General features: G+C 35.8%; 4 protein-coding genes and 1 pseudogene across 4 annotated transcripts; 2 read left to right on the forward strand and 3 right to left on the reverse strand.

The window, feature by feature from the left end:
* Positions 1 to 27,009: 27,009 nt before the first annotated feature.
* LOC139881002 (protein GLUTELIN PRECURSOR ACCUMULATION 3-like) lies at positions 27,010 to 28,550 on the forward strand (annotated as a pseudogene).
* Positions 28,551 to 44,598: 16,048 nt separating this feature from the next.
* LOC139881003 (B3 domain-containing transcription factor VRN1) lies at positions 44,599 to 46,518 on the reverse strand. The gene is made up of 5 exons (XM_071865545.1): positions 46,456 to 46,518; positions 45,498 to 45,954; positions 45,267 to 45,320; positions 44,975 to 45,180; positions 44,599 to 44,868 (listed from the first exon to the last, which is right to left on the reverse strand). The coding sequence occupies exons 1-5, from the start codon at positions 46,516 to 46,518 to the stop codon at positions 44,599 to 44,601; spliced, it is 1,050 nt and encodes a 349-aa protein (XP_071721646.1).
* A 3,057-nt stretch (positions 46,519 to 49,575) lies between these two features.
* On the reverse strand, positions 49,576 to 50,049 carry LOC139881004 (uncharacterized). The gene is made up of 2 exons (XM_071865546.1): positions 49,693 to 50,049; positions 49,576 to 49,584 (listed from the first exon to the last, which is right to left on the reverse strand). Exons 1-2 carry the CDS (start codon positions 50,047 to 50,049, stop codon positions 49,576 to 49,578), a joined length of 366 nt encoding a protein of 121 aa, XP_071721647.1.
* Positions 50,050 to 50,175: 126 nt separating this feature from the next.
* On the reverse strand, positions 50,176 to 51,589 carry LOC139881005 (uncharacterized). The gene is made up of 3 exons (XM_071865547.1): positions 51,473 to 51,589; positions 50,739 to 51,138; positions 50,176 to 50,609 (listed from the first exon to the last, which is right to left on the reverse strand). The coding sequence occupies exons 1-3, from the start codon at positions 51,587 to 51,589 to the stop codon at positions 50,176 to 50,178; spliced, it is 951 nt and encodes a 316-aa protein (XP_071721648.1).
* Positions 51,590 to 59,349: 7,760 nt separating this feature from the next.
* Positions 59,350 to 60,311, forward strand: LOC139881006 (uncharacterized). The gene is made up of 3 exons (XM_071865548.1): positions 59,350 to 59,628; positions 59,803 to 59,910; positions 60,015 to 60,311. Exons 1-3 carry the CDS (start codon positions 59,350 to 59,352, stop codon positions 60,309 to 60,311), a joined length of 684 nt encoding a protein of 227 aa, XP_071721649.1.
* The last annotated feature ends 1,472 nt before the right edge of the window (positions 60,312 to 61,783 follow it).

The following is a 61,783-nucleotide window of genomic DNA, read 5'->3' on the forward strand; positions in this document are numbered from 1 at the left end:
ATAGGTGTCGGTGGGCAAGGCTTGGATCTATCTATGAAGTCAAGTAAATCATAACCGATGAAGACACTCCTAAATTGGAGTTTCCATGAGATGTACTTTGTTGGTGTGAGCTTAAGTGGTGTTTGAGCTGTAGGATTGATGGTGATAAGGGATGACGTGGAGGGCGAGGCAATAGCTGTAGAGAGAGTAGACGAGAGAGCAAAGGAGGAGTTCATGATTGAGAAAAAAAAATTGGATCGTGTTTGACAGTAAATCTTCAATTCTCTGGTACCATGAAAGAGTTGATAGAACTTATAATTTTCTATATATTTTCATTTGCAACTCTACTGTTATATACAATTACATTCAATTTTTTATTGGTAAGAGATCTTAGACAATTAAATCTCTGAATCAATTTGTTATACAAAGTAATGATATGATATGATGTAAATATATTTGCTACACCTAATACATTTAGGGTTGAAGAATCAATACTTGTGGACTGAATAAGTCAAAGCCCAAAATCAACATTTAAACCCAACATCAACAATTCTCTTCTCCATCGTGACAATCTCATCTTTCATTGTGGCAGTACTTCATTAAATGGTTCGTAAATCGAGAAATTTTTAAATGCAACATGTGTTCCACACATCCTTATATCTGAAAATAATATATCGACACGTCGAATTTTTGGTCCCATAAAAAATTCAATTATCATATTATATTTTATAAAAAGATTATGAACCCTAAAAAAAAGAACAAAATAAATGTTTTATCTGTTATGAATTCAAAAACTGACATATTATTTACAGATACGTACAAAGTAGACCTAAGAATTTCCGGGAAATTATAAAGGTAGTATACTTTTTGAAAAGGTGGACGGAATAATGCAAAAACGGCGGGAGGTGGACAAATATACGTCTCCCGGGATTGCCATTCCCGGGGACAAAACGTTAATTACGCAATTAAGTACACCCGGGTTTGGCATTCCCGGATTGACTTAAAACCGGGTTTCCCATTCCCGGGTACAAGGGGAGCGTGACACGTGGCGAACATGCGTGCTCCTCGCACCACACTGTAATTTGCCAAGTACGATATTCTACCTTATAAGAAGCACGGATCCTCCAGTTACATACAGTACCATTGAACGGTGCGTTAGTACGTCTGTTCGGACGATTTATACATTCTGCCGCCCATCTCGTCCTATCTGATAACGTAGTGCGATGCTCTGCTCCACGCCTAGTTGACCAAAGGGCTATCGCACCCTGAAGTTCTTCCTTGTTCGAAAAATGGGTTCCCAGCTTTATGGTGCTAGGGTCACCATTGTATAAATCTGGACAAGCAGGCATTCGGCGGTTTGTTATCTCATCAGGTCCATCCATAATGCTGAAGACGTGATAATCTGCGACGCGAGGAACAATGTAATCCTCGTCGGAGGGCCCGTATCCCCGCCGTCCGCGAGGCCTAGTACTGGACTCCCCCCCAGCATTGGGACAGGATGTTCCACCCGAATTATGAATCGGGATGTGACTTATGAACAAGTCCCGACTCCAAGATTGATGTTCATACATCAATGACAATGTGGAATCATCATTAATGACAATACAGCGCTTATCACCATTATCAACGGCGTATACGTAGATTAGCCTCAATTCCACCGCCTCTCTTTCAATTCCGGCAAAAACACACATTATCTTGGAAAAATCATCATAACTAAACCTATCTTCGAGCTTATACGTTGCGTCGGGAACGCTGCATACAACGATCTTGCCATCGACATATTGTATAGAACTCTTCCAATATAAATTTAAATATGAAGACATATTTAATAAAAAAAAAAATTAATACGAAAAGAAAACACTAAATTTTGATATTGAAAGATTTTGAGAAAAAGATGAGATAGATTGTGAAAATATATGAGCTGCGGGTGGGTTATATAGGAAAAGAGTTCCGGGAATGGGATTCACGGAATAAATTGACCCGGGAATGCCAAAACCGGATCCACCTATGCCCGGAAATGACAAACCCGGGTCCGGGTTTGCCATTCCCGGGCATAGGTGGATCCGGTTTTGGCATTCCCGGGTTTAGCCTTAATTAATCAGGATTAAGAGACCCGGGTTTCCCAAACCCGGGCGTAGTAAACGCTGTCCACCTTTAACGGCTCCGTTATACAACAGTGCCTTGCCCTAAGAATTTCTCTTCCAGTAGTTTACAATTTTTTATTTGTCATTCGTAGGACTTTCACAAACTTTTAGGTTAAAACATTATATATATATATATATTACTTTTTTCTTAATATCTAATACAATAATCTATCCATCTAAAATTCGTTCTCCAGAAATCGAAGTCATAACGTCTCAACCATTGAGGCACGAATTAAAACTGTAAATTTTATTTTTATCTTTGCAATTTAATCGTCAAACTTAAAATTTGAAACTACTAAATAAATATATACAGATAATTCTTGAGGTGGTTACTTGACAAAGAATTTCCATTAATACCAAAAAAAAAAAAAAAAAATCTAGACATCAAGGAATTAAACAAAATGCTATCTCTAACATTTTTCATTCACGAGAATAATACATAACATATTTCTGAACATAGTATATACACATGGAACATCTATCTATAGAAGTATATAACAGAATGACTTCCTAAAACTACGTAGTGAATAAGCTAGTGCAACACAAACAATCTAAAAAAGATTTATACTATGTACATATGTATGTATACAGATCATGTTCTGAAAAGAAACGTTTCTTAATAATATTTCAAGCACTAAACCAGTCAACAAGCATGGAAAGCGAAGCTTCTGAGAACCCAACCATTCTTACTTTGTCCTTAATTTGATTGAGCCGGCCATCTGATAACGACGTCGAGCTTCTAAGACCCGGAATTTGGTCCAAATCCACCGGTTCAGTCCTAGACCTAGTAGCTTGAATCGAATCATAATTAGCTGCTCGAGCCTTTTGTTGAAGTAGCTTGGCTTCCTCATCAACCCAAATATCAACGAGTGAAGACATATCTGATTAAAAATATCTATGAAAGTGTTTTCGAGAGTGACAGAGATATATTTTTGAAGATTTTTTATGTTTAGAGTTCAATGATTTTTATTGAAATCGGTTTATATATACTGTAGATAATATGCGCAGAAAGTGTTCTTTTCGTCGTTTTGTTCGGCCCACAGTCTTTTTTGAATAATTTTGATTGGCACGTCCTTGATATTTTATGTCAATGCTTATCACCCATTGTCTAGATATGCACACACAAGTTTATCTGAAAAAGAAAGGGAAAAAAACTCGGGGATAAGACAAAATACAAACAATTTTTCGAGTCGGTTTTAAATTAAATTTTTTATGTTCCAAATAGAATAAATGACAGCATAAAGATGAATATATTGACGTTTTTTATAAAGAAAAATCGGTTTAATTTCATGTTATTTAATTTAAAAATAATTCTAAAATCTTTTATTGAATTAAATTATATCGAGATGTTATTTTCATAATTAAATTATTATTTTAAAATTTTTCACATATTAATATTATCAATTTTAATACATAAATTATCTTTATTTTACGATCATATCTATTCTTTTCTTATTAAATTATTATTTTTTTATAAAAAGTGAGTGTAAAGTAGGAGTAATGGATAGATGAAAATAGATAAATGCATTGACATCTTATAGAGAGTTTTAGACCATTTATTCCGATTGTAAATTAAATTCAAATTTTATAGTCAACTCAACATTCGACATATGACGTTTTATTGATAAATAATAATTTGATTCATATATTTTTAAAATTTTTAATTTAATTAAATTTTAAGTTATAATTTTAAATCAATGATATTATTTTTTTCTTCTTTTAATTATTAAATTAAAACAGTATAAAAATATAATGATTTCTAATAAAATTCTACCAATTAATTTTTTCTAATATAATAATTTAATTCATAATCAATTTCCTATCTATTATTTAAAAAATTATTCCAAATAAAATTTATATATTTTTTCCTATTCCTAATTAAAACGGAATCATATTTTTGTTCCTATTCAAAGGATATATTATTAAAAAAATAATTCTTAATTAAATTATAAGATATATTATTTTTTCTAACTTTTTCATTAAATTATTAATTCTAATAAAAATTTGCTATATTTTTTTGAAGACAAGCATATATTATTTTTTAAACAATAAAAATAACTAAATTAATTAAATGTGATTTTTATTTTTTATTATATTTATTATTTTTTAAAATAAAATAAATTTTTAATTTTAATAGAGTTGCAGATTTTGAAATCAAATGAAAATAATTATAATTGATATAAAATTAAAATAATTTTTTTTAAATAATATTTTACATACATTTAATAATATTTAATAAATATATTATTATAAATTATTAAATGATATATTTAAATTAATAATTTTTAAAGATACAAATATTATATCTTACAGGCTCTTGTTTTAAATGCCGTCAATTTTTATATGAAGAGAATATAAAATTGAAATAATTAAATATCACATGAATATATATATAATATAATATAATTTTCTTATATATACCAAATTAAAATTATCGTTAAAACATTATATGCATGCTTCATTAAATGTATGCATGTTATTTTTCATTTTTAAATTTATTAATATGTATTTAATCAATAATTATAATTAAATATATATTATTTTAATTAAATTTAAAATTAAAAAATATGATGTATTATGATACGTATGGAACGAGTAGCATTTTTTAAGACAAACAGCTCGATAAGACAATTGTTCAGTATGTTTAGGCAACTTTCACCCGGAATCTGCATGTTTTTTTTTCTTTTAATTTTTGTTATATATTAAAGTAAAATTGGTGTTAAATTGGTTAGCTACTTAAATAAAAAAAATGATTTCTTAAAATGTAGGTTTTGAAAAGTAAGATGATAGTTAAAAGTCTGTATTTTTCATGGGACGTATGGACAATGGTTTTAAAAAGAATTTGAGACACAAATACCTCTCATATTTGCATATATTACTTTGCTATGAATAATGTTTTTTTCAAAAATTTCTCTCACAATATCCTCTCTCACACTCCAACTTTTTTCCAACGGATTTCTCCCTCTTTCGTCTCGTCGACACTCGAAAGACCTCATTCCTCTCGAATCTCTCTCGCGAATCTCTCTTGTCAAGAATCACGTTGTCGGAAGTCGTCTCTGATCTATCTCACCTTCGCTTCACCATCGATTTCATTTGTCCTTCTGTCCAAAGTTAGTGTCTTTCAATCCATAAATTGAAATTAGGTTTTCAAATTGAACTTATGGATTTCGCAATTGGAGATTTTGATATTGGGTTTGATTACAGTGAATGATTGAAGGTTGATTGATTGATTTTCTGATTTTGTTAGATTACAGTTTGATTTTCGATTTTAAGGTTTCATCACAGTAAAATTTATGACCCAAAAAGTTTCTTTTGTGTGTATGAATTCGGATGAATTTTTTGCTCTTTGTTTAAACTTCCACGAGTGTTTGCTTAGCTTACTGCTACTTTGGAATAAGTTTTCTGTTGGAAAGATTTAAAATGGATTCGTGATAGAAAAACTTACTTGATGCGGTCCTTAATTCTATATTTCTTATTTGTGTGTGCTGTTTGATTGTATGATGCAATCATTTCATTAATGTTATTCTATGAACCTGATTTTAATACTCATTTTTGAGACTGAAACTATACTTTTTCTGTAAGTGACCAGTTGAAATGGACATTGGTTGCAGATTTAAAATAATCAACATTGTTAGCGAGACTATCTGTAGAAAAAAAAAACTTATCATTTCTAGAGTTGCAGTCATGAAGAGTTTTTTTAAATACTTGTGTGAATGCATAATCACGGTTAAGAAAACGTCACTTTTTGACTAATAAATAGAGTTGGTAAAATTGTATAATGTATGGTTTAGAAATAATTAAAAGGACTACAGTAGAAGAATAACGATCAATGTAAAGATCGATGGCATGGACGGATCAACGATTAGTATACTGAGAAGACAAATCACAAGATGATCGGTGACATGGACGAACAAATGGCTAGGATACATCTACATGATTCAAAAAAAGCAAATATTAAAAAGGAAATTAAATCGTATATATTGAAAGTAAAATATATTGATTCAGTTCCTCGATGATCAAGAAATTATATTTGGAAAGTGAAAGAAGAGAATCATTAGAATTGGATCAAATCGTATCATTCTCTTCATCAAGTCAAGGAATGACGATCAAAGTACCATGCGAGTATAAATAAGTGATGGAGTTTCACCTAAGGGTTATAGCACAAACGAAGCACAAGGAGGAAGATAGAGTGACGTTCATTCCACTCTACCCATTTATTTTATTGCCATAGATTATCTAGATTCACAGAGTGGTGTGTAGAGATCGAGAGTACTTAGCCGGTCGTTGGCTTCGTTTGGTAGGTTCCTAGAATAGGTCGGTCCTAGGTCTAGAATTTACATAGGAGATTAAACAAATTACTATACAATGTAAAGACGTGTGGCTTATACACGCATCTAAGTAGTTGAAAAATTACTCTCCCTCTTGTAAGCAACTTCTACCGGGCCCTTTGCTCCGCGGACGTAGGTGTTGGCTATTTAACGTCAAACCCACGATATATCTTTTATTGAATAAATTTAAACAAAGTTGTTATTTGTTTCGTACTAAATCTCTCGCGTTTAATCTCTACTATTCTTGTTTTTGTTTAATCTATATTGTCCAAAAATCAACAACGTTTATATTCTCCTACAGTTTTATCTATTCTAAGAGAAAACTGTTCTGTCCATCAAACTATATTTTTCAAGTCTGGACAAATTTATATTTATTTCAGGATTGTTAACACATCCACCAAACTCGTAACAACTGGTTGAGTCGCTACTCGTTGAGGTGTTAAATCTATTCGTCAAATCAACATGCACGTTAATTTAGTATTCATTTGTTTGATTTGTTTGTAAGTCTCCAAACCTCGACACCACTCTTAGAGAGACTTATCTTTTATACGTCAGTCATCTAAATCAAATTAACTCCAATAGTTAAGACTGATTCATTCAGTTAAAATCTCTAAGCCAGAAGCACACATATGTAGAGAGATCTTTATGACAAATAGTTCGCAGCACAAACATCTCATTAGATCTATAGATTCACTCATCGATAACTGTTATTGACGTGTCTGATTTAGTGTTCATTTAACTGAGTCAGATCTGAAGATTCTGATTCAGTAGCAACTCAACTCAATCAGATCAGATTGACACTAACTCAGTATTCATAGACTGAGTTGGTTCGACTTGAAAAATACTAATTCAAGATCTGTACGATCTAGTTAGTTCGATACTTGGAGTGCTAAGTCACGATCATCACGGTCATCCGGAGGAAGGATTAAGGCATCCTTAACGTACTCAACTAACATGCATCAGCAGGAGTTTAGGAGTCCACTGTAAGTTTAGTTCGGTTCCTACCGAACTACCACTTGTTTTATACTGCATTTAGTTTTTTTGTGAGTTGTAGGTATTTGTAAGTACTGGTTCAGTAGTGTCTGAATAAGTACTAGATTATCTTACACAATTTATTGTACTTTGAGTTATCCGTTGATTATTAGTTCTAAACTGTGTTAGGCATTGTGATACTATTGTTTTTACAATTATAATACTTGAATTGCTTTTCTAGTAGTTTAACTGTTTTAATAGTGCTCATTGTTTATCCGTTGTTGTTAGTTTCTAGTTTAAGAATAGAATTTATATTTGTGTTAAGTTTATTCTTCAGTAGATCATTTGTACATCTAATTGAATCACTCTGATAAAATCGAGATATATACAAGTGATTGTTAGATTAGGTTGGAGTTGTAACTAGTTAAGTTACTTCTTGAATAACTTAGTCTAAAAGAGTTAGGACTATCAAATTTCAACTTGATCAAGTCGCCGATATGTAATGTTACTGGATTCTTGAGGTGTCAATTTCAGTGGAATAACATTTTTACTTTTGTTTCAAAATTTCTATAATAAACTGAACACAAACTTGTATACATCATTCATACGTACCTTTTTATGTTTTGTTTATCCTCTAAAACTTATTCTATCTGAGTATCATTCAAAATGTGATTTTTACCTCTTTTTATTGCTTTTAGTCCAGAGTGTTTGAAAGAATTCTCATGGGAAGAATTATGAGTTTGCTTTTGCTCAAAAAAATCATGTATTTTATTACTAGTAGTGAACAATAAGCTAATACGTTTAGAATCTTGTTTTTCTTAGTTCTTAATCCTTTTCACCAATGGAATACTGCATGACTTCGATCAAACAATATGGCTTTTTATCAGGATAATGTTGTGAGTTTGACTTTGAGCTGCTTTTAATTCTTGATCGACTCAATATTAGGTTAGTTGTAACACAATGTCAAGAAGGCAAATTCTCAGTTTTTTAATTCCCTTGTTTATTTTTTTGCAGGTAATGGATATCGATTCAAATTATGAGAATGATGAGAACGAAGTTTCTATCCAAGTGTATTGTGGTTTGATGGATATGACTCTTCATCTAATGAAATATGAAGAAAAGAGGTCATGAAAACGACCATGTATGGATTCATTTAATACAGGCTATAAATGGGTCAGAGAAGTATTGGGGCGGCCATCAAGATCGTTGTTTGAAAAGTTTTAGGATGTCGAAGGTGATTTTTTCATGAATTGCTACTTGAATTGTAAAATAGATATGGTTTTAAAGCATCTAAAAATATTTCAGTTAAGGAGAAGTTAACTATATTTCTTACAACTTTAGGTCATAATGAAGCTATAAACATGAATTGTGAAAGATTTCAACATTCATTGGAAACCATAAGTAGACACTTTAGTGATACGCTTTCATATATTATAAGAATGTCTAAAGATAATATTATGCCACTTGATCCTATATTTTCAGAAGTTCTCTCTTTCTTCATGATCCGAGATATATGTCATATTTTAAGGATTGTATTGGAGCAATTGATGGAACTCACATAAAGGCACATGTTCTACTTGAGAAATAAATTCCATATATTGGTCGGAAAGGGATCACTACACAGAATATCATGGCCACTTGTGATGTCGACATGTGTTTACTTTTGTGGCTATTGGGTGTGAAGGTTCTGCACATGATGCACGTGTATTTTGTGAAGTGATAAGGAGACCAGAACACAACTTTCCACATCCACCACCTGGTATGATATGTGAATTTATTTTCTTCTTTTAGTTTTAATTTGCTTTGATCAGGTGTACTTGTGATTTCCATTGACAAACGTATTGGTAGTTGGATTAAATATATACTTTTTAAACTTGACTCATGATATATTTGCATAATTAATTATTGGTTGCTTTTTGTTATGTAATATGTCATCGAGATGTCACATTCTTATGTTATTAGGATATATTATCTTGATATTAGTTTATCTTTTCTTCTCATAAATCGTACATCATAATTTTTCTTGCAGGAAAGTATTATGTAGTTGATGCTGGCTATTCAAATAAATGGACAAAGTATCATCTACCTGATTTTCAAAGAGCTAGAGGTCCCAAGGGAATGAAGGAAATATTCAATAAAATGCATGCATCAATACGTGGCATTGTTGAACGAACTTTTGGTGTATGAAAGAAGAATTGGGATATTTTTAGAGGTGGGAATGGGACAGGTCGGCCTATAGCGGCCTACGATTGAGTCTATATTCGGCCTAGCCTTGGCCTGAATTAAATGGCTCAAAGCCTGAATGAAATAGGAGGCTTAAACATCGGGCCGAAGTAAACAAGCCAAGCTTAAAAGGCTGTTGGGCAGCCCACAACAGCTTATATTGATTAAAGCAGCACATACAACTCTCAACCAAACAGAAAGAAACCCAGATTTTAACATATCGCCAGTTTCAATTTATCATTGCAGTTAAAAGAAGAATCTATAATAATAATGATAGAGCTTAATTTTGTAAAAATTAGGTGAATTGGGATAACCTCCTTAGAAGCACCAACTAGTGCCAGTTGCAAACGAAGTGCCATGCAATGGACATAATGAGCGTAGGGACAAATGTTCAAAAATTTTACAAATGTTCAAAATTAAAATTTGTAATCCATTAAACTCCCTTCTCATATTACATGCACCATCATAGTCTTGGCCTCAGATATTCTGCACATCAAGATTGTGTTGTGAGAGTGCAAAAAGTATTCCATCTCTTAATGTCGATGCATCCGTATCTTTATGATGAACAATCCCAAAAAACCGCTCTTGCACATATCCATTCTTATCGATAAATCTCAAGAAAATAGACATTTATTCCTATTTAGATTGATCTCGTGCTTCATCAACCAGTATGCAATATTTAGCATCTCCAATCTCTTCACGAAAAGCTTCCTTTACTCTTGTTGACATGGTGTGTAAGATTTGCTTTTATATCCCAAGTGAATTATATATAGCATTCTACGGAGCGTTAACTATGGACGTTGACACATCCTCATTGTAAGTAGATAGAAAATTAAGTAAAGCAAGAAAATTCCCTTATCATTTTGGTTCTTTACGCTCATGGTGACCTCGAAAAACACACCCTTAAAAAGCAAGGCATATAACTGCATGGACTCAAACTTTTACTCGAACCCTAGTCTCTTCATCTTTTCCAGATGTGTGCTTCTCATATGTTCTTTTAAGATGTGCAGACTAATTCATGAGATCATTCAATTTACTTTCAACAATTCGATGACGGGATGTGTGATCTTTTCCAATATGTGTTGGGAATGTTTCTTTCCAATTCTTCCAATTTCGAAATCCATCGACAGTGACAGCATTTGATCAGGAAGGACCATTTTTCTGATGAAATAAAAAATACGGAAGACAAAATACAACATCTTTGGTTCGAGAATATTCCAGCCACGTTGGAAATTCCTTAAACCATTTTGCTTGAAAAATCCTTCGATGATTTTTTCCAATTTTTGGATATTCTACAAGATTGCATTGAAATGGTTCGGCTTTAATATAAGCCCTTCAAACTTCATCCTGCTTATCGAAATCATACTTCCATATTTGTTGTCGTATACCTGGATCACGCACTAAGAAATTGATATCAAAATTTCCATTGATATCAGCTGCTTAAGCTGTGATAAGACTATTATTAGAAATCAAAAGAGCACTAGAACTTGGATTCTCAACATATGGTGATGGGCAAAAGTAACCATTTGGTCCTTATTTTAAACGTTGTTGAACTGTTTCGTCCCTCCAAACATAAATCGAACCAAATGGTCCCTCAAACGTTAATTTTTGAACTCGTTAGTCCCTCGACGCTAACGGACGTTAACTTTACCGATCTGACACTTTTAGCCAATCATAGAGTGTCACGTGTCACTTACGTGTAAACAAAATTCCACCTAAACTTTGTTGAACCGAATCGAACCGAACCGAACCAGCTTGCCATTCTTCTTCTTCCTCGCGACATCTCTTCCCTCGCCAATTCTCTCCGCTCGCCATTTCTTCCTCTGTCTCTCAGAAACTTCCTTAAGAGCAGTCCTCCACTATTTAATCTAGGGTTCTAATTGAAGAAATTATGGATTCCTCGCTTCCGATTCGCAAAATGTTTAACAATGAAGCCAGACAATCACGATTAGGGATTGTACTCTTCAACATCGAATTCGAAATCCCTTCACGATCTTCTTCCATTTTGCTCAAAATCAAACTCAAAGCCGTCACGACAATCTCAAACCTAACATCGAAGGCAATGCAATTGCAGAGAAAATCAATAATCACATCGATGAATCCGTCACTCTTAGCGAGGAAAACTCGATTCTCTTTGGATTCTCTAGCAAACCGGACGATGATCTCCAACAACTCCCACCAATTCTCACCTTTACTCTTCATCTCCTCAATCAAGCATCCGACTCGTTCTTTGGAAACGACGGAGACTGAGTCGGCCGAGTCCAGTCGAACCGAGTCGTACCAGATCTGAATTAGCAAAGCAGCTTGAGTCTTGACTGTATTGTGCTTTTTGCTTGTCAAAGGAAAGTTTTACTTGGTTGGATGATCATTTGGATAAATAGATTCCAAATCAAGATAGGATTTTTATGTGTTCTTAGAAAGTCAGGGGACTGTTAAGTGTTAGATTAGATGGATTCTATTCCATATTGGATTTAAGGGATGTATTGTTATTGCCTCAGATTGGATTTGCTTTTTGCTTTGAATTTGAATAGACGAGGTAGTTTTGTCTTACTATAAAAGCCATTTGGCTCATACTGATTCTGAATTTTAATAAGTTCCTCTGTTGCATAAGCTGTCTAGTTCTTTTCATTTGCAAACTAATGGGAATCTGTGTTTCGATAATTGAAATTCATCCCATGTCTGACTTTGGTTATCTACAAACACACTGGATTTCATCATAGTCTTCTTGTCGATACAGGGGCATCGATTGCGGGATCGTCCATAGATAAAGTCGAGCAAATCGTAGGATACATAAGCATAGGGTATCCATTTGGAATGATAGCCTCTATTCTTTTAGTCGGCACCACAAATCAATCCTACAATCCCCAAAACCAAAACTGTTTATAATGGGAACCCGTGATGGTTTTACCAATGTAAAGCAGCTCAAGAACAAGTTGAGTTCCGCCTCCGGACCAGTCGAGATGCATCTAATCGAAGGAGCCAGCCATTTCCAAATGGAAGGCCCTACCTTTGATGTACAGATGGCAAACCGGTTCGGTTCGATTCGGTTTCAACAAAGTCTAGGTGGAATTTTGTTTACACGTAAGTGATACGTGACACTCTATAATTGGCTAAAAGTGACAGATCGGTAAAAGTTAACGTCCGTTAGGGTCGAAGGATTAACGAGTTCAAAAATTAACGTTTGAGCGATCATTTGGTTCGATTTATGTTTAGAGGGACGAAACAGTTTAAGAACGTTTAAAATATGACCAAATGGTTACTTTTGCCTATGATGATATTTCTACTTTATGACGCTTAAAATCTGAAAATTGCACAACACGAAGACTTAAATACTAAATTGAATTCGTTATTCTAATCCTAATGGCCAAAATAAGTGAATTATTATGATAATAAAACAATAAATGTACAATATAAATATTGAACAAAAAATCGTAATTAAATGTATTGTACAAATAATCAAATATAGTTCTATAATTTTAGTTGTTGTGCTGTGGAACTATATTTTTTGTTTTCAAGTTGTGTTTGATTGATGAATGTAGAGGTTGACTGAGTAGTCGTGAAGATAAAAGAAAAAAAGACTGACGACATGCTTGGTTAAGGAAGAAGAAACGATTTGATTGTGTTTTACTTTTTTTTCCTTTAACAATTAAATGTTATATTATAAAAAAAAAAGGGTAAAAGTTATTGTTTGGTCTTTATTTTTTATTTTTTAGTCGTTTCATCCTTTATTTGTAAAAATATATTATTTTGTTTCAACGTTTACGTTTCTGTTATATTACTTAGTCCTTCGACACTAACGGACATCAAATATTGCTGATGTGTCAATTTAAACCAATCAAAACACTACACGTGTACAATATGTGTAAAAAAAAGCCATATCATCTTTCATAATATGAATAAATTATCCCAAAATTTATTATAAATTACGAAATTGTACCTAATGTTATATTTTTTCATTTATAACAATAATACATTACGTCAAGGACTGATATGTACTTATTAAAATTTTAATGGGCTAAAACATCACACAATTATCTCTAATTAAACACAAAACCCTATTACCAGTTGCTTACCAGTTGCTCTAAACCCATCTCATCTCCTTTCGAAAAAAGAAACCCAGCTCATCGTCAAACCTTGTCGCCATCCATCTATCGCCGCCACTCACCACCCCGTTCCCAATCATCTCTCTCGCCGATCTTCTCAATCTCTCGGCCACCCTTCAAATCGGCACCGCTCCCTCGAAAATCCCTTCATCCCCTCAGATCTAAGCCAAATGTCGAACAAGGTGGAGTACTCGCCGTCTCTCTTCAATTCTGCAGCTCCGCGTCGATAGCAGATCCCGGTGAGCGCCGGAGTGTTTGCCGAGCGTCTTCTTCAACAGGAATCGATTCAATTTAATCGGCTGTGGAATGTCGTTACTGAAAGTTGAATTGTTGTTTGGTCAGCATAATCGAAGCTCCTATAGTCATAGTCAGATTGTATTACTACTTAATTAATTAGTTTGTGTTTTATTTTATTGTGTGATTGAAGGAAAGGAAATTTCATTATGGCAAGCAAGAGAGTGATTAGCGCAGCTGCATTGCTGATTTTGTTCATTGTGGATATTGCCTTTGCTGCTAGATCGATTCCAAATGCGAATGCCAGAGGAAAAGGTGTCGGAGGAGGCGGGGAGGAGGAAGTGGTGGTGGAGGAAGCGGCGTCGGTGGTTTAGGCGGTTCTGGTTACGGATCGGGTTATGGTTCAAGAAGTGGTTCTTGATACGGGTCTGGTTTAGCTAGAGGGGGTGGTGGTGGCAGTGGTGGTGGTTCTGACTTAGTTTTTGTTTAATTAGAGATAATTGTGATTTGTGAGCTTAGGTCATAGTTGAGCTATTTTTAATTGTAATTATGTGTATATGAACTCAAAAAAGATTATAATTATGTCTATTAATAATAGTTAAAAAACCTTGTGGAACCTAAATTTTTAATAAGTGCATATTGATCCTTTGACAATTTATTATTGTTACGAATGGAAAAAATTTAACATTTGGTATCATTTGTTGTAATTTTTGAGATAATTTGTTCATGTTATGAAAGATGATGTTGCTTTTTTTAAACGTATTATACATGTGTAGTGTTTTGATTGGTTTAAATTGACACATCAACAATATTTAATGTCTGTTAGTGTTGAAAGACCAAATAGTATAACGGAGACATAAACGTTGAGTCGAAATAGTACACTTTTGCAAATAAAAGACAAAACAGTTCAGAATCATAAAAGATAAGGACCAAACGGTTATTTTTGCCTGACAGAGAAATTTAGACGGTACCTTTAGCCTATCAGTAAAGCCCATATTTTTAATTTAAAAATTGAAAAAAATGAAAATTCTGAACTTGAGGCTTTCAAAAAAAGAACCTCGGAAGTTGCAGGCAGCATGTACACCCCACATCTTAATCAATATGTCATAGTTGGTCTTATGATTTACCTAGGATACAAGTATATATACTTTAACTTTTCAAATGGGCAAAACCATACATTAGGTCCCTAACGTTTGCATCTAAAACCCACATCGTTCCTATCGTATACATTCGGGTATATGGCCTTAGTTTGACGAATATTCGGGTAGTTGGTCTTTATTCACTAACGTCCGTCAAAAGCCACCAACGTGGAATGTATACGATAAGGCATAAGGACCAACTACCCGAATTTTCGTCAAACATTAGGACCATGTACCTGAATGTATACGATAGTGACAACGTAGGCTTTAGATGCAAACATTAAGGACCAAACATATGATTTTGTCTTTTCGAATGTTAAAAGACATATATTTCATTTTTTTTTAAAGAGTGGGACCATGATCCCCCGACATACATGTTGGTTCGTCCAAAGACGGATCCAAGAAATTTTTTACACTAGAAGCAAAAATAATCTATATTGACACGAAAATTTTATAATTATACATCAATTATATTCTTTGCCATCTTGAAATAAATGAACTAAATAAATAAATTATTTTTAATTCAGTTTAAATTAATTATCATAATAAAATTTGTGAAACACAATCCTTTAAAATATTTATATTGAGAATTTAAAATTAATTAGTAAGTCGGATATATATATATATATATATTTGTTTAAACAATAAAGCTCATTTAAAAAAAAAAAGTTTAACCTAAACTTTACGTACAATCCTTAAAACATTTACACTAATTATTTAAAATTAATTATTGAGTTAGATATACTAATAAATGGTCGTTGGATTATGTAGCAAGCGATGCGAGTTTTGTTTGAGCGAATACCTTGAGTTTTGTTTGAGCGAATACCTTGATTGCGATTTGGGTGTAATAGAGGTAACTTTTTTAGCGTGAGGGTTGCTGGGTTTTTTAGTATTTGTATTGTATTGACTACGGAGTGAAGAACTGCATGGAAAATTTGTCTATGCCCAATGTTCAAAGTAGCATACATCTCTCGCCAAGCTCGATCAAGTATTTCACGATCGTGATTTAACTGGTTATTCAATAATCGATTTTTAGCTGGAGCGGAGCTATAATTAGAAGGAAGAGGCGACATGGAATATTTCTGGAGAAGCCATTGGAAATCCCAAAGGGCTAAATTTTTAACTCTATCTTTATAAATGTAAATGTTTGTAATTCCACCTGGAAGTTATAATATATGTCGTTGGCCATCATTTTTGAAGTGTTATCAAAGAGAACTGCGTAATCGAATACATCGCAGAGCATGAGAATGATGACAAAAAGAGAAATGGAAAAGTTTTTTTTAGTCATGTTATGTAGATTTTTTGTAACTTTGTGATATTAAGCGTTTTTGTTTGGCTGTACGTTTTAGGTAGTGTATATATAGTAGGGACGATGAATTTAATATTATGGAAAAGACCCTTAATTAATTCCTGATGATGACTTTCAGTTAAATACAATACAAATACTAATAGTAATAATACCAAGCAGACTTGTTTCAAAATGACAAGTTAATTAAGAGCAGCCGCTACGGCTTGCCAATTTGTCATTCCATGAGAAATTTCATGCCTTTTAACATGCATCTGTCTTTCCATAATTATTCATCCCTGCTTGACTACTAACTAAGTCAGCCATTCTAAAGCCTAAATCCCAAACAACGCGAAGGGTGCAAATTATATACCAAAAACGTTGTTCGTTAGCAGCAACATAAGTAGTCAACTTGAAAGGCCGTAAAAATATAGAGGAGAAAAGGAATTAAATTATTGTAAACAAAAGAAACACGTAGCAAAGGTATAAAAGATGTGGAAAAATTTAAGCGGTATATTTAAGGAGTTCGAAGTCATACTTTTAGAAATTGGCAAAGTCAGTGGCATTAGGACTCGTTGTTTTTTTTTGGTTCTTTAGCTGCATCTGAAGTTTGGCATTGTTCTTGAGATTGGAGATCTTTTACGGCCTTCTCAGAATCCGTAATAGATTTTGTCATGGTTGCAAAGAGGTTATTTTTTTTTGTTTCTCCTTATAGAAATAAAGGCATAACGTTGGATAAAAAAGTAAGGTGCTTACCTGTTTGTCGTTTCGGGTCCCATATCAATATTTGCAGCAGCATCTATTTCTTTGTCGTCTCTATAAAAAAACCGAAAGATAATAATAATAATGTATCAGTGAGTTATGGGTAGAGGAAGGAAGAAAGAAATAGAGAAATGTAAGCAAACAAAATGAAGTAAGTATTTTTACTTGTCTAAGATAGTCGTAGATGATTGATCATCGCCAGCAGCAGCAAGGGCAACACCGACATCAAGTAAATATGGTTCAGAGGGTATTCGTGGTTCGTTAGCGCTCACGGCTGATCGGTCATCCAATTCAGCTGCTGTATCAAGAAGCATGTCAATACCGTCAAAATGATCATCAGTTGTGGATGTGCATGGAGGAAGCGTCTCTTGAACAACTAAATGTTCCTGTGATTTTGTATGTTCAGCAGTCGCAGATTTTTCCTCGGCACCTTCTCCAAATTGAACGGACATCAATTGTTGATCAGTAGCACTGTGATCAGAAATTTTGAGGCTGTGTTGATTTTTTTTTTATGAACAGCAATGCGAGCGGAGTTCATTGTAGGAAAAAGGAGCAGATTGATGAGATGGGAGAAGAATATGAAGGAATTAAAGGGAAAAAACTGTAACTCACTTATCAGACGGAGACTGTGAATCATCACGATGCCGGGCAACGTCATCGAAATCTGGATGCGTCGTAGCAATATAGGTTAGAAGCTGTTCATCTGTGATGTAGTCTTCTAAATTAGTTGTATCAGCTTGTATATCACTTGACACACTTTTCTCAGTGTCAGAAGTTGGTTTGTCAGAGAGGACGTCACTGTCTGGCATGAAGCTTGTCGAAGCGGTGGAAGGAGAAAGTTAGTGAACATAGCAAAAATAAGGAGGATGAAAAAGAGAATTAGCATAATAAATTCAAACCTTTTCGAAGGTGCATCTGTATGAGGACTATCATCATAGGTGAGGCGACGCATAACTCTCCTAAAAAAAGGGGAATACGGGAAGTTAGCATCATATGAAAGGAATAAAAATAAAGCGAAAAGGGGAAAGAAAAAAAATTAAAGGGAAAAATGGAGAGAAAAGCAAACTAAGCTAACCTAGCAGGTAGAGCTGTATCGGTGACATCATGTGTATCTATTTTTTTTCCCCGCTCATCAGGGCTTTCAAAATAGAAGTTAGAAATTAGACATAAAATGGTAGATTAAAATAGAAAAATGAGAAGGAAATCGATAAAGGAAGTTAGTAATTAATAATACCTTTTGGGAGGGGTAACCAATTCGGGAAAAGATATATCTTGAGAGAGTAAATTATCCATAGTACCAGTCGAAACCGTAGGCAAGTCAGATGAGGTCCCAATTGAAGGATCATCAGTAGGTTTATGCAGGCTAAATTTGGACACTCCCTGACAAATTTTTTAACGGTGAAGGACATAGACTTATTACGTATTTGGATATTATCTATGGAGACGTAGAAAAATCCTTCCAGATTTTCAATGCTGGCTAGCATAGAAGAAGGGACAAATGTAGACTTTAAAGGTTTTTTAACGTTCTCAGCTGAAACCCCAAAAATTTTGGCGGCGATATTATCAAATAGAACAAAGTTGGGGAAAAATGATGCATAACAGGAATCGCTTTTTTTTCATGTAATTGGGGAAAAATGCGGTTGTAAATGAGGTGTTGCGAAATTAAATTTCTGGTCAAGAAGGTAAAAAGCAAAATGTACGTGGAAAGAGTACCTTGCCACACTATATTCTTGCACACCATGATGACCGCAAATGTAGGTGTCGGTCTTGGGATCTCTAGAAACAACCTGATTACAGCTCAGACATGCATTGTACCACCAGCCTCGGAAATTATCAATTCCAACAACAATAGCAGGGCATTTATATATTTCTCCCTGGAATTAAATAAATAGATAGTATTGTGAAATGATGTAAGGAGGCAGTGAACAAAGTGAAATTTAGAAACGCATGGGGTGGGGGGCAAAATATAGAAGCGTTTACTAATCATTAGTGCGACATCTATACCGGGATTCATACCGCATTCAATGCTTTATCAAGCTTGAGAAGTTGTTCCATGTTTTTGAGATGTATGTCTTCTAAAGAGTGATATCTAGCCAGATGGCGACTATCATCAATTTGAATGACATTTTTTGCAAACCTAAATGCATATTTGGTGAAGGAATTTAGAACATCAAGGAAAAATGTAGGTGGAAGTAAATGAAGCATTTAATAAATAATCGGCAAACATGTGGCTAAAATCGTGATACATAGGGATGTGCTGATTAATTTGCATGATCGTACCAGTGGTTGTCGATAGTTTGTCAATACCTGTGGAGGACCGAGCAGCAGCTAAACATAGGAGCGGGAAAGGAGATAAAACAAATAATAGGAGAATAGAGGCTTACCATCAATTGTTTTAACAATTATTCCTTTTAAAACGATGAGAACGTATTAGAATTTTGAAAGGTCCAACAGAAATTCATCATTGAACTGGTTATCAAACGGAGGCCAAAGAATTACTTCCTTTTCATAACCACTAAGAGAGAGGAAAAGAATAAATCAATAGAGTTTTCAGATCTTTTTTGTTAAGAATGTATGAGCAATGATAAATATAAGAATCATATAAGGAGGAGGAGAAAACCAGAACTACTGGTTACACGAACCTTACACTTTGTAGCTTTAGAATTTTTTTTGGGGAAAGACCATCAGGAAATAGCGGGAGGGGCGGATATATGATCATCACAATAGCAGCGAATATATTTGATATTATGAAAAAACATAAATATGTGATTGAAAGGAATAAATATCGAAAATCGTTTGGTTTTTTGTGTGATTTAAGGAAATTTGCAGCAACTTAGTTGTAATACGCAATGAGGATGACATAAAAGAAGTGAAAGAAGAACAATAAATAGAAACAATGCTTACCAGAAATGAACTCCAAAGGTATTAGATCATAACGGCATAAAAGAATGCAGACAGGATGACCTTCATACTTTGTTACCATCGTATTTGCGGTTAGCTTCAGCGACCATAGGCAAACAGCATATTGGAATTTCGGGAGGTTGCACTGGAGAATAAAACCATGTAGTTGGATAATTTTGCCCACTGGAAAGTAAGGTGGAAACATATGAGCAATTTTCCGGTGCGCAGAAGCTTGGATGGCTCTACCCTAGACCAACATACAAATGAAAATGAAAAATGGAGACAATAGAGTGTAAAATGACAATAAAACAACATGAGTAAATAACTTAAAAAGGGGAAAAAGAGGCTTACTTCTTCATCGAGCAAAATAGCATCGAAGGTGACATAATCAGACCTCGTAGGTATTCGATGAGTCCATGCATTTAGCACTCTGACACGCAGAACTGGATTGCGCATTTGATTCAATGTGGAGATGGTTGCATATGAACCAGGCCAAGCTAATTCCCTGTAGGTTGCAAACGAAAAAAGGAATTATGAATTGGGAAAATCATGCTATAAATAATAATTAAATTGATAATTGAGACAGGAACATAAGCAAATATGGAAAATCAAATGTACTTGATTGATATAGACTTACGGCTTTGTATATCTTCGAAAACTTCTCTATAAACAATATTTTTAGTGTGACCATTTTTAATGGATCATCAGATTGAATAAGAATATGTAGGCCAGAAGGGCTGGTGACCCTAGACAATGCAACATAAAATTGGCCATGAGAGAAAACTGGTTTAGGTAAATATAAGCCAATGGATTTTAAGGTTTGGCCTTGGCTTTTGTTGATGGTCATTACGTAAACAATTTTTAACGGGATCTGCCTTCGCTTGAGAATGAAAGGCCATTTTGGATTAGTAACAGTGATCGAAATCCTAGGTATATGAGCAACTTCTCCAACTTTTGATCCATTAACTATGATGGCTTCAATAATATTTTTAGTGCAGCGCCTAACAACCAATCTAGTTCCGTTGCATAAACCTTTGTTTGGATTTAAATTTCGTAGAAGGATAACCAGGCAATCAGGCTTTATCGATAGCTTATGATCTGGAGCCCCATTAGCCTTCAAACTATTAAGAAAGTCTGTAGGATACAAAATTGTCGCGTCTTCTGAATCAGCACCCTTTTCCGCCACGCAATCACAACTTAAATATTAATGTAATGTGCCTGGCAGGTTGGAAAGGATGTAGGAGTTTACAATATCCACAGTTTCATTGAGCGGGCACACAATCGCCCTTTGCTGTAGATAGGCGAGATTTTTGGATCTGATACAGGTTGCACTAAATATTCTGACGGCACCTTAATCCACTCGCCGTCTAAATCATCAGAAAATGAGCAGTATGGATAGGTACCATCACCCACACGGAGCAACCAATCCGCGAAGTTCCACACCTGTTCCTTCTGCATGGGCGATAAAGAATTTGAAGCTAGCCTCATATTTAAGGACAATGTGAGAAGTGTGAAGTGTGTTCATAGTTCTGATCTTGTGATGGATGCATCAAGAGCGTCATATCTTTCTGCACCCTCCACCACAGGCAGAAGCTGCCTAAAATCCCCACCCAACAGTAATGTTTTTCTCCCGAACACAAACTTATCTTGTTCATCCTCAGACAAGCAAAGGTCGTTCAAAGTGCGATTCAAGACTTCAAAACAGTGGCGATGTGTCATTGGGACCTCATCCCATATGATTAAATTGGATCATTGAATCAATTCGGCCAAGTTTGTCTTCTTTTTGATGTCGCGAAGAAGCAACTATAAGTATAATAAAGCCCATTGATCTTAATTTGGCGGTAATGGTCTCGTACAAAAAAGTTTTCCCAGTTCCACCGAAGCTGTAAACAAAATATGGGTTTGGATTATTATTGACTACAGAGTCTACAATCGTATGGAAAATCTGTTTATGCTCGACGTTTAGAGTAGCATACATCTCTCGCCAAGTTTTATCAAGTAGTTCACGATCGTGATTTAACTGCTCGTTCAATAATCGGTTGCAGCTGAAGCAGAGCTATAATCAGAAGGAAGAGGAAGCTTGAAGCGTTCTAATGACATCAAATATATCTCGAGAAGCCATTGTAACTCCCAAAGGACCAAGCTTTTAACTCTATCTTCATCAATGTAAATGTCGGTAGTTTGCAACTCAACCTGGAAGTTATAATATATGTCGTTGGCCATCATTTTCCAAGTCTTATCAAAGAGTGTTGCGCAATCGGATACATCGCAGAAGACCAGAATGATGACAAAGAGAGTTCGAAGGCTTGAAGAAGGGGCCCATAATGAAGCGTCTATCATAGCATTCTCCCATTCTCTATCATCCCCTAACAACCCTCTAGCATTGCAGGCATCGTGAAAGGTTTTGTGCAAAACACCATTGACTATTTTCAAATCCGAAAAAGATTGAGCCCCTTTACAAATTGTAAGCAAGGTACGGAGGAAAAATAGCTCACCAGAGTTTGGGCTAATATAAGGCAACCTATCTATTGTATGGCCTCGACGCCGCCTCGACCATGTTTTTTCTCAACATCCCAAACCCAAGACTTAGGGAAGTCTAAATAAGTCAAGTGTCTTGCATCTGGGAAGAAAGAATTAACAGCAAACCATTCAGTGAGCATGGTACACCTACAACAAGGATTATCAAGTATAGATTGTATTGTTGCGTCATCCCTGAAATAAATAGGATTTTGAGAAGGCAAATGCACAGTTAATCGAAGCACAATTGGATTCCTCTCATGAATTGGGAAATCAGCTAGTCTCCAAAAAGCTTCATATGCCGAAGATACCTGCAATCTAAATATGCCTTGATTTCATTGGTTGGAGGTGACCAACTACGAATAAAGCTTACCTCAGATTGAGCAATGGGGCGCACATTTGGGCGTTCAGAATGATTTTCCACGATAACTTTTGCTCGATCAGGGCCTTTATGTATATATTTAAATAAATACTTCATCAAGTTGCCATGGTTGTAAATTTAGACATTGATGTGGACTTGGTACTTAACAATTAAATCTCTATTAAACGGCACGACAAACCTGTTGTCTAAAAGTTCATTTGTAGCACATCTCAATCCCGACTCCCTCCTCTTATAAACAACAAAACCATTTATGTCTGTTGTTGTCCTAAGGCAAAACGGCTTTGAGAAGTTTTTGGAACAGACGCCATCTTTCATGCAAGATGCAGCAGGATTAGCAGCACCGCATGGGCCATGCATCATGTAATTCGAAACAGCCGTATAGCCAGCAGGATCAATAGCAGGATCGGAGAGCTCAGCACTGATAATTCTTTCAACTATGCTTGGCATTGCGTCTTCAAATTCCCGGGTCTGCCAAACAACCATATGAACATGTGGGAGGCCCCTTTTTTGGAATTCAACACTATGCATATCTATACACAACGAAGGAAAAGTTGTTTAATTTTTTTTTAAGGCGGCGGGAAAGAACGAAGGGCATGGTACAATTCATTGAGGAATGTAGTTAGGCTTTAAAAGTGATGCTTTTGAAAAGTTTACCTGCGATAGAAGCTCCGAAAAACTTATTTTTTGTTAGATCCTCCCTAAAAGCTTTTAACTTCATCCTAAATACCCTGTCAACAACGTCAGGCTTGTCAACGGCAGCTGTTCCTATTGAATCAGCAAAAGCTTTTGCAATTTCTGGCCAATTTGTGTTGCATGTGAAAGTAATGAATAAATGTGGAAATCCATATTCACGAAAGATAGACATAGGATCATGATAATTCTTTATCATGTATCTAGGTGTTCCTGTAATGCTGGATGGCAACACGATCCTCTTATCAATATCGTGAGCATTTGTATCTCCCCTCAAATAAGCATCCTCCACACCACTAAGGAAATCAACTCTGAGTTTAGCTGGATTATGCCAAATATATTCGAGCCTCGAATTCTCAACGTTAGTGAAAGCGATGACGATATATTGTTGCATAAACGGCCGCCAAGTTGAAGAGTAGGAGTAGGACCAAGTCTATGCATGAGAACATATTTATAAAATTCTTGTTAGGTAACAAATGATCTCTTAACGACCTGGCCAGTGGCAGGAACTACGTATGGAATATTAAGCCTAAATCCATCCTCCCCATACGGGAAAAGCAAGGGAAATTATATCGCCATGACTAATGGGTGCAACTCACTAACTCGCTGCAGATTATGCTCCTTATGTTGGACAATAAGATCCCTCCCATTTGTATTGCCGTTAAAATCATCTACTATAAGTCCGGCAATTTCAGGTGCGGTCGGCAACTCATATTGCAAGCCATCTGATCGGCGATCACCAATGAGGCACAACCTCAAAGGTCGGTATTAGTCCTTAAGAAACATATCCCTAACCATCCGGAAAGATTTAGCAATCGCATTAGTACGATCAAGCATACACAACAGATCTCGAACAATATCCTCATCTAAGCCTCCATCATCGGAAGAATTAGATTTAAACACACTGGCACGATTGCGAACTTCGTTGGCAGTGTCAAATATATACATCTGAGCATACTTGGGTCTTTGACCATCAGGCGGCAGTAAAGAACCAATTCTGTGATAACTACCTCCGCATATTTTGTAGACATAAGGACCAGATGTATCGTTGATTGAGTGGATAACTTTCGCTCTACATGAAATGAAGCTATACCCAGAATTGTATTTCCTAATTTTTTGTCGAAATTTTTTAGACACAGAACCCCCATGAGGGTCCAAAAGGCCCTTTAAAGGTTGAGGCGGTTCAGAAAATAAAGATAGCCTAATCCTTCCTTGCTGGCGATACAAAGTGAATTTGGTGATGTAAGTCATGGAAGTGTGGCCAGATCTCTCCTGAGGCCAATTAGCGGAGCCATAGTAGACACAGACAGAAATAGGCAGCCCAAGATAATGGACATTTTCTGTGGGCTGGGAGGGGGTTGGATTGAGGCGGCGCCGAATCCTCCTGCGTAACCCGGAAGAAGCAGAAGTTTGAGAAGCAACAGGAGGTTGAGGAACAGAATTTACATTTACGGAGCAATGAGACGGCATAGAATTTGGCCCACAGCAATTACTTGTACGTAATGCATCATTCGTTTCGCTAGAATGATGGGTAACTGGTTGCGGGGCAGGAGACGTAGAAGTAGAAGTAGAAGGGCGCGGAGTAGACTGAATAGTAGCAGGGAGTCGAGGAGTGTGAGGAAATGCAAGTCCATCATCTCGCGCAGTGGATCGTGGGCCATGTCTGGACCGCCGGGAAGATGGTTGAACCGTAGAAATTGGATGTAGAGAAGGACCATCCGAAGAGTTGCTAGCTGGTACATGAATAGGATGTGCAAATGGCGAACTATGAGGGATGCGGCGCCTAGGAGTCCTACAATTGGAAAAATGAACCAACTAAAAGTTGGTCCACAATTGAAGGACGAGCATGAAATGTTATGCAATAAAGAAGAAGTATTTATAATGTAAGTATTGATGGCTAACCCAGAAGAAGCGGAAGTTTCAAAACTGGTAGAAGGCGGAGAAACATAATGTACATTCTTAAAGGATTGAGAAAGCATAAAATTTGCCTGTGGCAATCAATTGCACATAATCCATTATTCCTTGCGCTGGAATGAGAAGCAACTGCATTGTGAGCAGAAGCAGCATAAATAGTAAGGTGTGGAGCAGACTGAATTGAAGTGCGGAGTCGAGAACTATGAGTAAATGAAAAGGCATAATTTCTCGCTGAGGAGTGTGAGGCAGGCTTGGAGCGTTGTAAAGCTCGTGGAGCGCAAAAATTTGAAGTTACAGAAGGACGAGATGAAAACTCGGCAAGCGAAATATGACCAGAATGAATAAATGGTGAACTATGAGATGAGCGGCGCTTAGAAGGCCTACAAACAAAAACATGAACCAGTTGAAATCTGGTCCACAATCGATAGGCTTGCAGGAAAGATCAAGGGGGGAAAAAGGGAGCATTAGTGACGTAAAAATTGGCCAATAAGCTTTAGTTGGATCCCATCGCAGCAGCAACTTAATATTCAATCGTAGAGATTTTACAGGCCTGCCTAGATTAATTATTGGGGTTAAATCATAATGAATCATATACTATATTCATAGAGCAGATACAATCAATTGTTAATATTTGCAATCTGGAAAATGTCACTTTACTTTCAAAAGAAGCAAGCACTGAATAGTGAAGAGAAACTGACATTTTATTGGAGTGTGTAAAATCTTGACAATGATATGGGAAGAATATCTTGCAACCAAATAGGACCTGGAGGGTAAAAAAGCCAAAAGGGGAAAAGTTAGCTGTAGAATATATCGAATCAAAAGAAGCTACACACCAAGTGAAACTCATCAGATTTAGTTGAAATTCGAAATAAAGCAGTAAACTAATAGTGGACATGCAATTATTATAATTAGCAAAGAACCATAAACACAATTGTCATAGAGGAGAGCGAGGCAGAAGCTGTAAGACATAGAAGGGCATAAAATAAATTCATGGAATCAAGAAATGAGCTTGCTTTTACACTCATATCACCATTCAAGCATATGGCATACACATCTTGAAACATAAAATATAAGCCAGAGCTATTAGTACAAATGTCTGCAATAAAATAGGCGATGAGTTAAAATTTGTGTGCAAATGGAAGCAATTTTCAATTGAACACAAATTATTAGATGATAATATCAGTAGAAATGGCTGCAATAAAATAGCTTAAGAGTTGATTTATTATATATTATATACTATCTATGGAGAAAATCGTAAAGAAAAGTTGAAAAATGGCTGCAATAAATGAATTCGGACTCAGGTTTGGATTCAAATCAAGACCCATGGGTGGATATTCAGGAAGTTGAAAAATATGACAGTCAGATGAAGACCAGACGACCATAGCTAGCCTATTATAGGAACAAAATATCAGAATTTAGACAGATAGAGAAAGAGAATGCATTATTAGGTTCGAGGTTCTTCCTCAGATTTCTCTGAAATTCCGCCTCAACCACGAAGGTAAATTTCTATATATGTATTGTATCGGTATACTTGTGTGTGTATGTGATTTCATTAAGAAGATCAGCTGAATCAATGATCAATTATTGTTTCGATTATTTTTTCAGTGGACATACAGCTGTCAATATCGGAAAATCGAAGCTTATAATCTTTGCCGGTCTTGTCGACAAGAAATTTATCAATGAGATGACAGTCTGACATTGGTACTTTCTGTATTCTATATTTTGTGCTCAATAGGTGGAATTTTTAATAAAGTTGTGATTCTGATGTTGGGAATTTCTCTTTTCTTTTGGTTGTTTAGAGAACAAACTATGGGTTCAACCAGAGTGCAGTGGGAATGGATGAAATGGACAATTAGGTCCGAGCCCACGAGCATTTCACATTGGTGTGTCAATTGATTGCTATATGTTCATCTTTGGTGGACTGTCTGGCAACAGAAGGTAGTATTTTTCGAAGCCAATCTTATTTATATATTGAAATCATGGAGTTCTACTTTGAGCAGTCTGTATCTGTTAAATTACCCTTTAACTGATGATTTGGGATATTTCTATTTCAGGCTAGGTGATTTCTGGGTTTTAGACACATGTAAGTTCTTGTTTTGCCTTAAAATGGATTTCTCGTTTGTGTATTCATGTGGCATCGAATAATCTGTTTGAGTTTAATTTTTTATCTTACATGAATTCAGATACATGGCAACGGTCAGAACTGACCAGTTTTGGTGACTTACCTTCGCCATGGGACATTGATGCAGCTTCAGCTATTGGAAACAGTAAAATTGTTATGTGAGTATCGATACTTAGGTTAGTTTATCAAGCATTCGATGTGAATTTTCTTGCAATTAAGTTGAATATGCAGAATTTCATGGATTGCAGGTATGGTGGCTGGGATGGGAGAAGCTGCTTGTCCGATGTGTTTGTACTTGACACAAGTGATTTATTTTCTGTAATTTTCCTTTCTTTTTTTGTTGGAAGGATCAGGGTCTATGACGTTAATTGCTTACTTTTTTCATTGAACAGTATCCCTTGAGCGGACCGAGCTTTAAGTGACTGGATCATTGGCTCCACGTAGATGCGGTGACATAGCTACTATGTTGGAGAAAAGGTTGCTTGTTTATGGTGGCAGAGGTGAAGTGTCAATCGATGTCCTTTTTAAAATTTTCACTAAAGCTATTCTTTTATTGAGGATGGAATCAATACATAATGACTGCTTGACTTAATTAGAATGTTTTTGATACGTCTAAAGTGATTCTTAACTTTGGCAGGAGGTGGTGGGCCAATCATGGGAGAGTTGTGGGCTTTGAAGGGTCTGATTGAAGAAGGTTCGTTGTTACTTTATAGTAGTTGTCTGTGTTTTCTCAATTTTCAAAAGACTGGCATATCATAATCATATCCAGCTTCTATGATTTTTCATCTTTATTTGTAAAGTGTCTTATTTAATAACGTGGTTTTTTCAGAGCAGGGCAAATATGTCGCTCTTTAAAAAAAGTCACAAAATAGAAGAGATTAAAACAATGGGCCAACAAAAGCCCATAAATAAAATGGGCTGTATTTTTTTCTAGAAAGTAAAATGGGCTGAATTTATTTAGTTGAATATACATACTGTGCATTTGATTCAACATTGATGTTTTCTTTTCCACTTAGTATAATATTGGAAATTTGACTTTCCAGGTTAGCTATGGAGTTGATACTACGTACTGAAATTCAATTCCCAGATAGGCTTGAACTTCCGAGGAAGCACATGGTCGTTGAAAACTCCAAGTCGTTCAGGTTTTGCCCATTTGTTTGCCGGGTCGTCGATAAATTAGGGCAATTAGTAGTAGAAGGAGAAGGGAAAAATGATTCGAAAGCTCGAAATCGGATGTTTATCCTGGGAAGGGGATTTTTTGGTCAATTCTTCGCTGAAGACCTCAAAAACAAAGGCTTGTATTACATTTGTTATTATCAGTTGTTACATATTTTCATTTGGAATTGTAATTTGACTTCAAATGTTTACGCTTTAATTGTGAAGGATCGTCTCTGGAACTTGTAAAAATCCAGTGAGGAAGAAGAAATGTGGAGAAAAAAGATTTGATGCTTTCCAATTTGATGCAAATGAGCCTCAGTGAGTTATTATATTTCCAACTTCTTGTTTCTTCATTCTTTAGTTATTTATCATTAATTTCTTTAATTTTCATAGTGGAAGCACTAAATACTTTAAGAAGTCACACACATTTGCTTGTCTCTATACCTCCCGTTATGGTTGTTGGTGATCAGGTATGGCTTCTATCGAATATTATTTGTTCTATGTTGGCATTGTTAAGTTTTTAGTTACAAATATAATTTAAATTGGGTGATCGCATTGGTATCAATACAGATGCTATGACATGAAGATCTTCTAAGAAGTACACTAAGTGGTGGGAGTCTTCAATGGCTATGTTATTTGTCAACAACCAGTAAGTATGTCTGCTTTATGCTATTTAGTTTCTATCGCTCAGGCAGGTGAAAGATATCGTGAAAGCTGTGAAGAAAAGGCTACAGCACAAAAATCCTAAAGTGCAGTTGCTTGCCTTAACGGTGATTCCCTCGACAGTGTGGAGATTTCTATTGAGTATTGAATTTCTTCCCATGTAGGAGTTTGTGTATTCTTTTAGGATGATTTAGTGCAAAGTGTTATTACTTTCAGTCTTTTAACTTTGTCACTGCTTCATTTTGTAGCTGTTGGAGACCATGCTGAAGAATTGTGGTGATCATGTACATTTTTAGATTGCAGAGAAGAATATATTGGGGGAGATGGTCAAAATTGTGAAGAAAAAGGTACATGTTTATATATGTTAATACACAATTTGCATAGTTACTTTACTGCCTCGTTGAGTCATCCATTGTAGCCATATTTATGTAGATGGAACTTAAGTAGGTGCATTCAAAACAATCACTACAAATTTAGTGACATAGGGAGAGCGTAAACGCTACATATTATATCGTTATTCTATTCGGTAAACATAATATATACTGGACTGCACACCACAAAATTGGATGCTGATGTAAAACCTAAATGCACAACAATCTTTTTTCAGCTTTATTTTAATGAATATCTTACTCTTCATAGTTCAATCAATTTCTATCATGAAATCAGGCAAGAATGAACAGAGTACATGTATAAAACACAGCAGACTCCAAGTGAAATCAGAACAGTGGCTCATTATCGTTAATCATGGGCAACAGGAATTCAAAAACCAGACAGCACCAAAAAGACAGAAAGTAACATTGTAATATCTAACTCAAATAAAAATTACGGAATCAGCGGAGGAAGCAATTACCTGCTGTAAATCGACTGTACACAGCCTCAAGAAAGCAGACAAACGCTGTGAAGGAAAAGAGAGCGGAAAACAACAAAATTCAGCATAAAAATCGGCTTAAGAACAAATAACGTGCAGGCATACAACAAAAATAAATGTGAAAAGGGAATCACCTCCTTTATAATCGACGAGGGAAAGGTCACAAACGGGAAAAAGTGCAGTCCTACACCAAAAAATCGAAGTCAGAAAACGAATAGCGCACTGAGAATGATACATACTGGACAGTACACCATAATTGGATGCTGATGTAAAACTTAAATGCACAGCAATCAGGTCTGATTTAATCCATTCACTTAAACAGATTAATTAAGATAATTAAGTTGGATTGCAGCTGAATGTTATCTTCATGTATCTTGGAGAAAAACTCATAGCATAATTCGTATATGAAACCAACGGTAAGTACATTCATTCTGTATCTGTAGCGTATTTTTTATTAAAAATGGGAACATACACATTTTTAAGGATGTTCAGAACTTTAGAGCAAGATGGAATATCTACAATCACACGATGAATACGCATGCATATTCTGCTATCCTATATTGATGTTGAATTAATTATTGGATTCTAAAATTAATTAATTTTGGCAGGCAATAAGATGCTATGCAAGCTCTAACGTAACAATCCGTGACATAAAAATCGTCAGCAGTCCTCAGCGTCACTTGAAATATGATAGTTCAAATGATATGAAAGTTGACAATATCACAATTCTTTCACCAGAAAACAGCCCAAACACCGATGGGATTCGCTTACAGAAGACACAGAATGTTGAGATTCACCATTCTGATATCGGATGTGGTAAGCACTTAAAATTATTTAATTAGGATTGATGAAGAATATTTAAGCTAGATATGCTTTTTTATTTTTTCACAGAAATAGATATGCTTTTTAAATAGCTTGTACTTCTGCCTAATTCCAGAATGACCAACTCCATATCGAACGGAAAACGTGTTCGATCAATTTCTCTCACGAAATCAGGCAAGAATTAATAGAGCACATGTATAAAACACAGCAGACTCCCAGTAAAATTAAAACAGTGGCTCATCACCGTTAATCATGGGCAACAGGAATTCAGAAAGCAGAGAGCACCAAAGAGAAAGAAAGCAACATTCTAACATAGAACTCAAATAAAAAACAGGGAATGAGTAGAGGAAGCAATTACCTGCTGCAAATCAGCTGTACAGAGGCTGAAGAAAGCAGATGAACGCTGCAAAGGAAAAAAGAGTGAAAACAGTAAAATTCAGCATAAAACTCGCCTTAAGAACAAATAATGTGCAGGCATACAACAAAAACAAACGCGAAATACATACTGGACAGCAGACGACAAAATTGTATGCTGATATAAAATCCAAATGCACAGCAATTTTTTTTCAACTTTATTTTAATGAATATCTTACTCTTCATAGTTCATAAAAACAGTTGAATGAAATAAAGTATTTTTGATGAATGTTGCAGGCAGATATGCAAGTGAGGGATAAAATCATAGTTCTTTTAGACTCTTGGCAAGAAGCATTTGGTGGTCCTGGAGAAAAACGTTCTCAGTACTATTAGGCCTATGATGAGCTAAGGGTAAGCAAATAAGTCATGACTTCTAACCTCTAATTTGTTTTTGGATGATTAACTGTGTTGTATTGTAACATCAATGAATATTGTTTTTATGTATCCTTATGTTCAGTCCTTGTAAATCACTTGGACAGGTCGAGATGGGCTTCTATCACCAACAGCAAACCTAATTCAAGAATGACCAACTCCATATCGAGCGGAAAAACACATTCAATCAATTCCTCTCATGAAATCAGGCCTTGTAAGATTAGATCAATGTTTCATTAGTCCATTGTATCAGGAAAATGTTTTTCTTTCATAGAGGTTCTTTATTTAATGAAAACTGTGGTACTATCATTGTGTGTATATGAAAAGTCATTGGAAAAATTGGGTTGCACAAATGGCGGCGCTCTGGTATTCAGTTCCCTCAGTATTCATTAATATTAAGACAAAATGAAGCTGATTATGGAATGCCAAGCAATTTTTCTAGGAGGCTTGATGAAACAAAGGGAATCGAGAATCAAACAATAAGGTGAGAAATTTCGAGAGAGCATTTTTAAACTGAGACGATATTAATGGTGGAGAGGAAATTTAGTTTTGAAACACGAAGATTGGCTGGAAATCTGACCTGATTTCTGCCATTTCACAAGAAAGGGCATAAAAAGTAAATAAATGGTTGACTAAGGGTGACCATTTTGATCCAACTTAAAATAACTCACACAAATGGTTAAGTTTTATGCCTTAAAAGCAAACCTTGCCGACCAAGTATTCAGCATGGACAGGAAATTGTTTTTTTGGGGCCATAACATGTCCTTTTCGTTCATAATCTATTGTTAATGTCATATTTTATGCCTCAAAAGCAAACCTTGCGGACCAAGTATTCAGCATGGGCAGGAAATTGCTTTTTTGGGGCCACAACATGTCCTTTTCGTTCATAATCTATTGCTAATGTCATATTCTAGAAAAGTAAAAATTAGCAACTAAGAGTGTCACGTCACTGGGTACAAATCAGCAAAGACTAAAGGAAGCAACATTCTAACATATAACTCAAATTAAAAACAGGGGATCAGCAGAGGAAGCAATTACCTGCTGTAAATTGGCTGTACACAGGCTGAAGAAAGCAGACGAATGCTGTAAAGGAAAAGAGAGTGAAAACAGCAAAATTCAGCATCTCAAGAACAAATAATGTACAGGCATACAACAAAAGCAAATGCGAAAAGGGAATCACCTCCTTTATAATCAACGAAGGGAAGGTCAAGGAGGTGAAAAAGCGGAGTCCTACACCCAAAAATTGAAGTCAGGAAAATGAATACCGCGCTGGAGAAGAACACACACTTCATAATCGAGCAAGTGAAGCTCAAAAAAGTAAAGGAGAAAAAATTGGTGTCGCCCGAAACCTGCCCAAATTTCAATGGAAGGTGCTTGGGTAGATGAAGAGTCAGTAATTTTCAATCGATTTCTTTAGGATGTTTTTGAAATCCACTCTCAACTTTTAGTTAGTTAATTGCTATTGCCTTTCATTGTTTCTTTTTTCAGTCATTGCCTTTCAAATTCACTCTCAACCCTAAATGTGGCGACACAAACCTGATGGGTGAGAGAACGACGGTCGAAGATCGGCCGGCCGAGGTCAAACAGAGACGACGATAACCTCAGGAAGGCCTAATCAAAAATAGAGGAATCGGGTCAAGGACAAATAAAAGAGAAGCATAGCAAAAAATGTAGGAACTCAAACCTGGCGGTCGAGAGAGACGGCGGTCGGAGATCGGGCGGCGGCGGTCAGACAGAGCTCGGCGGTAGGCGGCGAAAATGGAGTGTAAGCAGGGAGAAGGCAGTCAGACGAGGGAAATGAGTGAGGAAGACGCTGTAGAAAGGTGTAAAGGGACTGAGCAAAGGCAATTACTGCATGAGATCGAGAGCACAATAAGATGAGTAAGCCCAAGAAACAGATGGCCAAGATCGCGCAAAAGAAGAGATCGTGTGGTGGGGGTTTGAAAGCTGTTCATTCACTGTTGGTTCTCCATCGTGCGGAATTGATTGAGGATTGAATGGATCAAAGGGCTGAAATTCAATAATTGTAGGGAGACTATTCATCACTGCCACCTAAAATTAGTAGTTACATGGTGGCAATCTATATTAAGTTGGAGACTTAAAATTAGGGATGTACATTATACGGTTCAAATCGAAAAATCAAATCAAATCGAATGGTTTGGTCCGGTTTAATTTGGTTTCAAAGCAAAATAGTTTGTATTTTAATTTGAACCAAACCAAATCCTTTTAGTAATAGTTTGGTTTGATTTCAAATGTTTTGGTTTGGTTCAAACCGAATAAGACTAACATAGTCAATCAAAATTTATAATACATTAATATATTGATCTCATTAATTAATGCATCTCATTTTTATTATTTGAAAAGTAATAAAAAACTATTTTATTATGTTGTGAACCCAAAATATTTTATGACGCTTTATTATTTTTAGCCTTTATTGTAAAGATTTGATAATAATTTATTTCGTAAGCTATTTTTTTTATTTTGATGTTGGTTTCAATTTCTATTATCTAAATGTATGGATGTTAACTGCGTATTGATAACTTATTTTAGTAACTTTATTTTATTAATAGAGATTATTAAATTTTATATTAAAAAAATTGGTTTGAATCAAACCAAACCGAATCAAACCATTTTTATTAGTTTGGTTTGATTTGGTTAAAAAAAACAGTTCAATTTGGTTTGAAAAATCTTAAACCGTTTTGATTACGGTTCAGTTTGGTTTAATATCCAAACCGAAAAAAATGGGGAAAACAACATTGGAACCCTTGACCTACGGAATTGATGTCGCGCACTAAACCAACAAGCTACATCTAACAACTAAACTTTATATGCAAATTTTTAATTTATTTCAAAGCACCGGGGGCAACTGCCCGCCCTTGCCCCTTAATAGATCCGCCCCTGGTATCGCCTTGACAATGTGATTTCAGGCGAGGCGATATGGACAATGCAGCCAATGTTTCAATGAATCACTTTTGTTTGCTAGTTTTATTATCCTATCCACCTAATTTACCATTTGGTCAGTTTCCCAAACCAAACATCACAATCGTTACTCCTATTACTATGGAGGGGCTATATTGGATAAAAATTACTCCTGTTACTATAGAGGGGCTATATTGGATAAAAAAACCCGTAAAAAGCATAATCTTTCCCTTTTAATTGTCATAATAGTCAACTATGTATGCACTTATGTGAATGTAGAGGGTAAAAAATAATTAAATTTCACATGGATTCATTTCATACAATAATAATTCGAGCGTGTTCAGGTCACATGTGGTTGATGAAACTGGTTCGAATTTGATTCATGAAAATAAATGAATTCGAGATATTCCGGTTTGGTTTTCGGTTTAAATAGCTTGAACCGGGCTCACTATAATATCTTATATATAATAGCGAGATTTTTTCAATTTTAAATCTGTTCCAAATGTAAGTTCAATTGTAATTCAATTGCAAATTTTATTGTCAAATAAATATTCGATACATGGCGTTTTATTAACGAATAGTAATTTGACACATGTATTAAGAACTTTGAGTTTAATTAAAAATTAAATAATAATTTTAAGTCAACATAATAATAACATAATGATTCCTAAGCTACTTGGGAGTGCCATTAATATCTACTAAGCTAAAGAAGGAACATTGTGTGGTGCTTGTTGAGGTTGTCAATGCTTGTTTGAGTGGATGGACAGTTAAGAATCTATCTTATGTTGGTAGATTAGCATTGGTGAATTATGTTTTGAGAAATCTTCAGGTCTTCTGATGCCTTACATTTATTTTACCAAAAGCCATTACTAAAATGATTGATATGAAATGTCGGTCCTTCCTTTAGACGGGGTCTGATGATTCAAGGAAAATTTTGGTGGCATGGACGACTGTATGTAAACCGAAAAAGGAGGGAGGACTAGGAGTGTTTGATCTAGTGGTATGGAATCGGGTTGCTGTCAGCGAACAGGTTTGGTCTATTCTAATGATGAAAACTTCACTATGGGCTAGGTGGATTACAGAGACTAAATTACGAAGACTGTCTTTTGGGGCATCCGAAAACCTCTTGATTATAGTGCAGCTTGGGGGAATTCATTAGACCTCCGAACTGAGTTGAAGAAGTTTTATAGATATGAGTTGGATTGGAATGTAATGCTTTATTTTGGTTTGACCCTTGGCTACCGAATGGGGCATTGTGTGATCAATTCTCGATGATCAAGTTTTCAGATGCAGATATTGCTAGAGAATTTAAGGTGCATCAAGTTTATACTGATGGATATTGGATACTTCATGTGCTTATTAGTGCGGATATTTCTGAAGTATGGGATCGAGTGCAAAGAGTTCAAGTTTCTACATTACCTGACAAGATAACTTGGACAGCTAATAGCACGGGTAAGTTTACTATTTCCTCTGCCTATGATGTGTTACGTATTAAATCTTTACCTGTAAGATGGGTGAGACTGTTGTGGGGAAGGGGGCCAAGTCCTAGACACAGTTTTATATGTTGGTTGGCAATTTTGAATCAGCTGGTAGTTAAGGCAATGATTTGTAGATGAGGGTTATGTGCTGATAATTTGTGTCCTTATTGTGGTGTTATGACTGAAACAAGAGACTATTTATTTTTTCAATGCTCATTCTCATCCTTGTTTTGGAATGGTGTTATGAGGCATGTGCGAGTTACGAGACTAGCGAAGCCATGCGAATTGAATTAGTGGTGCCGTAAGGCAGGGACAAGTCACAACTTGTTGTTTTACGACGTCATGTATTATGTGCTACAGTTTACTACATTTGAAAAGCAAGGAATGGTTGTGTTTTTGGGACTGTGCCGATCAGTTCTACTAGAGTGGTTGCAAACATAAGGGAGTCGGTGTTATGCTTCTCTTCTTGTGTTACAAATAGAAGTTTTGATAAATTGATAGAGAATTGGTGCATTGTATAATGTGGTGTTTTTTATAGAGATATATTGAGTTGTTCTTTGTATACTTTGTTTCCGGCGGTTTGCCTTTGGTAAATAAAATCACTTCTTATCAAAAAAAAATATATAATGATTCCAAATAAAATTCTACCAATTACTTATTCCTAATCATATGAGATTTCTATTCACTTTGCATCACGAGTATATATATAACTATATACACCATACTAAATTTACACCAGTACAAACAAAAATTTTCCGTATGATTTTACTATTAGCAAAAGTTTCTCTTCGTTCGGTAAGGTTTTTTTTTCAAACGAGATTAATATATATCTTAATTTGTTATTTTATAAGAACAATGTCAGGGGGCTTTATTTTGATGCCAGCAAGCCACGATACATGTGTTTCTATCCTTCATGCTCCCAAATAAGTCTAAATATTATTGTAAGTAGCAACTTATCACAATTCAATATGGATTCGTAGTGATATCGTTTTACATATTGACTATTGTTTTGTTGTTATTTAAGTTAGTTTATTTTTTTTTTAAATTCAAATTTTTATCTTGATCTTTTGATTATATATAGTTTTATTGTAGGATGGCATCAAAATATTCTCAAATCGAATCGATGATGTTTGTCACTGCATCTACCAACAAACTTACAAGAAATAGAAATCAATACAAATTGACCTGTTTGTCAAGTACTATAGTTGAAAAAATTTCGGATGAAGGGATATCAAAATTTGCTTTTAATTTTGTGAGATTTGATTCAATTTTGAATAAAAAGAATGAATCGTTTATAATTGGTAAGTTTACTTTTTAACTTTTATATTTAATTTTCTTTATTTATGCTTCTCTTAAAAGTACAGATATTATTGGGCATGTCATGGAGAATGAAAAAATAATAAAAATAGTCAAGCCAAACAAGATAATGAAATTATTTAACTTTATTCTTGAGGATTTGGAGTAAGTTTTTTTTATCATATTTATGTTATAAACTTAATTATCTCAGTGATCTAATTGAATTTTATTTATTATGATTTTTTATTTTTAAATATTAACTAATTTTTTTGCTATACAAGAAAAAAGAAAGACTATATAATGATTAGGAAATTCATAAAAATTAGAGGATTGAAGATACAGGTCTTAGTTGGATGGATTGAGAAAAATGTTCAAATCCTTTGTACATATGGGATTGAGCGTAAGTTTTTTTAGCTACGTTATATTGTATATTATGTCGAGTATGATTGTAATTGACAACCATTGTAGAAAAATTCAAAGGCTTTATCTATTTTGGAGTATTGGCAATACACAATGAAATTGAATCCTACTTTAGGAACAAAAAATATTTAATCGATCAATATAAATCTTTAACCGTTAATCCTATTTTGTTACTAGATTGCAAAGCTTTTATTACCTGCCCTTCAAGTAAGAAATCTCATAAGGTCATAAATATTTGCAATTTTGAGTTAGTGTTTGTATAGAGACCAAAATACAAGAGAAATATAATTATAAAGTAACATATGATTCTTAATTAAAGAGTAATGTTTTGGATAGTGACTTAATGTAGTGATTAATGTAGTGAATTCATTAAACGATGACATATGACGTAAAATATCTTGAATTTTGATTTTATTTCCTTAAATTCAAAATAAAAGTAATTAAAATATTATATTTAGTGACACGTGTCACCACATTATGAGTCACTATATTAGTCACTATATTAAGTCACTATTCCTAGCATTATTCTTAATTAAAACAGACTTGATTAAGAAAAATATTCTTAATATCAAATTTATGGATGTCATCATGATATATTAATCGTGTACTTTGCACAAAATTTTAATACAGATATTATCATAAATTTCAATACGATGTTAAAATTTCTCCATGCACATAATTTATTATGTTTGATAGAAAAATTTAATCGAAACAAATAAATTTTTTTTATTTTTTGATCTATAAATTAAACAATTTTAAAAGAGTAAATCTCTACGTCTAACGGACGGATCCCTCTGACTAGTTTATAACAAATTTGATATAATGTTTGTCCACAATTTAGTTACAATTATACTAATTAGAACGAAATTATAACTAGAGTTAGATTTTTATGCGCTAACTAATCATGTGATAGGTCAGTATTCTAATTTTCTTTATTAAAATATATTCGTAATCTAGAATTTTGAGTTTAATTAGGTTTCAAATTACAATTTTAAGTTTATGATATTATTTTTCCTATTCCAATTAAAAAATCAAAACACAATAAAATATATTCCTAATAAAATTTTAATACACTATATTTTTTCTAATTTTTTTATTTAACAATTTTTTCTAATTAAGATCCATTATATTTTTTTTCCTATTCCTAATTAAAACGGGCACATCTTCTTTTTTCCCTATTCAAACGGGCATATTGTTAAAAAAAAAATTATTCCTAATCAAATTAAAATATATATTATTTTTTTCAAATTTTTTATTAAACTATTATTCTTAATAAAAATTCGCTATAATTTTTTTTCTATTATTAATTAAAACGGACATATCTTATTTTTCAAACAAAATAAATTTTTAATTTTAATTGGATTGTATATTTTGAAATGAAATTAAAATAATTATAATTGATTTAAAGTTAATATAATTTTCTTTTGATATAATATTTAACATAAATTTAATAATGTTTAATGTAAATAATTATTATATAATTTTTTATAATATATATTTAAATTATTTATTTTTAAAGGTACAGAGTTTCCGTCCAACGGACGGGTCCAATGACTAGTTAGCATAAATCAATCGAAACCAATCAATTGATTCTCCGTCAATCCCAAATTCTGATTTTTGAAATAAACTTGGATAAGAAATATTATTGGTTCGGTTTGATTTCGTTAAAACTCCACCTGTAACCGAACTCCTCGGTCTATCTGTATCTATGCTACTAAATGAGGACAATGTGTAGAAAGGCCCATTAGCCCAACTCAATGGGCTTGTAACGTGGCCTTTATATACAAGAAATTTCCTAAAATCAAAATAGGAAACGATCAAAATAGGACATTTCCTGATAGATAAATATCAGGTCAGTGAAAAAAGAAATAAAACGTCTTCGCTCTCTTCGACTCTTTTTTTCGTCTTTGGTTTTCAAGAATCGAAGAAAAAGATTTTACGATGGTGGGTGTTGTTCATCCTGGGAATTCGATGTTAGGCAGTGGAAAGATCGTCTCTACTGAATCAAATTCTTTCCAGACCTATTGGTTACAATGTTCGTATTTGTTCATCGCGGAACAAGAATGCCTCCGTCACGGCCAAGAAAATCAACAAGGCCGCCGCCTCTGGTAATGAAAATAAGGGTAGATTTCAATGAAAAAGACTAATAGAGGTTTCGGTACAGATTCTTCTCTTAGGAACAAGAAAGCCATGGCCTCTATAACCGAGAAAGCCAAATCGGTATTCCAAGAAAACAACAACAAACTAATCAAGCCTATGTCTCGAAAGAAGATAATTGCTCATATGCCCAACACTTTGCTCAAAAAAATTCAATTTTGGAAAAACCAGTACTATATCAAGACTTGTCCAAGAAAAGGAAAGGAAAACAGAGGACGATGATCTTAAGGTTTGTGAGAAAGCACCCAACAAGAAGAGGAGGAGCATAATCGTAATTTCTCCTCCCAACTTTGATGACCTCAAATCGAAATCAACGTGTCCATCAGTTGGCAATCGAATAGCTAAGCGTAAGGAAGCAGTCGACAAGCAACGAGAAGCGGAAACTCATCGGTAGGGATCATGGAGATGGAAGTATTTTCGGCCTTGCTCAATGAGTTACAAATTATAAGGGTTTATATACAACTTGCGGGAGGGGCTCTAACTTATGCCTAAATGTTTCATTGCACTAGATTAATTACACGGTATATTGAAAAAGCTTTCGGCCGGCATGAGTCCGGCCACAAGCAGCTTGTCCGAACCACAAGTTCGGCCCACAGGAGTCAGTCGGTCTAGTCCGACTGATCGAGCAAGAGTCCTAAAAAGAAGCAAGCTCTACTGGCTGATTTCTTAGACTTAGAGATATTCTCCATTAAAGAGACTACCATGTATAAAAGATCACAGGAAACGAGATTCCTCGATCAATAGGACTTCATTCTATATAGTCCCTCTTAAGGGAAAACCCTAGAGACATCTCAAAAGCTCTTTCGTATTCACAGAGAAACAACACCAAAGTGTTCATACAAACTTCTCACATGAGAGAAGTTTATTCACCTCTATTTGGCAGCTATGCATCACTTGGCCCCACCTGTGTGGTGAGCCTTGATTGTCCCGTAATAGACCCTAGACGCACAAACGTAGTTGTCACCCCCTATTGTTATATTCTATTTGAAGGTTCCGATCGTGTCGACAACTCTACAATGACCCTTCTGTCACCGTGATCTTTTGTCACAACATTGGCGCCGACCGTGGGGAAGCGTCTAAAAGCCGTTTTTCCCCTACCTTCTATCTTACCGGTATCATCGAAACGCACCTGTTGAAGAATGGCATTCTTAGAGGCCATAGACCACGAGGAAACCAACTCCCGTGAAACCAATCCCTCAGAACCTACCGAAGAGGGAAGGACTGTTGACCATCTCCTCGAAGTGGCTCCTATAAGGCAACCGGATCCACCCTCTGGCACCAGACTGCCTCGAGGTCGTCAACAGGCCTCCTACTATCGCCATCGGCCATCAAAGAGCGGCGACCGCCCAAAATACCGACAGAACTACGATCGATTACCCTCCCAGGGTGGTCTCCGAGGCCCATGCGACCTGAGTATAGGGAAACCCGGTCAAGGGACGGCTTCTACAACCAGCCGCCAGTTACGGAAGCCTTGACCATCCCTTCGAACATTCAAGGGACTTCGAAGTCGTATTGTGAGTACCATAGGGAGTACGACCATATCACATTGGAGATCGGCCAGCTAAAGAAGGAGATTGGGGACCTCATCTTGTGGGGAGCTCCTCAACCATCTGGCTCGACAACCGAAAATGACCAGGACGATCATTCCGATGCCATTGTGCCCTCGCGCTACGCTTATACGATCTTTCAAGAGCCCGACCGTCAGGAGAATAGTCCCCTGCCAAATATGTGCGAAGTTCCCATCTCCTTCTCTGACGAGGATATGTGCGGGGTCGACCAGCAGCATGCCGACCCCCTGGTAATTTTTGTTCAGATAGCTGGAGCGCTGGTTAAAGGAATCCTGGTGGATGATGGAAGCGGGGTCAATATCCTATATTACTCCGCGTTCTTAGTCCTAGGGTTCCGAAAGGAGAATCTCACCCCACCCTCAGGGGTAATCTATGCAGCCAAACCATCTGAACCTCCGGTGATAGGATTTATCTGACTCCCAATCACCTTGGGGCACGACGACCGGCGGATGACAAAGGGAGTCGCCTCGGTGGTCATGGAAGGACGACAGGTTATAAAGCGATCCTTGGAAGAGATGGAATTGCGATCTTTAGAGGAGTGGCATCTTTTCTACATCAGGTGATGAAGTTTTCGACTCCCAATGACATAAGATACGTCAAAGGAGACCAGGAAGCAGCCCGTAGCTGCTACTGTACTACCCTCTGGACGATGGAAGACCACCGAACTCTCAGGTGATATGATCAAGGGGTGAAACCCTAAGATCTCCGTCGTCCCAAGGCCTTCCTACAAGAAGATCCGAGGGTATATCACCCTCGGCCAGACCATACCGTCGCCATTGGCCCCAGAAAGACCTTTGGGAGGGCATGGGCCAACCGCTGCAGCCTAGAACCTCTTGTCGGAGGTTTTATTTTTGGTGCTGGAGGACACGCCACGGCACTCCCAGAGTGTCAATCAAGAGAGTGTTCGGGTCATGGACTTAGAAGACCTGAAGCCTTTTCCTAATCCGGAGCAGCATTTCGACCACCAACGGCGAGGGGTTCCAGGAGCCAAGGCGATGAGGCAGACACTGCTAGAACCAGGGACGGCACGTTTCCCCCTCCAGCTACCCAAGGCTCGTGGATCATCGGACGACCCCGTAACAACCAGGTAACCACCGACATGCCCATGCCAAACATATTGCATAATTATGAAAGCGAAAACAAGGTGGTGCACTACACCGAAAGAACAGAGAACCTGAGTGGCCCCTCTCGGCCCAAGCCGGCTGACGATGATCCACACGCCTTGGGTATGGCCAACGAAGACACGGCGACAAACCAAGAGGAAGTGTGCCTCAGTATGGCAAGAGAGCTATATGCAGCATCAATCGATGATCGAAGTGGTTAGAAGTATTGGCCGAAGCATCCAGTAGAAGACCCCAACGCGTTTAAAGAACCCGGATGGAATAGCTGAATAAGGACCTAAGGCCCAATTGCTTGTTTATTTTTTCAAATGTTTAAAAGAACTCTTTTTTCTTATAAAAAACAAAAACACCCAAAGTGTTGTGGTCTTTCATTTTTCAAAATAAATGCTTTTTCTTTCATGGCCATTCCTGATTTGAATAGGGGATGGAGTTACGGGGGCTGACGAGTGTCCCGTACGGGGGAAGGGAGGAAGCCTGTCTTAAGACGTACATAAGTTCTGGTTTGGGTTGATACGTCCGGGTAACGACAGCCCCCCGGAAAACCTCAGCCAGAACGGATGCGCAACTTTAAAGATGTGCATAAGTTTTGGTTCGCGTCGATACGTCCGGACAACGAAAGTTCTCCGGAAAACCTTGGCCAGGGCGGATGCACAAAAACAAAAATTGCACATAAGGACTTCTCGGACTGAGGCCAAGTTTTCTACCGAAAGGACAAATGCAAACGGGTTGCACATATGGACTTCTCGGAGTGAGGCCAAGTTCTCTACCGAAAGGACGGATGCACAAAGACTCAGGTTCGGCCCACAGAAGTCAGCCGGCCAAGCCCGACTGACCGAGGAAGAAAGCCCTAAAAGGAAGCAAGCCCTACCGGCTGATGTCCTGGACTTAGAGATATTCTCCATTAAGGAGACTGCCATGTATAGAAGATTACAGGGAATAAGATCCCTCGATCAGTGGGACTCCGTCCTATATAATCTCTCTTAAGGGAAAACTCTAGAGACATCTCTCAAGTTCTCTCGTATTCACAGAGAAACAACATCATTTTGACCTTTTGCTCACGCGTGTTCATACAAGCTTCTCGCACGAGAGAAGCTTATTCACCTCTATTCGGCAGCTACACATCACTCGGCCCCGGCCGTGTGGTGAGTCTTGTTGGTTCCGTATTAGACCGTAGAAGCACCCCTATTGTTCTATTCTATTTGCAGGTTTCGATCGTGCCGACGACTCTACAGTGACCCTTCCATCACTGTGATGTTTTTTGTCACAACACCCGGTAATTTCATTGTACTGCATATATTAATTAATGTACGTAGATTATATTTTAAAAATTCTTTGTTCTTCTTGATAGTTTTTGAATTGCTATGTATTTTGCAGCGATTGCCATTTGATATCTAAAATGTCAAAGACCAAATCATCAATTGTGCATTCAATAAGTAGTCCATGACCAACTCAAATTCCATCCATAAAGACAGAAGCCATGAATGAAGAGAGAAATAAAGAGTAAAACTTATATAAAAACACACAAGTCATAGATTTTAAAGTATAATCCAGACATGATCAGAAAACTATTTACAGCAGTTTGTCAAACCCAAGAAAACTCTCTGTACTAAAATCTTAAAACTAGTTGCTTCCATTTGGTTTATTTGATCAATTGCGGTTCAGTATCCCTACATTGTCGTGAACACGAAATGCAGTAACTTTGATCACCCATTCTCTTCCCCTTATCAGCTCAAAGACGCATACATCTCCTTCTGCCAAATTGTTCTCAACTGTAAAGTCATGCCAACCTGTGCTTAACTTTGCTCGGCCACCTCTATAAAGACATCGGACAGGCCACTGCTTTCCATCAGTCAACTGAAGCTTTATGAAACCCGAAACTGTACTTAGATACTTTTCAGCAAAGGTGGATGGCAAATACTGCATTGAAACGTAAAAAGAAACAAAAGGAAAATGTATGTTAAGGAAAATATGCAATTCAAGCAGAAAAAAATAGATATAGAAATGGAAACACAAAATTGCACACCATGATACATCCACGGTATAGATAAGATGGTCGGAGGACAACTCGGCAGAAAGGATTTGGAGGCTCAAAGGCTTTGGCAGAATTCATTGCTCGTTCTCTTTCTTCAGCTGTCACCGTTCTCTTTCGTGCTGCAGCACTTAAATAAAGTCTATGGCTCATATCTGCTTCTGTTTCATTTTCAGCAACAGGAGTCTTCTCAATCTCATCTGCAAATTATATTTATTGATATTAAAACAATTATCACTGACATATAAGACTAAAAGGGATCAAAAATAATATTGAAGTGACTCGCCATTTTCGAGTTTCTTCTTCTTCCGTCCTCTTTTTTTACTAACTTTAACTGTTTCTTGACCTGCACTGCCCAATTTCTTGTTATTCATCACATTTTTAAACTCAACTCCATTTAACTGAAACCCTAGATCAGATGTAGATTGATTTGCTGCCTGTGAACTGTTTAGATGCATGTTACCTTCACCAGTCCAGTTGATTGTGGGATTACTATTAACTTTACTAGCAGAACCACTAGACATTTGTGTGGCTGAAGAAGGGTTATAAGCTTTGCTGAGTGTGAAATGATTGACACGTTCAGCAAAAAGTTTGTTTTTCAAAGGTTCAGCTATATTGTGATAAGGGGTAGGAGGCAAGGAACTGGTTACGTCTTCGTCTTCCATTTCTTCGAATATACGACTATGTCTGCCATGGTTGGGATTTTCGATGGTATTCGAACGATAGTTTACCTCGGAAAAGGCCAGATTGAAAATGAAGACACAAAATGAAGAGTCCCCATCGTATCGGAAGACTAAGAGGTAACCAACACGGATAGAATGGCGCTGCAAGAATTGTAGTAAACCGTCAGTTAACCAGATTTTGTTGTCGACTTTTTGTAATCCGATACGCCAGACATGACCATCAGGGACCTTGAGAGTGACAGCAACGGATAGTTCGATTCTGTGCGCGTTGAGAAAATTTTCTGGGATCCTCTGGGAAAAAATAGAAAATTATGATCCATTAGTTAGAACTTTCAAGGAAAAAGAATCAACCATACTGCAGAGAAATTCTGAAAACCATGGGTTCTGGACAGAGATATGATCAAACGAGCTCCGTCACATACAATGAGAAGTTGACAACCCAAGCAATCAAGCAATTCTGAAAACTAGTTTCATGGATTCATTAATTAATGGGGTAAAAAAGTCAAGTCTCAAGCTCACACCCAACAATGCATTGCTTTACAAAATGTAAAATTTAACATTTCCATCATTATTATGAATAAGGCATATATATCCATCCATCCATCCATCTCTTAGCAATTATCTTCCAAACAGCAAAACTAAAAGAGAATTTTAGATTAACATTTTAATCAGTCTCACTCACTCTTTCATCTGTACACAATCTAAGATAACCCCACTAAAATTCTACAAAACCCATGAAATGAAACAAAGCAAAAGTCGATAATTTTGTGTATGAGAGTGAAGAAGGCATACCAATCTGCGGTCTTGAAAAGTGTTGGAGACAACGAGCTTATGGAATGAAGGACAAGGCGCCATGTTTCACTCAGACAAAAGGGTCTTCAGATCATAAATAAAGATTGAAACTTTGGGTCTTCAAGTGTTGAATTTGGTCTCAGCTCTCAGTTTTCAGATCTGGGTCTTCTCTCTCACTCTCTCTAAATTTTATGGGTTTTCTATTTTTTTTAGTCAGAATCAGAACACTAAAAAAAAGAAAGAAAATCGATAGAGAAGGAGAAAAAGACAGCAACTTTGACCTAAAAAGTTAAACGAGTCATGGTGGTGACTCGGTCACTCGTGAAATTTGTTTCAACTCAGCTTGGGTTGTCTTTATTGTTTGAGTTGTGTTAAAAGAAACGAGTTTTGGTGAGCCCACAGAAACAACAAAAACATCAGTGAGTGATGACTCAAATCCTATGCAACAACCAAAAGTACAACTAATCATTAGAAAATGAAATACAGGAAGCCAAATCTTTTTTTTTCCTTCAAAATAAAATCAGAATTTTCTTTTTTTCTTACACGTAGTCAAGTCGAATCTTCAATTTTAATGAAAGATATCTGACATATGTTTTAACCAATCGATTAAATCGATCATTGTGATTCGCATAAAATCAGAAATCTTGAGTGATACATTTAATTAAAAACTTTAATTGATTTATTTTTTTCAATTTAAAAGATTATGACTTATTTTTATTTTTTCAAAATGTTAATTTTGAGGCATATAGATATATTTTATTCTAAAAAGATCTATAAACTAGTAAGAGATTACAATAAAGGTTTGTATTAATCAAGCAATGAAATACTCTTTTCGTATATGAATAGATAGCATTTTTTAGATTTTTTTTGTCTTTAAATAATTGATGTTTTTAGAATATTATTATAAATTTTATATATTTATCATTTGTCCCTCTTTTCACGAACACATATAAAAAATATTGATTAAATAAAAAAGAAAAAAAATTATATATTTATTATTTGTCTCTCTTTTCACGAACACATAAAAATATATATATATATATATTAATTAAATAAGAAAGAAAAAAAAAATAAATGATAAAATATAGACTATTTTTATCTTGAAAGTTGTGTTTTTAATATGTGTAGTGACAAAAAAAACATCAACTAATACAAGACGGAAGGAGTATCTCATTACAGAACGTGATACATGATATTCGAAATCGATTTTTAATTGAATATATACAGAAAATGAATATATACTCCATTCGTATTAGAATAGATGTCGTTTTTAATGATTTTTTATCTTCAAATAATTATTTTATTTAGCATTCCAACATAATATTTTCATGTTTACCCCACCAATAACTCTCCATCCCACTAATAATTAACGGTCAATGATTATTTTAATAGAAAAAGATAAAGGATTAAATCGTAAAGGTAGAACAAATTATGCCTTTATATTAGTAATATTGTTAAGCGTGAAATCATGCAAAATGACATTCTAATACCGAAGTGGTACTATGTATTGTCACAAGTTCATTTTAAGTGTCGCATAATGAAAGTTGCGACGTTTAAAAAAATAATTAACCTGAAAAAAATTAAATGTATGTTTATTATTTATTATTCAAAAATCATATATATATTTATTCAAAATGGAGTATTTATTGAAATAAATGCTAGAATAAGACTAAAAAAAATAACTCAAATATAGATAGATTTCGTCACTTAAAATATACCAAAATAACTTTCATCACGCGACATTTGAAGTGGACCAGAGGGAGATGATCATAAACTAAATTACACTCTCATTTACAATCCTAATGTCACTAAGAATTTAGTTCTGGGTTTAATATTTGTTTATTTTTATTTATAAAGAGAGAAGGAAATAAGTTAGCGCATAATCTAGCGAAACTTTTTTCTAGTTCTTCTTCGTATGCGTCTTGTTTTTCACTTACTGCACTATTTTCTCATGTAGCGGATATTGTCCGTTCGGACATTTTTATGGAATGAAAGCTGGCTTATGCCATTTATAAAAAATAAAAAAAAAGAATCCTAATTTTTTTAGAGACCAGTAAATTCTATGCCAACTAAATAAGTCGGTATTTATCAAAAAAATTAAATTAAAAGGGAGATAAAATGAACCATAATTCATGAAGACAAAAAGTAGTAAATCGAATCAACTTTTATTTATCAAATATTATAAGTAGTACTTGTCTAAATTTGAAGCATGCTCAACAAAAGAAACAACTTAGTACATTCGCCCTAAAACGAATGGTAAACATTTGAAGTTGAATATATAGCATCAACATTAATTAATACTAATTGGTAAATGAATGCGACGATAAGTCAACATGTTTATAACATTTTCTACTCCATCATCGATATTAGAAATACCGCAAAATTAAGAGTTGGGCCCTTATTATAGATTTTTAAGGGTACATTATCTTTCATGATCACGTTTGGGTATTTAAGTCTCAATATTTGATACTCTATTTAGTCCCATTCGATTAACATTTTTTTTAAAATTACAAAGATGTCCATTTCGATGAAATCAAGCCACGTGTCATATACGGGACAAAATTTTTCATAAGTAGTTGTGTTACTCATACTTATTTGGAATAAACCAATCCATGTGTCCAAACAAACCCACAGAAATTGAATCAAGGTGAAATAGAAGTTTTAAGTGTTTAATTTCATTCTGAAGACATTTTTTTCTTTTCTCCCTGTGTGTTGTCTTTTTTTTTTTTACCTTAAACACAACTCAACAAGCACCTTCAATATTTTCTCTCTTCTCCAAATTTTCAATCAAATTTGATTAATTTCAACAAGCACAACCCAACACAATCAACTAATAATAGAGAAAAAAGGTCACGATAAGAGGTAAAGAAATTCACCGAAAGACATATCGATCAAATACATGTTGGAAATTTCTTAACTCTCTCACAGACTCCACCATCATAAGACCTACTCCGGCCTCTCTTTTTACTTAAAAATATCAAGAAACAAATATTTACTAATTAATCATCAAAACTTTCCATTCACAATATTTTAATATTTACAACTGTAATTTATGATATTTTGATTGTTCATTTCATTATAAATTTTATGATAATTCATGAACCATTATTTTTTTTTTTTTTAAAGTTGCTGTATTATTTATTCCAAATCAGAAACTTGTACATCAGATAAAGCTAGTGTTATAATTGTTGTTGGTAAGTCGTTCCAACTATTGTTATTATTATATAATACTGCAACCTGTGCCAAAATGTGAGCTACCATATTTTCTTGTCTTCGGATCCATCTTAACGAGAAACATGCAAATTGCAAAGCCATCATCTTGCATTCTGATATCAACATGCTAATTTCATTAATTCCATTGTCAGTCTTATGGAATACATTAACAAGATTATGGCAGTCCATTTTAAGTATGACTGAAGTGTATCCTTGTAGAAGAAGCCATCTCATAGTCTCTCTGAAAGCATAAACTTCTGTGAGTATTGGAGAAAGAAGCACATCAAGGTAAACAGAAAGTCCTCCTAGCAATCGTCCTTGGTCATCTCTGACAATTGCCCCGTAGCTTGATCTTTCACTGATTTCATGTATTGCCCCCATCAAAGTTACATTTAAGGATTCCTGTTGGTGGTTTGCGCCATCTACTTTCCTGATCTCCGTTCACTAGTATGCTTCTCCGATCATCTTGTCTATATGTTGGACAGCTAATTGATACCCAGTTTTCACCTAGTAATAGCCATTCATCGTTTCTGTCCACACTAACCGATCATGGCAATTAATTCTTGGGAGAGGTATTCTTAGTATTATGTGGACATCAATATCAGAAAAAATTCCTCTTATCATTGTGGCATCCCAAGTTGTGGCATCTTCGTTTATGAGATCTTTAACTTGTAAGTCCTCCATTCTCTCCATCATAGGCGTGTGCACATAATAATCTCCATCCTTAGGTATCCAGGGATCATTCCAAACTGAAACAGAAGCATTGTTACCGATGCGCCATCGAGTTCCCCTTTTTAGCACGTCTCTACTTCGCAATATGCTCTTCCAAATAAAACTAGGATTATATCCTTCACATGCATCTAGGAATCCATTCCTAGGATAATATTTAGCTTTGAGAATCTGAGTCGGAAAAGAGGATGAATTATCAATAAGATTCCATCCTTGCTTAGCAAGCATAGCCAGGTTAAATAAATGGAGTAACTAGAAACCCAAGCCTCCACGGTCTTTCGGTCCACATAAATGATCCCAATAATACCAATGAATTTTTGGAGATCCATTAGATTACGTACCCAACCAAAAAGAGTTCATCATCTTCTGTAGAGCATCACAAGTACCTAACGGTATAAGAAAAACATTCATGCAATAATTTGGTAAAGCCTGCGCCACCGTTTTAAGAAGTATTTCCTTTCCTGATCTTGACAAAATTCGAGATTTCCAATTTCCAAGACATGCCTGCAATCGCTCTTTTAGGATAGAAAAATTTTGCATCTTATTCTTTCCGATCAGAGAAGGTAATCCCAAATATCTGCCATGGTCCTGTGGAATATTCACTCCCAATATATCTTTGATGGTAGCCGCACTCTCCGCTTCCACATTAGAACTGAAAACAATTCCAGATTTTCTATAGTTAGCTGCTTGTCCCAACGCTCTTTCATAATCATTCAATATATTCTTTACGGACATGAGAATCTGAAGTGGTAACACGAAAAAATAATATACTATCATCAACAAACAATAAGTGTGAAATAGAAGGAGCTCGGCGCACCACTTTTACCCCACGAATTCGGCCCTCCAATTCTACCTTTCGGAGAAGATACTACAATCCTTCAGCACATAAGATAGAAAAATAAGGTGATAGTGGATCTCCTTGGCGTAACCCTCATTTTGGAATGATCGGTCCAACTTCTGCCCCATTAAACAGTATACTATAATTAACTGAAGTCACACACATCATGATCCACGAAATCTATTGAGTATAAAATCCCTGCCTTTGCATAATATACTCTAAAAATCGCCAATCTACCAGATCATAAGCTTTGCTTATATCTAGTTTTAAAGCAACCTCTCCATACTTTCCTCGCCTTTTCCTTTTCATGCTATATATTAGTTCAAAAGCCACTATGATATTATCAGTAATCATTCTTTCGAGAACAAATGGAGACTGAGCAGATGAAACTATACGAGCCAAGATCGTCTTCAGTCTATTAGCAAGGACTTTACATAAAAATTTGTATAATACATTATTGTTTCGACTAGAATGAAACAAGTCAGAGATGGAGAGCGCACGCCTCTTTTCGATCAGTCTTCGAGTTAGGTTTCAGACTTAGGACAAAATGGGGAGTGACAAGTATTTGGGCGTCTACGACCTATCCGGACCTAGCGAGGCTCAACACGAAGTTGAGCGGCTACGTGGTGGATCTCAAGTCTAGAGAGGGAAGTGTCCAACTTTTAGAGAAAGAGTAAAGTGTCCTTAAGTCTCTTGTGTGTCTCTAAGCGTAAGTCTTGGCTTACTCTGGACATCTGAGATGGATCTTTATATAAGAGAGACCTTTAAGTTTGACATAGACTGTCAGTACTGAAAGCGACTTGTACAATTGTGAGGCTGTAGGTCTCCTCGGCCTTGGGCGCTTCGGCATCTTCGAGACGGCGAGGCCGGTGGTGTCCGAACACCCGAGCGTGTAGCCTCACAAAGGAGACGGAGCCGCTGCACTTACCTAGCCGGTCCCCAGCCGGAGGAGCCTACGACAGCTCGATCCAAATTATCTAAAAGCCCTTATGTTGTATCATTTTCCCCCTTTCTTGCAGGAGAGGGTACGATCTCGTGGAAGAAATACAGCTCGTCGTGGACTTTTATTGGACTCGTGTGTCTTGTTCAAGCCTGGAGTCGTAACCTTGGCTTCAATAATGTCGGTTTGGCATAAGCCTTAGCCTTGTCCCGGTTGATATGCCCCCGAGCCTTTGTCGATGTGGGGATCTTAGTCTTCGACTTCAGTCGACTTCTCTTAGGAAGGAGTCGGTCTTCGAATTTTGAGTCTTGCCTTGTTCGTTCTGAGGGGAAGGTTATTTGTCTTCTGATGATGATAAAGCGGTATGCGGCTTTGCAGCTTGTTGCAGTCGGGCATTAATTTCGATGTAAGAGTGAGGAAGATTTCTTGAAAAATGGGGACTGCACCTTAGCACGCTAAGTTAACGTGTCGTCTGTTTGGCTTCTCAGATGTCTTTTCGCCCTCAGACTTTTGGAACACGCCGCTTGGATGTTTGTGCGTACAAACTTTTCTATAAATAGTCTTCTTTCTTCTGCTCTCTTTTGGTTTCTAAAAATTTTCCAGTCGAGCTCTGCCGAAATTTCTTTTGAATCTAACTGGCCGAGATAGATCTTCATTTTCTTTTTCTAATTTTCCCTTTTCCAGTCTTCTGTCATCATTTCCGTTCTTTCTCTTCTGCAATCATGTCCTCTGGCAAGTTATCTTCCAAGAAATCGGGCTCTTCATCCCGTTCTGGCCGACACCAAGTTACTGCTGGTCGGAGACTGCCAGGCCGAACTCCTCCTCTGGAAGATCTAGACATACCAGAGGATTTCACCACGGAGGAGTACCGTGAGATAGTTCCCACTATTGTGGCTGAGGGTCACAAGCTTGGCCGTGGCAAGATGTCGTTAAGCAAAATGAAGACGCCGGAGGCGCTTGAGCTCATGGACATAGGTACTATTTATGACCCTCTCTCTATAGATGTAGTGGTAAGTGCTGAGGAGGGGTCAGTGACTAGCCCCAATTCAGAGATGTCGGGGAGAGTGTTTTTTCAGATCTTCCTTCCGACCGATTTGAGGCCGAGTGTAACGAAGCTAAGAGTCGCAAAGCCGAAGATGATGGTTTTGGCGGTGAGCATGCTGAGGCCGATAGTATAGGTCGATGTCGGGCTAAAGATGATGAGGATTCGATTGTCTTCGAAAGGGACCAGCATGGTTATGAGGGGTTAGCCGAGTCTAAAACTGATCTTGATGATTATGAACTCCTGACCTGCCTTGATTGTGCCGAAAAGTCGTGTTTTCGTGATTCCGATCCCGAGTCGGCCCACAGGCCCATAACCCGTAAAATTGAATGGGGTGACGACATGTCTTGGGCGGACACGTTTGATTGTCAGTCGATGGTGATGGGCCAACAGCGTCTGGATAACTGGTTGAGTGTGTACGCCTTCTCGCTCACGGACAATATGAGTTCTTGATGCCCTTGCCTGAGGAGCTACTGTGGAGCTGGTCTATGGGAATGCCAATGTCGGAGTATGCTTCGCAAAATGGAGAGTCATTCCCTGTCTCATAATTTAATGTTGCTCTGATGAACTCTTACAGCATCATCCCTCAGATGTTCATTGGTTGGGCATTCGGCTTGATCAACGCATTCGAGGCGCAATGTCGTAGGATCGGCGTCGGGACCTTCTACAGAGTTTTTCAAAGTCAGTAGATGCTGATACGAGCGAAGCCGCCCAAAACTTTGAAGACCTTGAAAACGTAGGCTGTCTATCTTTTTTAGAAGCGTTTTAATACTTCAACACTTTTTGTATGAGAGGAGTGTCGGTGTGGGCGTACCTCTTTGTTGACGTCTATTGTTGGGTTGGGCGTACCTCTTAACCAGCTCTGCCTTCTGGACTTTGGGAAACTTTACCTATCGGAGAAGAATACATCATCGATTCTGGCTCTTGGGCTCGTAATCGTGATGTTATTCTTTCGAAAAATTTGGATCTTGGCCTAAATATAAGGAATCGTTGGTGTGGTCATAACTCTTAACCTGCAGCTTGACCTTTTTTTTTTAGGACTTTTTAGATTTTTCCATTGTATAAGGAAGTACTCGAGTGGGCGTGCCTCTTAACCGACATCTTGATCTTTTCTCGTTGGGACTCCAATTTCTAATTCCGCCCAAACAAAAAGAGCCGTCGGGGTGGGTGTGCCTCTTAACCGACGACTTACACGTAGTTTTTTTTTATAGGCGTAGTATAGATATCGTTTTGGCACTAAAAAGGATTGTCGGGTTGGACTTGACTCTTAACCGAAGTACAGCGTTGGGGTGGGTTTCCCTCTTAACCAGTGTCTAGATCCTTGTTGTCATGTGCTTTCCAATCCAAATGATTGTCGGGGTGGACTTGGCTCTTAACCGACGCCTAGTGCTGGGTTGGGCGTTGAAGATGCAATAATTTGTTGACTTGGATTCAACACCAATTCTACTTATTGTCGTCGTAGCCAATTGGGAACCTCAGTATGCTATACATCTTCGCCCTTCTCCAATGTATCGGCTTTCGATTCCTTTTCAACCCATCATCATCGTCATCTACCCAAATCATTGATTGTGTCTGGATTTTAGTCTAGCCGGATTGATCGTACTAGCCGAAAAGCTCAATCTCAATCGAATGAAATCTTACAGCTACTAATGCGGCACTGATAGTGGAATCAGGGTGTGAGGGGTTTGGATTCCACCTGGAGAATGAAAACAACACCGCATGCAGAAGAACATCGATGGAGATATTTAAACGGTGCGGCCAAGAAGACATACCTAAGAATATCCTCAATGAAGGTATACTATTTGCAATGTGGATTTGGTAGAATTATATGATTATACTATTTTAAAGTGGGTATACTAAATTGTATACTCAACTTTAACTTTTAATTTTTATGATTTTTGGGACCATTTTTCCATTCAACTTTTTTTTGTCATATAAAATTTATCTTTTCAATTTTGATTTTAAACATACTATTTTATGAATATACTATTTTTTATCCACTGAAAAGATTGAGTATACTATTTGATGTGTATACTATTTTTTCTCTTTTCGCTTATTTGTCGTCGATGTGGTGACGAGAGAATGCCAAATAGCATATCTACAACGATGATTGTGAAATGGTTGGCATATTAAGGAGAGTGAGCTGAGAAAATTCACATTGTTAGAGAAGTTCGGAGTCTCGAAGAGGTTAGATTGGTTTTATTAGGTTATTGGTAAATCAAATTGATACATAGGAACACGCTAGTCATATAACTTTTGAGAAAATATATATTTTCGTCCTCACATTTTATCTGTAACACCTTTTCAGTCCCTCACGTTTTTTCGTTATCCTAAAATCCTCACGTTTTCTGCTAGCAACCACAGATACTCCTCTACCGTTAACTTTACAGATGTGGCACCTAATGGCACGTAGTCATCTAACGGATCAATATATTTTTGACACATGTCATTTGACTCATAAAAAACTTTGACGCGCCACATTTTTCTTTGCAAAAAATTGTGATGTGGCAAAAAATTGTGACGTGTCACTAACACATGTCGCAATTATATGAGTATGTTAGCTGACTAGGCCTGAGTTGGCGCTATGTAGTGCCACATAGGTGCCACGTAGGTGAAGTTAACGGATGAGGGATGTCTTTGGTCGCTAGTGGAAAACGTGGCGGTTTTTTAGGCTAACAGAGACACGTGAGGGATTGAAAAGGTGTTACAGGTAAAACGTAAGGGACGAAAATATATGTTTTTTCTATAATTTTTTATAGAATTTCTGTCATGAATTGTCACATACTTTTAGGTGGGATTAAAATCAAATCGATAATCGGTACCAATCCATACCAAACATCAGACAGGGACAAAAATACTTGTGTAAACTCACCTTAAATGTTTATTTTCATTTTGAAATCAAATTTTTCTTTTTTCCCGTCTGTATCGTACGTCTTTTTTTATATCTAAAAAACTACTCAACAAGCACCTTCAATGTTCTCTTTCTCTCTTCTACAAATTTTCAATCAAATTTGATTTATTTCAACAACCACAATCCAACACAAATGGCTAATAATAAGGGAAGAGGTCACGATAAGAGGCAGCGAGGTTCATCGGAAGACATATCGATCGAACACATTGAAAACTTAGCTCCCTCGAGGGCCCCACCTTTAGAGGGCACACTCCCATCTCTCTTTTTGTTGGGAAATATCAAGAAACAAATGTTAAATAATTAGTCATAAAATTTTTCCATTCATGATATATTTGCAATCGTGATTTGTAATATCTTGATATTTCAATTTTTATAAATTTTATGATAATTCATTAACATAACAGTCATAAAATACCAATAGAAATCATCAAAATAGAAAAAAAAAAGAAAAAAAAATACTTGTTAAAATTTGATTCAACAATAAAATATATAATCGAAAGAATTCAAATAGTAATTCAAATAGTTATTCATAGTTTCTATAAGATGCAATTGGAAGAATTTAATTAATTATTTTCATGGTCTATAAAATTATACTATTAGTTTCGTCCTTTTGATTTATAGAAAAATACTAAGGAAATCAAATAAATTCGATCAACACATAGAATTAGTATTTAGGGGTTGTGGCACAAGATAATTTATCGAGGAATAGTTCAGTAATTTAATAAAACATCCGGTTGGCATATTTTAAATGAAAGAAAAGAATAAATTGAACATCGGATGTATCATAAGTCAAATAAATAGAAAGTATATAATATGTATCCACAATAGTTCAGTAAGTTAATAATTCTGCCTTACCACAATACTTATCATAATTTATATATATTTTATACAGAAAATATGACTTTTTTTTTACAGAGATAATAAACAAGTATAGATGGATCGAGAGTATGAGTGTGTCGGTAACTAGAGGTGGTCAAGGATCCGGATTGACCCTGATCCGAACGGGAATCGGACAGGTCAAACTCGGATCGGACCAATGAAACCCCGACCAATTGGTCAAAGCTGGTCAGATCTAAACCCATATTGGACCTATCAAAAATCGGTTCAAAATTTCCACACGTGATCGAATCATACTTGTCATTTTTATGATGTGGATGAATAAAATGCACCACATGACAATTTTGGATGATATTGACAAATTTGTAGTGACAAGTGGCGAATAAATCGGACACATGAACAAATCATAATCTGCGTATCAAAATATATTATATTTTATATTTTTAAATTTATTTAAATAAATATTATTTTTATTTTAAAATAAATATAAATTTTTATATATAATTTATATTGAAAATTTTATATCTATTTTAAAACGAAAATAATATATATTTAATGAAAAATATGAATTAAATACATATCTATTTTAGATGAAATTAAAAATTATAAAATATCATATATTTTGAGATGGCTGGTAATTTTTTTATTATAGGACAATGTCTTTTGCACACGTGTGAATCAAGGTGGTCTCTTGGGACCGCTTGATGATCCCTTGGTAGCAAAATCAACAATGATCCTAATAAAATTCTTTTGAAAAAAAATAATTAATACTAATAAAATTCTATGGACACCTTCACAAAATTTTTAATTAGACTTAATTGCTTTAGCGATATACTAATATTGGCTGTTATCATAAAAATAAAAAACTAATATTTTTTTTAAAGAAGAGAAAAAAGAAAAAGAAAAACTAATATTGGTTGTAATAAACTCTCTCCCTATTATGCATGACTGCCATATTGTGAAGCTATTTGGAAGACGATTTGTTATAAACTATTGATGGGTTCTATCAATGTCAAAAAATTGTAAATGGTTTTAAAAAGTCTATCGCTACGGGCGTTGGATACAGACATTGATTCTGTAGCGATGCTGTATTTTTGCCTCCTAACTGTGACCGATGAAAATGTCCAGCGGATCGAGAAGCCGGATCGTTACACTTCATTACGATAGCTGTTGACAAAAAAAATTAATTTTTATGGATTTAGTAGAAAAATCCGTGGGAATATTACCATGTATTTGATCAAATTAATTAGCTTGGTCTAAAGCAACCAAGTACAAAAGTTGGCATATTATTACGAGAGAAAAACATAGGAGGAAAAAGCTTCAAATGTGCCAAACCCTGAGCCACATTGTTAGCCTTTGTCCTAGAAAAAGAAAAGTTTGGAGAATGTAAAATTGTGCACAGCCAATAACATAATATAAAATTGAGCTTTTTTTTCCCTCACATTATACATTCACCACCGTTTATATCCTTCAATTTAAACCGTTAGATAAATATATTCCAATATTTATACTTTCACGGTTTTTATACCCCATCTCCGTTAATTTGACTTACGTGGTAAACTGTCGGTTAGACTTAGACACAAAAATACCACACCTTAAATATCCTCAACATACATATGAAATTTACAGTTTTTACCACCAAATTCAAACCAAAAATAATGGTTCAACATTTACTTCTTCGATAGGTTATAGGATTCGACCTTAAACTTTGAAAATTTATGGATAGAATTATATTAAGAATATATATTAAAAAAAAAAAAGTTTGATGGAAAAAGATAATTATTGACAATAAAAAAGCTTTTCGAGTGCGATCATACTACCACTAATCTATCTGATCCCATCAAAATTCGTAAGTAAATATGTTTGGACGAGAATTATATTAGGATGGATGACCTCTTGATAAATCTCGTGTTACTCTTAAAGAAATTAAAAATAAAAAAAATAAAAAGTTTCCAGTATAATTTTTCGAGTTGGATAACTGCTTTGAGGGACATGATCCACTTGGCATGCCGATGTAACCGAATTTGCCTCGTCTTTTGGTTCTCGATCCCTTCCCATACATTTATTTTTTATTTTTTTCTTTAACCATGGTTTAGTTTAACAGCACACGATAAGAATTCGAAGAATTTCTTTTAGGGTTGCTTTATACATATAATTTTCTCTGATTACAAAATAAAATAAAACCCTTCTTGATTTTTCTCAATTTGGTACTATTTTATTTAAGAATTTCTCTTTCCCATCACATATTTTTTCCCAGAAATTGGTCTACAATCATTGATCCTAAAGATTTTAGCTTGTAAATTCCTGGCAAGGTTTCTAGGTAATGAATTCTGTTTCCTAGGATAGAGGCTTTCTTTTCCAGCATGGAAGCAGAGATGATAATTATGGCGATTCTAACGATGTCCATGCTAATCGTCGGCACAAGCGGTTTAGATTCGAATGAAATATTCGATCCTTGCTTAGATGCTAAAGTGGAGAAAGGTGACGGATTCACATTTGGGATTGCATTTTCTAGCAAAGAAGCATTTTTCAAAGATGAGATTCAATATTCTCCTTGCGATACACGTTTAGCGCTCGCCTCCAAATCTGCTCAACTCGCACTTTTTAGGCCAATGGTTGACGAAATTTCCCTCCTCACCATCAATACCACCACCTTCAATCCGGTACTAATAACTACTACCTCCATCTCTAAATACATGTCTCTCTTCCAATATAAATTATATAGGATAGGAAGAGAGGCATTTATTTGGAGACGGAGGTAATATTTATTATTCATATTTGATCTTCCTTGTTTTTTTGTTTTGTTTTGATTCTTTAATGATGTGATTACTGAAAAGGTATTGTCTGGAGGCTACATGGTAGCATTTGCTGGACGGAAATACGCAGCAAGATCTTTCCCGATAATGATTGCTGATAATACTCACACAATAACAAGTTTCACTTTGGTATGTATATATAATTAGTAGTAGTAAGTAAATACTCTTCCTCAGAACAAATTAAACACACATTGTCTTCTTCCTTATGTAATTGTTGATGATCAAAACAGCAGGTTCTCGAGTTTCAGCAAGGAACGCTGCAAAATCTGTATTGGAAGAGCTTCGGATGTGAATCCTGCGTAGGTGATTCCTCTGTATGTCTTAATAACCAAGACTGTGCTGTACCGAATTCTAAATGTAAAAACAATCATGGTGGCGGATCAGTAGATTGCGACATCGGCATTCAATTGACGTTTTCGGGGATGGATAGGAACCTCGAAGCGCTCAATTCATGGTATGAGGTCAACAATCTCCGACGATTTTCTCTCTATGGATTGTATTCCGGCATTTCTGATGCTGTTACATTATAAGCATCTTTTAGTGATATGGTCAATATGTATGAAAAGAAAGCAGTTGATTAGGATTTTTATACCGTAAGAACTTCAAAGTTTTAACAATTTCATCATAAGTACAAAAGGAAATTGCTAACTATCATTTGATGATATGCAAAGAAAACCCTATTAAGTTTCAAAATATATTTGCTTTTGCATGAAGCAAAGCACAAAATCAGAGAGCTATGTTTTCCTAGGATGCTACGTTAGCTCTCGGCCTTCCAACAAGAAATTGATCATTCATTTTCCTCATCATCATCTTCTTCTTCTTCCATGTCATCTTTTTCATCCTCATCTTCAATCACTTGAACTTCGTTAGAGTCAACGCTCGAGTAACAAGGAGTCCCGAGATAATGTGCCACAGACTTGAAGCCCAAGGCAACAACCTACAGAAATATAGGGAGTTAGATTTTGTATGGGTGTCTTCCACTGGCTACTGTAATTCAAAAACACAGAAATGAAGAAAGTGCAAGCTCCAACGATATATATATTTGTATATGTATATGAATAGTTGACAATACTAACCTTCTTGTAGATGGGACCAGTGGGTGCCCACCCCTCGTCCCTGCGACAACGACTGCAGTTGCATATTCCACGACAAGATGGACAAATCCAATCGGGGTTCTCCTTGACTTCTATCAGATTCTCTCCGTACCTGTACAACGTTTCCAGAATAAATAATAGATGAATAAATAAAGACTGATCACTGGATTTTATAACGAAATCAACTAGTGTTTTCATAAGAGTTGGCAAGTAGAATGCAGAAATGCTTTGCGTAAAATTGTCTAAGATAAACTGAAACCCTAGTGAATCATGAAACAAACATCAGAAAATGATCATGGAACTACTAAACACTTTGACGGATAACCAGGAATTGATCGTTGTTGTCTTATGCAAAATGTGTTATATATGAAACAAACGAAAACAGGCTATATGGGCAAATCAAATCAGCTTAGTGATTATTATGAAGCACAGAGGAACAATTGAAAACTAACTTCATTGCTATATGATTTTTTAAAAAATCCACCTCATGTATAAGCAATACCCACAAAACTGTCCATAGAGGCTTTTGCATTTGCTGCAACTGGTATGTTCTCCAGGAGTTTTCTGCCTGCACAGATGTAAATTACTATCACAAGCTTGACCAAATATGAAAGCATATCAGGGGTTCGAATATGAAGAAATTCATGGCAATAAATAAATGCATAAATGAACATTGGGAAATGACAACTTGTTTTCAAACACACTTATCAAATTTAACGCTTCAGAATAATTCCTACTAGACCCAAAAATTACTTGAAGCATGATTCAGGGCAAACTATAGGATATCTCCAGGTTAACATGAAGCTTGTTGCTTGTTTTTCATGGTAGTTTTGTCGAAGTACAGAAAAAGCTAAGATATATGAGGATCATGACATGAGACAGAAAATAATGAGCAGAGATAAAAGTTG

The sequence above is a fragment of the Rutidosis leptorrhynchoides genome, unplaced genomic scaffold (assembly GCF_046630445.1).
Source record: "Rutidosis leptorrhynchoides isolate AG116_Rl617_1_P2 unplaced genomic scaffold, CSIRO_AGI_Rlap_v1 contig103, whole genome shotgun sequence".
Lineage (NCBI taxonomy): Eukaryota > Viridiplantae > Streptophyta > Magnoliopsida > Asterales > Asteraceae > Rutidosis > Rutidosis leptorrhynchoides.

Bases quoted from the DNA above. Each gene is read 5' to 3' on its own strand.
- LOC139881006 (XM_071865548.1), top strand. From the start codon at position 59,350: ATGGCGATTCTAACGATGTCCATGCTAATCGTCGGCACAAGCGGTTTA. The intron at 59,629-59,802 runs GTACTAATAACT...ATTACTGAAAAG, and splicing joins ATACCACCACCTTCAATCCG to GTATTGTCTGGAGGCTACAT. The intron at 59,911-60,014 runs GTATGTATATAT...TCAAAACAGCAG, and splicing joins CAATAACAAGTTTCACTTTG to GTTCTCGAGTTTCAGCAAGG.
- LOC139881003 (XM_071865545.1), bottom strand. From the start codon at position 46,518: ATGGCGCCTTGTCCTTCATTCCATAAGCTCGTTGTCTCCAACACTTTT. The intron at 45,181-45,266 runs GCGAGTCACTTC...TATAATTTGCAG, and splicing joins GAAGAAGAAACTCGAAAATG to ATGAGATTGAGAAGACTCCT. The intron at 44,869-44,974 runs GTGTGCAATTTT...GTTTCAATGCAG, and splicing joins TATACCGTGGATGTATCATG to TATTTGCCATCCACCTTTGC.
- LOC139881005 (XM_071865547.1), bottom strand. From the start codon at position 51,589: ATGATTACTGATAATATCATAGTGGCTTTTGAACTAATATATAGCATG. The intron at 51,139-51,472 runs GTAGATTGGCGA...TTACCACTTCAG, and splicing joins TAAGCAAAGCTTATGATCTG to ATTCTCATGTCCGTAAAGAA. The intron at 50,610-50,738 runs GTACGTAATCTA...TTGCTAAGCAAG, and splicing joins GATGAACTCTTTTTGGTTGG to GATGGAATCTTATTGATAAT.
- LOC139881004 (XM_071865546.1), bottom strand. From the start codon at position 50,049: ATGGGGGCAATACATGAAATCAGTGAAAGATCAAGCTACGGGGCAATT.